The 51,915-nt window shown below is 39.3% G+C and overlaps 1 protein-coding gene across 1 annotated transcript; it reads left to right on the top strand.

The window, feature by feature from the left end:
- The first annotated feature begins 17,720 nt into the window (after positions 1 to 17,720).
- Positions 17,721 to 46,886, top strand: SLC26A3 (solute carrier family 26 member 3). Its single transcript, XM_075599731.1, has 21 exons — positions 17,721 to 17,835; positions 20,094 to 20,300; positions 21,593 to 21,732; positions 25,194 to 25,304; positions 26,241 to 26,404; positions 26,497 to 26,661; positions 28,006 to 28,158; positions 29,687 to 29,769; positions 31,072 to 31,219; positions 33,046 to 33,159; positions 35,319 to 35,396; positions 35,549 to 35,644; positions 36,219 to 36,325; positions 37,002 to 37,071; positions 37,160 to 37,252; positions 37,489 to 37,584; positions 39,334 to 39,570; positions 41,926 to 41,980; positions 43,609 to 43,754; positions 43,856 to 43,921; positions 46,436 to 46,886. The coding sequence occupies exons 2-21, from the start codon at positions 20,170 to 20,172 to the stop codon at positions 46,457 to 46,459; spliced, it is 2,277 nt and encodes a 758-aa protein (XP_075455846.1). The 5' UTR covers positions 17,721 to 17,835; positions 20,094 to 20,169; the 3' UTR covers positions 46,460 to 46,886.
- The last annotated feature ends 5,029 nt before the right edge of the window (positions 46,887 to 51,915 follow it).

Raw genomic sequence — 51,915 nt, 5'->3', positions numbered from 1 at the left:
CATTTCCTATAATAGTTATCAAATAGGAAGACTAATTAAAGAAGGTTGATGACTAAAGATCAATCAATGGCCCAAATGGTCCCATTTACGAACCATCCTGTACAAGCAAATATCAGAAAACTGTGGCAAATAGCACACAACTGCTTGGACAGCTTTGTACACGGGGCTAAAAAAGTGTAAATGTGGAACAATTTAAAAAGGACACAAGTCTAGTATCATTCTCTACCATGCAATTCACAGAATATTGGGGAAAAGGGTGAGAGGCTTTAAAAACTGAGTTAGGGCTGTTACCAACAGCATGTGGCCATGCGGCCGCGCGTGCCTATGCGAAGGCGCGTGCACGTGCCACATGCTTTTCGTGAGTATACTGTGTTGAGTGTATACAGTGTTCATTGTGTTTATGTGTGTTTATGTGTATATGTATGTGTATGTGTATTTATATGGGTGTGTGTGCGTTTGTGTAATTTAATATTTATTTAAAAAAAACATTAGTAAAAAGAAAAAATATATTAGACTTGTGCAGACACACAAATACATACACACATACACACATATATACATACACATGCATACATACATACACACATACACACATACATACATTCAGCGCTGGCAGCGGCGCGAAAAGATGAATTTCCTCATCTTCACCGCTGTCTGTCGGCTCCCCTCTCTCTGCCGTGCGCGCGCGGCCCTTGTATAGAAAGGCTGACTAACGTCAGCCAACTAAAATTCCCCGCGCGCGCACGGCGTAGCACGCGCCCGGCACTATTGAACGTGCCTTAGAATAATAGTATAAAAACATTTGAGCTACAGCATACGTAATCAGTGACAGGGCGGATATTTTATTCTTTGTTCTTACGCCACAAGATTTACATTAGACTGATTAGTGACCTTTTGAAAAAGATTATGAACTTGAATGTGTCCTATTATTGAATATGTCCATATCTTGTACAGATTGTAGATCGAGATAATTGTATGGCTTGTAATATAATGTTTGATGTAACAACAGAACAGCATGAGTTAGTGCACAAATGTTACTCAAAGACAATAGTATATCATTAGAAATTAGTTCACAATTTAGTGACAAAATCTATTCTAATTACTGACAAAAGGACTATTTGTTTAGAAAAATAATTAACGTGCTACTCGCCAAGATACTCAGTACTAGAGCGTGTGGAGGAATTTAGTGAGGACGCCCATCCCGACCTACAACTGGGACTTACCGAAAGCAAGCATATGACAAGGTAGCCCAAAAAGCTTCCTGGTCAGGGCCGCTGAAAGATTAGACCCTTGGCGATCTTGCAACAGCCATCACCCCCCCCCCCCAATATCAGCAGTCTTACAAGCCCCTGCTCTATTCCCCCCCCTTTCCTCATGTATTTCTCTCCCCCATCTTCTCACTCTTACCTCTCCCTTCCTCACTATCCCCTCCTCACCCATCTCTCTTCCCTACTCCTTCTTACACCCCTCTCACACTTCTAACCCCCCACCTCATCACTCAATCCCCCTCCCTCCTCACACTCATTCCCTCCATCCCTCGCCACACACACAATTCCCTCCAATGCCCATAAAATTCCCCCCACAATACCCACATATTCCCCCTACAAAATACACACTTACATTACCACCTCAAATACTTACTTACACTTCCCCCCCATACATACTTACACTACCCCATCAAATATATACTTACACTACCCCCCAATACATACTTACACTTCCCCCAATTACATTCTTACACTTACTTTGGGGATGGTATATCTCCCCAGCTGCTGTGGGCCTCTCTCACTCTCCTGTGTCAGACCTCTGATCTCTCATGCCGGGGGCTGCTGGAGGCCCGGCCAGCTGGATGGCCAGCGCTGGAAGTTGGGCCCGGCCGAGGTCAAGCCTAACTTGTGCGTCCGGCTGCCGGGCCTTGAGGCGATAGTAGATCTGATAGTAGATCTGAGAGCCCAATTGGGGGTGTTACTGATTAGTGAGGTCTGAATGTAAGGAGGGTCTAGTCCATTGATAGCTTTAAAGGTAAGGGTCAAGATCTTATACCACCTCTATACCAGTCATCTACACTTACCCTGCAGAGTTCATCCTCATGGGATTGCCCAGACTAAACCGGCAAGATTTCAAAGAAGCACAAAGGACAGATCTGGGCATGAAAGAAGTGTGGTGAGCTTTGAGTAACCGGAGGCCTGCCTTATCCATTGGGAAGATGCACCCAGAGGGTCGGTTAATGGGGAAACAATGGCTTAACCTAGTAATGAAGAGTGAGGTTGTGTTCTTTCTAACACTTCTATTGTGTTATTCATAATTGCTAAGAAATATTAACACTTGGTTACAAAGCGGTTTGTGCTTCCTTTCAAATACCATCAAGTGGTATAGTACTTAGCTCCCTTCATGACAACCATAGACTAATTTAAGTAGTGTATATATATATATATATATATATATATATATATATATATATATATATACATATATACATATATATATATATGCAAATACAACTGTATGCTCATCTGCATGTGTTAGGCAGGTCTGCAACCCCGCCTTTCCCCATTATCACCCAGCATACAGCACTTCCACTGCAGCAAGGGATTCTGGAAAATGACATGCAAATGAGCACACAGTGTCACTTTTTGCCTCAAAAAACATTTTTAACATGGATCCCTATAGGCTTAAGCTTGCTGCATGGTCACAGCTTTGAGCACAGCCAGGGTTAAGGTGCATACCCAGAAAACCACCCACAGACAGCTGTTTCGACCTTGATGGGTCTCATCAGTGTGGGGTTGATCAACATCCAGTTGTACAGCATACAGTTGTATTTGCATATTTGCTTTCCTGTGGAGGGTTTTTGTCACTTTTTTACTCACCATAACTTAACTCAGTATTATGGTATAGCCTATCCCATAGCCTCTTTGCATACCCAGTTAAAATCAACCCCACACTGTTCATGCTCACCACAAACCAGGACCGGACCACGGGGCTGAGGTGGGGATAATGAAACACCGACCTTAGACCACGAAGCAATGAAGGTGAAGTCTGCCAGGGACAGGAAGCTTTGATCTACATCACAGGAACGGCCTTTGGATGCACGAGGTTTCAGAATAAGAAAAGCTTCAAGAAGCACAAGAAGGCCAAGCCGAGGTGCTTGTGGCAAGCACAATTACATGCAAGAAGATCTATGCTCAGCCACTTCCTGGGGGGAAGGGCTGGCCTTAAATAGCATGGGAAGCCACTAAGGACCGAGCTGCGTAGCAGGCAGCATGAAGCAAACTGCAGTGTGAGTCCAGAACCAGGGTATTCCAATTGCCAAGAACAGGGAGGGTTTTGCCTGGAAACTCAATATCCTTGTACGGGTGAGTTCCAGCCAAAGCCAGGACCGGAACTCTTACACTCATGGGTATTTGCATATATAACTACAACTTGCTATATGTAGAGGTGTAGAGGCATTTTGATAAGTTGATTGTAAACCCACCCAACAAACCAATCATATGATCTGTATTAGGTTCAATCAAATAACCAAATAACAAGGCATGATAGATAATTAACTCATTATGTCTAAGTATATAGAGCAGTACTTTATATATATATTAATACATTTTAAACTAACTTTATAAAAAACAATTATAATAAAATAATACTAACAGTATTAACATGAAAAAGGGCACATTTAGTGACCTATAATCAATCACAGTAATTATATAATAAAAAATCTGTAACAATAACAAAGAGATAATAATTGAAAATTGATATGATAAATTGTACATTTAGGACACGGTATGAGACAGATAGACACATGCAATTGTAGATGTGTGTTACATGTATGGGAACAGATATCACCCAAATAATTAGACTTATGTGATTGGGATAGGAGATATTTTCCAGTAATGTTTAATTGATGAGAAAGGCACCCAAGTCAATGTCCACATTTAACCCATGTGGGACAAGCATTTTAAGGGTGTGGATCCACCTGGTTTCCAGTTTGGCTATTTCATTCACCATGTCTCCTCCCCTCCAATTGTATTCTAATAATTCTATTCCCGTAAATGTAATCCCTGTGGGACTTTGGTTGTTAAATTCCTTGAAATGTTTTGATACATTTTGTTGCAAATTTTTTTTTTATGTTTGTTATGCTATGCAAATCTTAGTTTTAATTTTCTGGTAGTGCGACCAATATATTGCTTTTTGCAGGGGCATTGAATGAGAAACTGCGTTAACTGAATCACAGCTTTTGAACATTTTGTTTTTGTTCAAGTTGAACTGAATCCCTTAACCTGTTTTGGCTCTTGCATGTTTTATTTGCACATTTTGCATTTGATACATTTAATGAACCCTTAATGTTCAAACATAAGTGAGGTTTGACTTTTTGCTGGACTTTAAGCAGCTAGGGGCTATTTTGGTTTTCAGTGTGTCTGCTTTGGTAAATATAATTCTGGGGATTCTGGGGATGTCTGAGATTTTAATATGGGGTATTTCTGGACTATATGCCAGTGTTTCTTAATGATACCTTTTATTTTAGGCGCTAGAGGATTATATTGGAAAATGAAAGGAACATTTATGATGGTGTTATCATCATCTGAGGCTGACGTCCTTATGTGTTTACTGTTTTTGTCTCTAAGTAAATCTTGTCTATTAAGTTGTTTAGTTTAAGCATATGCTCCTTCCAAAATTGATGGTTTGTAATGTTTTGATTGAAATTTTTTGAGAGTGGCTTGTGCCTGTTCTTCAAATATATGATTGTCAGAACAATTTATTTTGATTCTTCTCAATTCCCTATAGAGGATATTGTCAAGCCATTTATGGTAATGGTACATTTTGGCACATAGTGCTCCATTATCTACATAGATTAGTAGGTCCAGAAATTCAATTTTAGCAGTGCTTAATATGTGTGTAATTTTTAAATGAAAGTGATTATTATTCAAGTGATTCAAAAATAATTTTAATGTATCGTGATCCCCACACCAAATAAAAATAATATAATCAATGTAACATTTCCAGAGCACCAGGCTTGCGCCAAAATCATTATTTGACCAGATATTTTGGTCCTCTCACACTCCTATAAGGAGATTGGCATAGCTTGGCGCAAACCTGGTACCCATCACAGTGCCCTTAATTTGTAAATAAATATTATCGTGAAACGAAAAGAAATTATGTGTGAGAGAAAATTGTATTGTTTTAAGTAAAACATCAATTTGTGCTTCGGTGAAAGTGTTTTCTAATTCCAAAAAGTATTTTGCTGCTGTACACCCTTGTGCATGTTCGATCACCGTGCAGAGTGATGTGACATCGCATGTCACCAAAATGTATTGGTCTGACTATGCGATGTCATTGAGCAAATGTAATATATGTGTTGTGTCACATAAATGTGATTTAAGTTTGTTAACTGGTTTCTGAAGATAGTAATCAAAGTATTCTGATAGATTTGATGTAATGGATTTGACTCCTGAAATAATGGACATATATATATATATAGAGTACTTAATTAAGTTGACGGACACTGTAATTTCATTTATTTTACTAATTTGCTATAATCAAAAATCAACAAATTCGCTTAATACTGAGACAATAAATAGGACACATACACCATGTCTTACACACGGTCTAGCGATATTTCCCTGGAATCTGACTAATTGGGCAACATTATAATCCTTCTGAGGATTGGAGAAACATTTTGAAGGGAATGGATTGGGGAGGGGGAAAAACGCTAAAAGTTTTGTGACTCCATTTTGGATAGTTTAGCACATCTTTATGTAACCCTTCTTACCCGACTCTAAAGTAGGTCACTACTAGATTGACTATATACATTGGCAGTGCTCAGTCTCTTGGCTTTTGCAGGGTGCTGGGTAAGTGCAGGCTGGACATGGATGCTTGAATATAATAAGGATGGGCTCCAGGAACTTTTATAAATAATAAGGTGCTTTATTTGTCAGCCGTCAATAATGCTTCACAGACAGTGACATACTGGTTACTTGACCGAAACTCATGGCAAACTGTATACAGTAATTCTGGACTTCATCCACTGGTAGCTCTCACTCCTATGCAGTGGAGGTTCTTAAACTTGTTACCCATAGTAAAGGATAAATTGCTAGTGAGCAGACAGCCTGGAAAAATAATTTGCTTTGAACGGTTATAACAAACACCACTCCTGTTACTTCATAATGGTTGCGTGTCAAGAGAGGTATACTAGGCTCCATCTTGAGCTGGGGTAGCGGCTTTGCAATGTGCTCAATTTTGGATTTGAACACTAGTAAAGATACTCTAAACTTCTCAACTTTAGATGAGGACTCAACCAGAGACGTAGTTAAATGTTTGAGTTTAATTTGACACAAAGTCCAGCTCAGGGCACGAGGCAGGGCGTGGCTTCGTAACTTACCTACACGTGCAGGTTTTCTTGTAATCCAATGCCCTCTAAAATGCCACCAAGTGCGGATCTTATTATTTTACTTCAATTGTCATTGGACAATCCTGAACAGGCGTGGCCATACTTTTGTGCCACTTGAGTCAGTGGGCTCTCCATAATAGTTGCACCTATGCACCCTTTTGCAAAAAATCTGCTTCTTGATGGAAAAAAACAATCTCATTGACTTACGCAAAACTTTCTTAGTGGGAAAATGGGACCCACTATACTTCTGCAAAACTCTTTGGCAGAATAACCTTTTGCAATGCAATCCTCAATCCTGGGACCTTGTGATCTTAACTTCTGGTGCACAAAAAACTTGAACTACCGTCCTTAATACATGACCCGTGCACAAAACATTCAACTGGCAGGAAATGACAATTGATTTTTCTTTTGAAAACAATCTTGTAGCTTGCTTTATTTTATGTATTTATTTATTTAAAAAATGTTTTACCAGAAGGTAATACATTGAGAGTTACCTCTCGTTTTCAAGTATGTCCTGGGCACAGAGTTATGATGACAGATACATGGTTACAAATACATAGTTACATTAGGTGAGCTAGGTTATACATTATATACAAGACATTCCATGCACAGTAAGAGATAACATATATTATAGGTGTATGTATCAGTTACAGACCAGATTAAAATGTGAGATAGCTTTAGTTTTGAAAGAACTTTAGTGATCAAACTCTTATACAGGCATACCCCGCATTAACGTACGCAATGGGACCGGAGCACGTATGTAAAGTGAAAATGTACTTAAAGTGAAGCACTACCTTTTTCCCACTTATCGATGCATGTACTGTACAGCAATCGTCATATACGTGCATAACTGATGTAAATAACGCATGTGTAAGAGGCTCTATAGTCTCCCCGCTTGCGCACAGCTTCGTTACAGGTAGGAAGCCGGTATTGCTTTTCAGGACGTGCTGACATGCGCATGCGTGAGGTGCAGTTTGCCTATTGAGCGAGATGTACTTACTCGCGAGTGTACTTAAAGTGAGTGTCCTTAAACCGGGGTATGCCTGTACCTCAGTCCTCATCCTCGGGACCTTGTCAAATAGTACTCAACACCATTATCTTGTAAAAATCTTCTATTAATACATTGTAAGGAATCCACTACTGGCTTTGACTATTGCCTTGCAGATCTGTGCAGTTGCAAGCTTCCTCTGGCAATCTATGGCACAGGTGCTGCCTCTCATTGCAGCTTCTGCCCTGTGCTACTTCATTGGAGGAATTCTCACACACCCTCCTCCTGTGATTGGATCTCCGCCCTTTATATTCTAGGCGTTGGCTCTGAACCAGCGCCGAGCATAACTATTCATATCTCTATGTTACTGACTCTGCCACAAACCACCCCAGGCCTCTCTCCTAGCGTTCTTACCTTCCAAGTTCCTGAGTATCCAGAGGCCTGGTCCTGGACGTCTGTGCTGAAGCGTTGTTGCCAGCACTGGCCTGCTGCTATCTCCTTGCAGTGGCCTACCCTGGACGTCTGTGCTGAAGCGTTGATGCCAGCACTGGTAACTGCTGCATTCCCTCCTAGCAGTAGCTACCCTTCCTGTCCTGTGGCCTGCCGCTATTCTCCTGTAGTGGCCTATCCTGGATGTCTGTGCTGAAGCGTTGATGCCAGCACTGGTACTGCTGCATTCCCTCCTAGCAGTGGCTACCCTTCCTTTCCTGCGGCCTGCTGCTATCTCCTTGCAGTGGCCTGCCCTGGACGTCTGTGCTGAAGCGTTGATGCCAGCACTGGCCTGCTGCTATTCTCCTGCAGTGGCCTACCCGGGACGTCTGTGCTGAAGCGTGTTGCCAGCACCGGTACCTGCTGCATTCCCTCCTAGCAGTGGCTACCCTTCCTTTCCTGCGGCTTGCTGCGATCCTCTTGCAGTGACCTGCCTTGGACTTCTGCGCTGAAGCGTTGGTTCTTCCCGACGCTGCCCTGCGGTGAACTTCGGCCAGCCTGCTGTCTCCTCCTGCTGAGATCGGCGTCATGGGCCGAGGCCGCTCCTCGCGCAGAAGCCACCCCCGCGCTCACGCTCCTAAGCTGAAGCGGGGAAATCCTGACTACCTGTTGCCGAACTCCTGCTTCCATAACGACGATGCTGCCTTCTCCAATCCTGACCCTGCGATGTACGACTACGAACTGCGCACTCCGGATCAGTCTGCGTGGACTCAGGTCGGTGATTATATAACCCCACCTCAGCCCCGCGGTCCGGTCCCGGTTTGTGGCGAGCATCGGCGTAACATACATAGAGACTTGCAAAATAGTTTCTTTATTCTTTCTTACTCTTTGGAAACTTGTACAGTAACTTCTCTTTAGCGATAAAACTTGTAAACGCAGTCTCTGGTAAACAACAACTTTCAAAAAGAGTCTTTAGAGTGGGAAAGTAGCAAAGCAGTTTCGTCAATGGAAAACACACAAAAATTATTTGAAAAATCTCATAACAGTTTCCTTACATTAGTCTTTCCAGGAAAAACAGGCAAAATCACAAAAATATTTTCTTCCCTCCAAAACTTTCAAAACAAGCAAAAGCACAAAAACTTTCTTTAAATGTCCGGCCCCATGTTGGGCACCAAATGTAAACCTCTTTACCAGGCTCTGAAGGATGTCCCATCAGATTGACTATATACATTGGCAGTGTTCAGTTGGCCTTTGCATGGTGCTGGGTAAGTGCAGGCTGGGCGTGAATGCTTGAATATAACAAGGATGTACACCAGGAACTTGCATAAACACAAAGGTGCTTTATTTGACAGCCGTCAGTAATGCTTTGCAGACTTTGGCATACTGGTTACTTGACAGAAACTTGTGGCACAAAACAATTCTGGACTTCATCCCCTGGTAGCGCTCACTCCTACGCAGATGAGGTCCGTAAAATCTTGCATGGGATCAATAATTCTCCACCATTTGTCGAGTGGGCCCTTGTGGCATACAGTTTAGGCTCCTGATTTAGCAAAAACAAAAACAACAGCGCAAAACCGCAATAGTGAAGTATATCAAATAATTTTATCTAAATATTAAGGTAAGTGTTCTGCGTACATACGGTAGATAGAACAAGCGCAGTGTATGGATTTAACACAATCGTTACCACACAGCAGAACTGCAGATACAAGCTGGAACCGAACCCTCTGGTGAATGATCACAGGTGGTGTTTGGACGTCATCATAGCTCTTCAGGGATGGTGGTAGATTACACGATTAGTCCATCCCGGGGTGCACGTCTCATTCAGGGGTACCTCTCCAAGGCAGATGGTAACCAAAATCCCGAGCAAGTTACATTCAGAGGTACAACATTCAGTCCAGTTGATGTTGGTAGGTCTGCGCTATGTTAGTCCATAAGACCCGGATCAAAACAGCTCCTGATTTAGCAACCTGCTACTGTGTGCGGCATTCAACAAGAAACTCCATCAGCATCACGGAAGCGGTGAGATCGCCGTTTGCAGCGAGATCGGGATTTTAATTTTGTACGCTGCCTTAAAGAATGGCCTTCTTGTAAGTGCGCATTCTATAGGTTTGGATGGGATCATTTTATAAAGGTTTTGCTACATACATATTTATGTTATGGTGTGTTTCCTTTTCTCTCCAGAGATTACCTGCATCTACCACACAACGTATCCACATTGCCACAGATTGTGATTTGCTCTTTTAAACTCACCAGCATGTGAATATAATTTTTGGAGGTTTTTAGAGCCCTCGTCCACACGAGTCTTTACTGTACTACCCTATGGGTACTTTCGCCATACTTTTTTGATTAGGAATGCACAAGGAACCATCCGATTGGGCCAATCCAAACATACTCTGAAATTACTATGCCGTGAACTCCTTACCAAAAACACTTCTTCCTTTTCAATAGCAAGAACAATTAAGGGCCCTTACTACTGGCACTTAATGGCGCATTCCTAACTGAAACAACAAATGGTGACAGGACACATCTTCATACAATTAGCTATTCACATACACCTATTTACAGGACTCACAGTGAGGAACCTAGTCACAACTCTGAAGAACCTACTTCTAGAACATAGGGTGGAGTCATATATATACCCTCTATACTCCCTATTGTTACCTCATGGGTCACAAGACATGCAAGGGAGTGGAATTCACTTCTGCGTAGTCGTCCAACATCACATAATGGGGAGGGGAGTAAGCTGAGTGAGGCCGCACAGTTAACCCATTAGCCCCTTTACTGGCACAATACCATTATTTGTTTTAATTCATGTCAACAACTGCTTACAGGGAAAGCCACCCGGAGCTGCAGCAGTAAGCACACCAGATTCTTTCTACTAGACCACAAGTTTCTGTGCAATTCTATATTGACTTTAACTCCTATACACTTGGTTCCCCGCCTTTTTAAACTTGGCCCCCCAAAAGCAATTGTTTTGGGTGCACAAACAAAGAAAACCAAGATAAGGACCCCTATAAATCTTATTGAAAGAATAAATATTCCATTTAGGCGATCCTACTAATTGGCTTATTGATGTAGGGAACCTACTCTCTCTTTGTCTCTTTCTCTCCCCCCCACACCCCCCTTTCTGCCCTCATTTCTATTTGCTACATTCTATATCTCTATCCTATCCCTCTGAACCCTTCTTTTTAGCTTCCCTGGACCCCCCAGATTGGGAAACACTGTGCTGCATTATTCATTACCAGCTAATTTATGTTTTATTGGAACGCAATGTCACTTATAGGTGATAACAACATTGTAAAAAAAAGTTAATGAAGCATCCAGTTTTGTGATTTTAAAGCCTGGTCAGCATTGGGAAGGGACCAGGACACATGGCAGAGTCAGTGTTAAGTGCTACTTCTGTGAAGCAACACATTATAATACAGAAATACATTTAAATAAATGATATCCTCTAGATCTCGTATGAAATACATGTAACCTTTGCAAGCAAGACCACCAACACCATGTAACATAAAGGAGTAAAACACACCAGTTAAACAGGCCAAATTCCACCTTGTTCATTTCATTTCTGTTGGATGAGAAATCTCACACAGCAGTTTTGTTACTAGGTTTGGGGAAAAAATATGCCTATTATATTTGTTAGTGTGTATAATGATACGTTCCAACCATAGTTATGTAATGAATATGAGAGTATACAATTGTCTTCAAGGTCAGCATCAAAGTCGGTATATTTTATACATTTGTCATATACTTTGGATTTGTCTAAATAGAGGACTCTATTTGGATTACACTGTTTTTTGCTGTTACACTGAAAACTTCCGTTATTGTTATATACTGTAGGTAACGTTATGTACACCTTCATCACTGTATGTACATCTTTATCATAATTGGCTATTACAATAAATCATGCTTTATATTGAACATTATATATTTATTATAATATATATATATATATATATATATATATATATATATATATATATATATATATATATATATATATATATATATATATATATACTGTATGTATATGAGTTCTTCAGTATTAGGTGATACCTTTTTTATTTGGAAACAAAATAGATGTGATGCTCCCAATTGAAGCCAGTCCTGTATTGGATATCCAGTAATAATAAATCCACAATGGGTTAATCCATGGTACGAAGGAGTGCCCCCAATGGAGTTGATTAACTACTGGTGGGACAGACGTGGAATCAGCCAGACTCTCACTTGATTACAGTAATTCAAACCCAACCAGTGTATCATGAATAATAGTCAATGACCGTGGTAAACAGGGGGTAATAGAAAGCACAGCGGCTCTTTACCTGTACTACCAAGGGGGCACTCGTGTCGTCGGCGGCGTGCAGTCCATCCTTTGAAGATCCACAGGAAATAGAGAGCGTTGATGGCGCACTGCCAGGGAATCCTGTAGAGATTGTTCAGGAAAGGAAACAACCAGGCCACTCCAGATTGAAAAAATTAAACTTCGGATTTATTGCATGCTGAATTTAAACATAAAAAACGGACAGGTAAACGCACCTACGCGTTTCGTACTTAATGTACTTTATCAAGATCATTAAGTACGAAACGCGTAGGTGCGTTTACCTGTCCGTTTTTTGTGTTTAAATTCAGCATGCAATAAATCCGAAGTTTAATTTTTTCAATCTGGAGTGGCCTGGTTGTTTCCTTTCCTGAACAATCTCTACAGGATTCCCTGGCAGTGCGCCATCAACGCTCTCTATTACCTTTTTTATTTGGACTAACAATTTATGTCATAGGACAAGCTTTTGAGAGTTTCTACAACTTAGACACGGATTGGGAAAATCAGTATTGCTGACCTGAAGAAGAGAGGAAAACTCTTGAAAGCTTGTCCTATGACATAAATTGTTAGTTCAAATAAAAAACTGAAGAACTCATTTATTCTGCACTATCGCAACTGGACTAATACGGCTATTTCTGTTATATATATATATATATATATATATATATATATATACATATATATATACTGAGTTAAGTTATGGTGAGTAAAAAAAGTGACAAAAACCCTCCACAGGAAAGCAAATATGCAAATATAGCTGTGTGCTCATCTGCATGTCTTAGGCAGGTCTGCAACCCCGCCTTTCCCCATTATCACCCAGCATACAGCACTTCCACTGCAGCAAGGGATTCTGGGAAATGACATGCAAATGAGCACACAGTGTCACTTTTTGCCTCAATAACCATTTTTAACATGGTTCCCTATAGGCTTAAGCTTGCTGCATGGTCACAGCTTTGAGCACAGCCAGGGTTAAGGTGCATACCCAGAAAACCACCCACAGACAGCTGTTTCAACCTTGATGGGTCTCATCAGTGTGGGGTTGATTTTACTGGGAATGCAAGAGAGGCTATGGGATAGGCTAAACCAGCGGTGCGCAATCTGTGGGGCGCGACCCCCAGGGGGGGCGCGAGACTGCCGACGGGGGGCGCGGGGTTTACAGAGGCCCTGCGCGCTTCCCGAAGGCACTTAAATTAAGTGCCGGGGGAGCTGCAGGGCCTCTGTAAACCATACTTACCCGTGGCTCCGGCGGCTTCCTCCCGGCGTCGCCATGGCAACGCGGCGTCAAAATGACGCTGCGAGGTCATGTGACGTCACGTTGCTATGGCAACGTGACGTCATTACGCCGGTGCGAGGGTAAGTTGGGGTTGGGGGGGGCGCGGGAGTGAGGGGACAGCCGGCAGGGGGGCGCAGGGAAAAAAGTTTGCGCCCCCCTGGGCTAAACCATAATACTGAGTTAAGTTATGGTGAGTAAAAAAAGTGACAAAAACCCTCCACAGGAAAGCAAATATGCAAATATAGCTGTGTGCTCATCTGCATGTCTTAGGCAGGTCTGCAACCCCGCCTTTCCCCATTATCACCCAGCATACAGCACTTCCACTGCAGCAAGGGATTCTGGGAAATGACATGCAAATGAGCACACAGTGTCACTTTTTGCCTCAATAACCATTAATGGTTATTGAGGCAAAACGTGACACTGCGTGCTCATTTGCATGTCATTTCCCAGAATCCCTTGCTGCAGTGGAAGTGCTGTATGCTGGGTGATAATGGGGAAAGGCGGGGTTGCAGACCTGCCTAAGACATGCAGATGAGCACAGAGCTATATTTGCATATATATATTGTTAGTCCAAATAAAAAAGGTATCACCTAATACTGAAGAACTCTTTTATTCTGCACTATCGCAACTGGACTAACACGGCTATTTCCGTTATATATACGGAAATAGCCGTGTTAGTCCAGTTGCGATAGTGCAGAATAAATGAGTTCTTCAGTATTAGGTGATACCTTTTTTTATTTGGACTAACAATTTATGTCATGGGACAAGCTATATATTAGAGATGCAGAATGTGCACTGCTGTACTGTATATAAAAGGGCAGTTTTACTAAGTGGTGCCATCCCATTCCATACCTTCTGATATAATGTCATTTTTTTATTTGGGGTGTTTGAGTCCACTACAAATTTAAGTAAGGCTTCTTCTTCTATGACTAGTGGTTGAAGTATGATGGTACTAGGGCATAAAATGTACCACATTATTATTGGGGAGCGGGGGTTTCAGAAGTCCAAAGTACCAGTACTTTTATATATTAACACTTATAGATCTTTTTTTCTGCTTTATTAGTTAAAATATCGTATATACAATTACTGCTCAGAGCCCTGCCTCAATATATGTACAGATTTTTCAAAACAATCACAGTACCACTACTTTTATTTAATCCCCCTCAACCACTATCTATGCCAGATTGGTAACGCAACCCTCTCTGTGAATGGGAACAGAAAAAAAAAGGGAAAAGAGCGCCCAGAATCTACATTCAAAATGCACACACTTTACTGAAGAGATATAATGAAACAAGTTTTTAAAAAAATAGTCTGCACTTGCTGCCACAAATGTGTCAAGTTGTATAGTGGGTGAGATGAGCTACACAAATAGTGCAATATGAGCAGTCCTCTCCTGGTTTACGTCCTACCTATCCAATCGCTCCTTCACTATTTTCTTCTCTGGTGTCTCCTCCACTTCTCTTCCTCTCTTGTGCTGGGGTCCCACATGGCTCTATCCTCGGCTCTCTGCTCTCCTCCCTCTACATCTATTTTCTTGCTGAACTAATGCTCTCTGTTGGCTTTCAGTATTATCTATATGCTGATGATACCCAAATGTACTCCTACCCTGACTCTGTCCCCCTCTCTGTCCCCAGCTGTCTCCAGCTGTTTCCCCGCAATCTCATCCTGGATATCACACTATTAGCTGAAGTTTAACATGTCCAAAACAGAACTACTAATCTTTCTCCCTTCCTCTGTCACCCCTACATCAAAATTCTCTCTCACTGTTGGTACTCTCCTCCATCCTTCATTCAAATGTGGCTGGCAGACTCATCTACCTCACCTCCACATCTGCTGCTCCACCATGCAAATCCCTGCACTGGGTTCCCATGCCCTCGTGAAAATCGTAGCTCTAACCTACAAAGCTCTCAATGGTGCTTCCATACCCCCCCCTCCCCTCCCCTCTCCCCCTTCCCTTTACATCTCAGCCCTCCAAATATACCCCTGAAACACTCTCTCTATTCTGCCTCTCCTCCTCCCTTATTATCTCCTATCACTCCGGCCTACAAGACTACTTCCATGCTGCACCCTCTCTCTCTCTAATTCCCTACCAGGAAAATGTACAAAAAACAAGATACCATGCAACATCCTGTTTGCAGTTTAAACCCAAAATATATTTTTTTTTTAAAGGCAGTTTTTCCACAAAAAAACACATCCAGTACAGGTAAGACTTTTGTATACGATCAAGATAAGAGGTACTGTATAGGGCATTGGCATTACATAGAGTGGCCCATGTGTCAGAGTCCCATAATGGAGTCAAGTCACATCCGGTGCCTGTCCCCACTTCTGGAAGATATAGAAAGGGAAAAAAAGTTATCTTTTGAATAAGCTGCACCATTTCCCATCTGACCAAGAGCCTGGAGAATTAAAACATTGTGGGAGTGTGATACATGTAGCCCCACTGTTCAAAACTGCTACATACATTGAGATAAGTACCAAATGGGGAAACAACTTGATTGTATAGTAGATACCTTGGAATGAATGTGTTTTTTTGTGTGTGAAAACTGCCATTTTTGTATCTTGTGGAAAAAATAAATATTTTGGGTTTAAACTGGAAAAAGAGTGTTTCATGGTACAAGTTTCCTGTGTTAAATATGGTATGAGTAAGAACCCTGTATTTACACCATAACACCTCTTTAATAGTTCCCTCATAAAAGCGCTCTCTTTTGAAAATTTTGAAGAACATTTGGGGTTTAGGAGTGCACTCTTTATATTTGTTTTGTTTTGGCATTCCCTACCACACACTGAGACTCTCCCCTGAGCTTTAGACTTTTAAAAGCTCCCTGAAAACCCACCTTTTTAAGGAAGCTTATCTGGCATCCCACAAACATACACAAACCCCCAATCCTATTGTGAACAGATGTTGTGACTTGACCAAACTCCATGACACTAATATCCCCTAATATCCACACCCCCAAACATTAACGAACCAGCTATGCAGCTGGACCAAACTCCACCCTGAGGCATATTCAGTCCCACAACATATGTTTCTCTATCATTCTTCTATAATTGTACCCTGCTGAGACAATATTTTGGTGCATTATAAATAAACCATAATAATAATATTAATAATGAAGGAGATTCAGTGACACGTTTTAACACGATTAACAAGAGATGATCATTAGGACTGTGCTTGCTGGTGACCAGTGATAAGGTGACTGTTTGTCGTTGCCCGTGTTTTTCCCACAATGTAGTGTTTTCATAATTTTCTGGTATCTATGAGGTTTATTCCCGGTGTTAAGGGAAGTACCACTGAACATTCGGATCTCTGGGTACGGGCCTGAAGAAGGGGCTCACCCCCCCGAAACGTTGCCCCCCTTATTTTCTTTTTTTCCCCTTGTTCTTCCTTCACCCTCCTCCCTCCCCCCCACCTTCCCTTACCCGTTTCCTCCATCTCCTCATGTGGTATTCCCTTTAGATGTTGATGTTACTCATTTGATAGATTTTATAGTTCACTGTACACTGTGTGCCTATGTTTGTACACATATTATCATATTCAAATTTGGTTTGACTTATTCCAAGATTACCTTGTTCTTATTGGGTGCTGGGAACTTTCCTATATTCTATTAACTAGAGATGGCATGAAGGCATTAACAAACTAAGCAACTGCTTAGGTTCCCAACAAGCTCGGGGACCCCAATTGATTTTGAAGCATCAGTGTCTGAATTATTCCATCACAACGAGTTAGTTTTTGGCACAGAAAGGATTGGGAATGCCACCTGACGGGGCACTATGGAAGGGCAGCCAGTGTTAGGAAAGAGGATGCTCTTAGAGGCACAATCCCTCCTCGGACCAAAGTATACTAAAAGGAGTGACATGTTTAAGCGGTAACATCTGGGTTACCTACATACCTACAAGTCTTTCATCTCTTTAAGTATTTTTAATCATTTTTTATAGTTCGTTTATAAACGTGGGGATTTGTGAGCTAAAATTTGGGAGGGGTTATATTTCCTCTGGTTAATCCTTTTTGCCTGATGTCAGTGTGTTTTAAGAGACTACAAAAACAGACTACATGCACTTTGTATTATTATCTTGACAACGGGTGCAATGTTTCATGGAATAATATGTTAATCATGCATCCAGGTGTGAAATAAAGTTTCATGTTTCCAACACTCTTGATTTCTTAATGACTTAAAGAAGTCTCTGTTCTCCTCTTTATTGAATACAGTCTTAATAGCCAAGGGTCAAGGCCACATGTGACATCTTTAAGGAATTGTAAAAGTTAATCCAAGTTAATTATTACAGTGGACAGTATGATAAGACTTTCTACTGACACATAGATAATGCTTAAAAGGTAAATACATGGCAAAGATTTCACTGCACTTTAAACATTTAAGGCATAAAGTACTATTGACAGCCCAAAGAAACGTGTTGGAAGTATTCTAAAAAACACTTCACTGGATAAAAAGGTAAGATTTGAAAAAATAAGTGGATTTGGAAAATTAGATATGATTTATCATATGGAAATTACATAAGCTTATAAATTAATTACCTGTAGTTGGTATATATCTAGCTGGGGGATCTAGGTTCGTAGATATCTCTGCAGGATTAAAATGTGCATGTAGTTCGTTAATGTTAATGTCCATGATCTTTAACGATCCCGAATATATCTTATTTACTGTAGATAACACCACATATAATTTCAAAAGTACAAATGTGTAGATCATTTTTCTTGGTCTAGTGAGAGATCTAAATACTGTAGCAACAACAAAAATCTAGTTTTGTCAGGAACTGATATGGGTACCTGAATTCTTCAGTATAAAATGCATCCTCATACTATTTAATTGTATCTATGTTTCATATCTGGGTGTATATGTACTGTATATATATATATATATATATATATATATATATATATATATATATATATATATATATAAATCACCAAACAATGGACAAATCACCAAAAAATCTACTCGCCGAACAAAAAAATCTACTCGCCACCTAGTACCACACGTGTGCTGTGTGGGCCAATAGGTGCTCGCCACAATGTTAAATCCACTCGCCCGGGGCGTGCAAATGTATAGGTTTGTCGAACACTGTATATATATATATATACATATATATATATATATATATATATATATATATATATATATATATATATATTTATTTATATCAATGTGTGTGTACAGTACGTGTGTGCATGTCTGTTTATCTATGTTGTTGTGTGAGTATTTGTTTATACAATATTCAGATGTGTGTAAGTATAGTATATACATAAATATTTATATATGTATATATATGTATATATATATATATATATATATATATATATATATATATATATATATATATATATATATATATATATATATATATATATATATATATATATCGTGTTAATTTTAAAGAAAATACCAAAATGGTCTAATTATCTGCACCAGACAAAATGTGCCTCCTGATGTCATTTTACTAAACCCTTTTTTTTTTATCATTTTCTACATTTGTGTGGCCATTCTTGATTTCAACCACTGTGTCATGTGTATACCTGATCATTTTCCAGCCTCTTACCCCATAGGACTATAGCAGTGGCTATCTGTCTATATTTTGTTTCTATCCACTGTGCATGTCCCCATTCCCAGTTGGAATATTTTTTTACCCTACAGGATTGCACTATCATTTGTGTTATTGTTTTTTCTTCTCATATGTTCATCCTGGTGTCTGTGCTCCCTGACTTCTGGACATTACCAGACAAAATAAATGCAAAATAGAGGGTGTTTATTGACCCATAACACGCAGAGCCTTGGTGGTTTGCTCAATATTTTAAAATGTGTTACTAACCAAGGCAGGATTTCATCCACATTCTCTAGTGGAGCTGCCAGGGTCATTTATTCATAATAATTAGTTGATGAGGTCAAACGGGTGTAATCTTAACGCAAATAACAGCACCAGATTTTTATCAGTTTTAAAGCAGAGCACCATTCAAAGTGTAAACATTGTAATACCACAAGATTAGTGCATGACTGGTACAAAAAAACTGATTGCTTTCAGTATTTTTTCCCCCTTTATTACAGACATTAATTTATTTGCACAGGCAATTTACACACACACACACACACACACACACACACACACACACACACACACACACACACACACACACACACACACACACACACACACACACACACACACACACACACACACACACATCAAGAGGTAAAGTTACAGGGTGTCCCATATCAAAATCTCCCAGCTGCAAAACTAGGGAAAAACTGGAGCAAAAGAACGCACTAAATGTATTAAAGAAAGAAGTCCCATAGAATTGGAGTTTTTCTTTGATACACTTGTTGTAGGTTTTTTGCCCCACTGTTTCCGCCAGGAAACTTTGATACATGAGCTCATAAAAAGTTGAAACGCACATATGATCAAATTCTGCATATCTCTCCATCCTTTTTTTAGGGCGTCATTTATCAAACTTTTCCGGCTGCATAACTCGGGCATAAAACTGCAAGCAATTTATGGGGAGGAAAAAAATGTTTCCCATTGAAACCAATAGGCTTGTGATGCATTTATTACAATGTTAATAAATGTATATAAGTTCACCAAAATTGCCAGTTCAATTCAAAATCTTTTTTAAATAATATTACAATAGATTTTTTAATGATATTAAGATTGTATATGTTTTTGGTTCTACACATCTTATGTTTGCTCCCTGTTACAGGTCATTTTGCTGGTTAAATATAAAAGATTTCACACAAAAAAATAATACAAGTATCAAGACTAAAAATTGGGACACAATGATTGAGCCTGTGGGGAATCACTATGTGGTGAACAGATCCATATACTCAGAAAACTCCTTTCAGTCAGAGCACGAAAAAGTGCACAGATATCATAAAACATTTTTGGATCATCTAAGAGTTTTCTTTGGGTAAGTAATCCTGTTACAAAGTCTTACGTTAGAGAATATTGAAGAACTTCCTAAATATTTATGTGCATTTCCATAGTACACTTTGATCAGAATTTCAAATGAACACAAGTTTATCATGTACTGTATTGTAGGGAGCGTCACTTGTTTAAAACTGAACTTTTATACATTACATTGTAAATACAAATATAGGATAAGGTATCTGTCATCTAAATTTAGCGCAGGTTGAATATGATGGACATATGTCCTTTTTCAACCGCATCTACTATGTAACTATGTAACATTATCTGTCTTTTTCATAGCCTTGAATTTGATACATAACCACCATTAAAATAATAGCATGTAGAAATACTAAATAATGATGTTTTGCTCTAACTAGAAACTATTTTTTCTAACTTTCTTTGCTTCTTTTGATTTCAAACTATCAGATATTTTCCCCAGAACCTCTTACAAATTTTATTTTTTTGGCCATTCAAAGTATTGACGTAAGGCCATCCAAGAGTTAATTATTTGCAATGCATGTGACTCATAGGGATGCTAAATCAATAGTTTCCTGGGTCAATTGCGTCCCTGACATTCTCATTATTTAGAGTTAATATGTTAACATGTTAATTTGCGGTCTTGAAGTCACATTTGCGTTCTGGGCTCTTGACAACTCAGTCATTAAAAAGAGGTCTTATTGCTAAATCAGAACCTATCAAAACATATTACAGTCCTGTTAAGGAGTGTCACTTATGTGGGTTGAGTCTCATTCATTGCAAGGGTGTTTAACTTATAAACGGTCAGAAAATTCTACATCCGACTAGCACCCTCTCTATCCCCCTTTAAGACCCACCTTAAAACACACATGCTTAATGAAACATACTGTATGAGTTGCTCCGTGGCTGATACTATACACCACATACATAAACCTTGGCCCTTGCAGACGCACTTACCAGAACGCCCTCCTACTGTCTCTGTACGTTCTTCCTATCTACCAATTAGATTGTAAGCTCTTCGGGGCAGGGACTCCTTTTCCTAAATGTTACTTTTATGTCTGAAAGCAGTTCTTCCCATTATGTGTTATTTGTATTATTGGTTATTTATATTATTATGTCACATGTATTACAGCTGTGAAGCGCTATGTACATTAATGGCGCTATATAAATAAAGACATACATACATACATAGTCTAATTGTAGGAAATCTAACTTTTTATTGTCCAGGCCCACTGCTTTTGGTCATTGACGACTGTGAAACTATATTTACAATCATTACTGTGCTGAAATAACACTGAAAGCATCATTTTATTTCAGGTGTTCCCCTGAAAAGGCCAAGAGAATTGCCTTCACCTTTTTCCCCATTGCTGCATGGCTTCCTATGTATCGATTTAAGGAATGGCTTCTCAGTGATATCGTTTCTGGGATCAGCACTGGACTTGTGGCAGTCCTACAGGGTAAACCATTTCATTTTATGTACAGTGGACATAGTCTAATTGCTGGATACCAATGGGTAAAAATGTGTGATTGTGAAATATACTGGACACCTAACAAGCTCCTATTGAACCCCCAAAATGACCACAACATATATATAAGCATATGAGTGTCACAGAGGAGTGCTACTGAGCATGGCAATATATACTTAAAACCAGAGACAGAACATAAAACACAGACAAAGCTCAGTTTTTAGCACATCCAGTGAGACTCATACACGGTACAGTGCCTAAATATATATGTATAAATATCTAATAAGTAAAATGGTCTTTTAGTTTGACATTTTGGCCAAAATTGTTGTAAGCCCCTGAGCCAACGCCAAGGCAGACCACATATCAGGGGTCCCTAACGCTAATATAAATTCTTAATAACCTGTGTAATAACAGGAAAACTGAGCTTTGTCTGTGTTTTATGTTCTGTCTCTGGTTTTAAGTGATTGTGAAATAAACTGTTATTTCAATGAAATGCGCTGGGGTTACACAGAACGCTTGCCTATCCGGTCTGTGTCACAACCTAGTGACATATTTTCTTGTGTTTGTTTTCAATAACTTGTGTGTGACTGTTCATGAACAGGAATAATGTGGGGCTATAAATGCATTACCGAATTAGCTAATGAACTAAACTCCTATGTTAACACCAGTGTTTAAATCAGGGATCTCAAAATTCAGGGGCCACCAACAGGCCAGGTTTTATGGATATTCCTGCTTCAACACAGGTGGCTCAATACTTACCGAGCCACTGATTGAGCCACCTGTGCTGAAGCAGGGTTATCCTGAAAAACTGACCTGTTGGTGGCCCTTGAGGACTGGAGTGGCCCACCCCTGATATAACCCTTTTTCTACAAGGGTGCCTGCCAGTGAAGGCGTTAAAAGGTGTTTGCCTACTCATTAACATCTCGGTTTATACAGTTTAGTTGGCCTGTTGGAGAACCTTGGGGACTGAGTTTGAAACCCCTGGTTTAAATGAATAGGAAAAACTTCATAACTCCTAACCCTAGTTTAGTGGTTTCTATTACAGAGATTTTCTATGTGATAGACCCCAAAGAGATCCAATGAAGTAACGTGAGGTAGTAAATCTTGGTATACGGTATACTAAGATGAGATACATTAAAGGGAACATGTACAGTATGTATAATTTAGTTCCTTAAAACGCTACAAAAATAGGCATGTATTTGCTAGGCATCTTTTCAAGGCAAGTAAGCAGGAATAAAAACAGCAATGCCTAATACTCGGCCTCATTTATGACATCAAAGCCATGCAATTGCTTATTTCATATCAGCTAAACTGGATTAAAAAAACTAAATGTCAAGGAGTGGGAGCCGGGGAACCCGCCTGAGCCAAACACCACTATTTTCAGCTGCAGGGTCCCCTGGGTCCGTAAACAAAATGGCTGCCAAATCTCATGCAGATAGGAAGCTGCAATATCATCCGTCATAGCTTCCTACAGTATTGAACAACCATTTAAATCCCCTTCAACAAATCAGGACACAATACCAGTAACTCGGGAAGTCCCCATAGCTTAAAATAGTGGCGTTGAGCTCCAGAGGATCCCCCGTTTCCACTCCTGCAAAAAAAGATAGACGTTAGCTAGGGTGGATAGCTTGTTTACATTTGTAATTAAAACACCCTATCCACTTTTGACAAAATTAAAATCAACAGTCCTTAACACGTGACATCAAAGCTGCAGTCTTCCTATTAGTGAATTCTCACTGGGAGATACCAGAGAGATACAGTTGAAAAGATCTCTAGGCATGCCAGGCTGTTTTTTCAATGCAAAAAAGGTATTTATTTTAAATAGGCAAAGACCAACGTTTCAACCATAAAAGCCTTCTACAGGTTTTTTTTCTTTTAGATACAAGAGCGAGACAGTTAAAAAATGTGGTCACTCTACAAAATCAAACGACAGGGGGTGCCCAGTGCTACATCCAAATGACAAAACAGACATGGTAATAATTACAAGAAATGATGCTGCAGTACTAATAATAATGCTAATACTAATAATAATAAAATATGTTTTTTTAGTTAGAAATTTTGGCCAAAACATCATAAGCTTGCACACCAAATCGTCAAGGTAAACCATAATAAGTGCAAGTCCCACACTACACTGCATTTGTTTCCTATACCTCTGTATGAGGGGGAAGAACCATAATAGATTCATTACCTGCAGCAAGATGAGAAGATCCACCATTAAAAAGGGGGAGGTGACATGAGCTATGGGGGAGGTGCCACAACCTCCATACAACTGATTCCAGTCAGAAATTAATTAACACAGATCTTCTCATCTTGCTGCAGGTAATGAATCTATTATGGTTCTTCCCCCTCATACAGAGGTATAGGGAACAAATGCAGTGTACAGTAGTGTAGGACTTGCACTTATTATGGTTTACCTTGACGATTTGGTGTGCAAGCTTATGATGTTTTGGCCAAAATTTCTAACTAAAAAAACATATTTTATTATTATTAGTATTAGCATTATTATTAGTACTGCAGCATCATTTCTTGTATTATTACCATGTATGTTTTGTCATTGGATGTAGCACTGGGCACCCCCTGTCGTTTGGTACTGCACCGACACACTTTATTCGAGCAAATACCCGGTATGTACCTGGCAGATACCTGGAATGCGCCGCTCCTCACCTCTGACAAGCCCCGTTGCATTTGCCTTCCCAGCCTGGGTTCATGCCTGGCTGACGGGCGGCTGATCTGTTAAATGATAATGATTAGGATTTAATAGGCTGCAATGCTTCGCGTGTCTACCAGATGGCATAAATTCATGAATTGTAATGCAGTATATATATATATATACTGTGCAGTATTGCAGCCAGCAGGAATAAAATGCTTCAATCCCTGCTTGGAAAATACCTCAATGCACTCGGGCAGAAAACAGTCACAAACCTCAATACACCCGAGTATACCCGAATTCGTGGGACTAGCCGAGCTCTAATAAAGTGTGTCGCCAGTGTATATTCATGTGCCACAGCCCAGTGGCACTCTATGTGGCATTACATATAGTCAAGATTAGGTGGGTGTGGGCGTTTGAGCTTGCTGGGTTTGTGTGTTAACTCTACAAAATCAGTATCAGAATTATGTCAATTGTTTCTTGACATGGTGCAACAGTTTTTTCTTCCATCAAATTCCTTTCACCAGATACAAATTATTTGACTTTCTTTCTATAACACTGATATATTGGGCAAAGAAATTAACACTCCCTCAATTTGTGAGGATTTCATTGATGGACAGGAAAAAGGGAAAACGTCTATTTAAAATAACAAGCAACAATGTGGAGAATTATGGAAAGTCTCTTAATCAAGCTTTCAAGAATAATGCTATTGAGATTCCATATATTGTAATTAGGGCAACATGTGAATGAAATGAAAATGTAGAATTCTACAGCTGTACACGTTAACATGTTTGCTCTTTTCCAGGTTTGGCATTTGCGCTTCTAGTGAATGTATCTCCTGGATATGGTCTGTATGCAGCATTTTTTCCAGTCATCATCTATTTTTTCCTTGGTACATCCAAGCATATATCAGTGGGTACGTTTCCTACCTATGAATCCTTGTTGTACACATGGGCGGAGTCGGTTGGGATGTTTGCGGGGATCGGTGCACAGACATGAGCGGGGTGTCGGCTCTTACCTTCTCCGGCGGCATCATCTGGCGGCATCTCCTCCTCCCGCCATCTCCTCATCCCAGCATCTCCCTCTGCAATAGTTCAGTTATCATGGATCTGCAACGTCAAATGGCGTCTCATTTCCATGACAGCTGGATGTCACGTGAAATTACAGTGCCATGAGGTGTCACGTTATCATGGCAATGTGACGCCGCATGGCATTGCGATGTCACGTGACGCCATTGGACATCGCGGAGCCAGGATGTCGGGACCATGCAGGAGGAGATGCAGGGAGATGCTGCCGGAGAACTACAGAGGCCCCACGCTCTCCCCCTGGCAATCAGTTTAATTGACATGGTGGAGAACGTGGGGCCTCTGTAACTGCGGGTGCACAGGAACCAACGGCACCGCCATGACGCCGGCCCGGCACGTGAGAGTTTATTTATCAAGTTCTGAAAATGAGTATTTTGCCAAAATGAAAGCCCAGACAATCATTTTACAATAAAGTTATTATTTATTTGATTCCCAATGGGAATGGGAATTGCATGGCACAGGGCACATACTGTAGGAATGTTTACAGACACATTTCCAGGGGTTCTCCAGAGTTGGACCCCCAGTTCCTAACCTGTAAAAAAAAAAAAAAGGATGGGGGTAAAAGAAATAAAAATGAGTAGGGGGAATTACTTCTTTAAAAACTATAATAATTAATTGTGCATCAAGTTGCACTTTTTTAAGAGCTTGATACATAGACGCCCATACCTACACCAATATGTGCCACGTGCAACCTGCATAAAGTATTACATGTTTCAGAAAGAATTCAAAACATTTGTAATAGACACTTACAGGATACATCTCTTTAGGTCCCTTTCCTGTTTTGAGCTTGATGGTTGGCACTGCGGTGCTCAGATTAGTCCCTGATCCTGCAGAAATGGCCCTCCCCCTCAATGCTACAGAGATTGCATTGATAAATGAAAAAAGAGTTATTGTGGCAGCATCTGTGACCGTTCTTGCTGGAATCTTTCAGGTTAGTGCACCTGGCTGGCACATCTAATTATCCGTCATTGTCACTTATTACAGCACACAAACTAAAACTAATAGCTGTTATTTTTCTTCCAGTTGGCTTTGGGACTGCTGCAAGTCGGTTTCATAGTGATCTATTTATCTGACTCCCTGATAAGTGGTTTTACGACTGCCGCTGCTATTCACGTTGTAGTGTCACAACTAAAGTTTGTATTCGGCCTGAAGATTCCACCAGAAAGTGGACCTTTAGCTCTGTTTTATGTAAGTAGATTGATTATTTTGTAATGCTCTTCAAAGTGTTAATTGAATTTGTTAGCTTGTACTTTATGCATTGCTTGTATTTTTTGAAAACTTGTATATTGACTGTGTCAGATGCCATGTCAAAATAAAACACAACATTTTTCTACACAAATGCTTATGAGACTTGGAAGTGTCGTGGAAACCCTGGCAAACTCCAGGTTCCAAGCTTTAGCTAGCTTTGTGCTTCTACTTATGGTTATAATGTATCTCATGAATATTTGCCCAACATGAATGATAGGGCCTGGTGGGGAATGGAGTATCATTACATTTTATTATAAACTTAAGCCTGAACTATTTTAAATAATAAGGGATCTTTTTTACAAATAGCAACTCAATCTGTTCCTGCAGCATATCATTCAAGAATGGTTTGAAAATAGCTTTGTGCCCTTGTTCAAAATTATTGTGGTCTCCTGTATTGAAACATAGGACCACCATTTTTAATTAATTAATTAATTAATATGATGTTAATCACTGTTTAGTTCTATGTTATCTACACCTTATGTGTAAACACCGAATACTCCTCTGTTAGGTTGAACATTGGTTAAGAAAGTTTGTAACTCAATAAGCACATGAATATATGGTACTCATGAGCACCTATTTAAGAATTGAAATTGATTCACATCTCCATTTCGAAATTCTTAATTTCAGAAGGTTCACAATTTATATGAATTACCTTTTCAAGATAAAGGCCTAAGAGGCAAAAGTCCAGATTTAGTAAACAATGCCAATACAAGGCACCTTATGGCCAGTTCAACTGAAAGGACTATTGTTTTGTAAACATGGCTCTGAGGGCCATATTTAGTGAGTGGTGCTCCACCGGCAGAAGACAACCTATGGTCAATTCTATTTAATAGGTCATTAAGGAGGTTAATATGTTCCTAAGTGTTTCACAACTGAAAGATGAAATAAATATTAAGATATTAGAGAAACTGATACTAACAAATATTGTTGATATAATAATTTGGCACCTGCACCATCTCTTCCCAAACATTGTTCCCAATTATTACCTACCTGTGACCTACATTGTAACATTTGGTAATTTGATTGCAGCTCACTGTACATATTAAGCATCATCAAGCCTTCCCTAAATAACGGTGGAGAGATGACCACATTACTGTACATGCTACTGAATAGCTTTCTTTTTGTAGATTCTCTTCTCTCTTACCTTTCAACTTGCACTCACACTCATATTGTCAAGTTATCACTTCATCAGTGGCAGAATTTATATAGCAGTCGTAAAAAAGCAATTTACCGTCTGGCATGTAGGTTACGACCATGAATATATATATATTAATTTTTTTACAGACCTTGAGAAGTATCTTTACTCAGATTACAAAGACAAATATTGCCGATCTTGTTACGTCGATCATCATAATGGTCATAGTCTTTGTCGTGAAAGAAATTAATGATCGTTTTAAATCAAAGATACCTGTGCCGATCCCTATCGAGGTCATAATGGTAAGCACTGTTTCCACATGAATTCATATTACTTTTAATACTGCAGCAGGTTAAATGAGACTTAACGGAGAGGTGTCAGTGTTAGGCAGTAAAAAATAAACGGTTTGTTGTACATGATTGAGAAGTGAGCTCCTAATCAGGAATACAAATATCTGTACGTACCAAAGAAATACGTATTGTATATGATATCCCTAATAGCTAACCTCTTAAGTTGCAGGTCTCTCTGGCTCTAACTTGCCCCATGGCTCACAACTGGTCCCCTACAGCAGGGGTGGTCAACTGTAGTCCTCAAGGGCCACAACAGGTCAGTTTTTAAGGATACCCCTGTTTCAGCAGAGGTGGGTACATCAGTGGCTCAGTCAATACCTGAGCCACTGATTGAGCCATCTGTGCTGAATCAGGGATATCATTAAAACCTGACCTGTTGGCGGTCCTTGAGGACTGGAGTTTGCAACTCCTGCCCTACAGGAATACTATTTGTATTAACAAACTTTGCCAAACTGGCGCAGAAACACAGCACCTGACTGATGAAAGAAACATTTATATTAAAACAATCTGATTGATAAATATTGTGCAATTTTTTTTATTTCCTATTTTTCAGCCAAGAAACTTTGATAAACAGTAGATCAATATATTAGCATGTCAATTTGATAGAATGTAACAATATGGGGTGGCTCACAAACTGGGTGTTATCAGAGCTCGATCGGCCATTAAAGTAACTTGCTGTTAATGCAGATGAAGCTCCAGTAACACCTTAACAGAACAACATTAACCCCTCCACCCCCATGATGCAATAATAATTGGAGATATATGTGAACACTGGAAGTTATGCAATACTGTATGTATTTTCAACTTTGTCTCAAACAAATTATTTTACCAAGCTTATATATAAGATGCATAATGCAAGCTCTTTTCTAAACCAAACATAGCATGATCAACACGTGTGAAGCAGTATTTCAACGTTTTATTCAACATCTGGTAAAGAGTTTGTAGTTCATGCTGTAGTGTGTGGTACATATTTGTATCTCTATTCAATATGTTATGAAGGCATCTTCTATAGAAGAGATTACTCTTTGCCCTCATCTCCTGCCCAGAGAGAAACTTTGAGTGTCTGGTAAATATACCAATAAACCAATCATCTATGATAGCCCATTGACCTGCCTGTGAGTCACAAACTATTACAACATGTTAAGGTCTTTCTTACAACATGGTGGAATATCTAACATGAAGAAAAGAAAAACATACCACTTACTATACTGCCCTACAGAAATGTATACATCCTTTAAAATGTGTGCTTATGAAAGTGCTAATTTTAGTTTGTTATTGGATTTGATTAATTAATTAATGCCACCCATTAATGTGCTCATTCGCATGTACAAGACTGTATGAGGCATACACATATATTCTGTAAGAAAATGGTTGAATTTACCAATTGTGAACTACGTGAAGATGTTTGCAATCCCATCAACATGATGTTCTTTTTGTCTCAAATCCTGTAATTGCTCATTTCATTTCTTTTATCTTGCAGACAGTAATAGCAACTGGAGTATCATATGCATTTAATTTCAAGGACAAATATGACGTAGATATTGTTGGAGAATTAGAAAAAGGGTAGGTCCATCATTTTTCCTCCTTTAAAATCGTTAGCATTTATTCCTGCAGTCACAGCATGAGAATAATTAACGAGATTCATATTGATAATTTACATAATCCAATAAATATTATCAAATCCATAGACTCAAGGGACATTAGGATTGGGGCTAATTCCCTTTAACCACCTGATTTGCTGCCCTTGAGCCAATCCCATGCTTAATACTTGAATATTCCAGTAGAATATACCTAAACTATATCTATGCCAATGTTTCTTGTAAAGGTTCACAGAAACCAATTTTAAACTGTGATACCTGCATCTGCCAACAAGAAGCAAAGTATGTGATAAAGGGGATGTGCAGACTTTGATTATTATGCAAAACTCATAACAGGCAAAAAAGTTGCAATGCTACAGCAGAGCAGTGACTGTCTCGGGTAATGGTTGAGTGGAATCACAACCTGATCTAAGGGGAGAAAAGTCATTAGGATGTGTTCAATGAAAAAGACTGCAGCCTCAGTATAGCATTGCAGAAGCACTTGTCATCCATTGGGTAATTGTGCTACTGTAAGTAACAACTGCCTTATGTAATAAGAAGGTGCCTTACAAACGTGCATAAGAAAAATCACATCTAAATCAGTAGACTTCCCTTCTTTACTTTGTTTAAAAAAAAGACTCAACACAAGATTACTTTATTGGCTGCATTCAGAGAACACCGAGCTAAAAACGAATTTTCTTTCAACAATTGCTGTCAGTTTTGTTTTTAATTATCTAACAAAGAATATTGCTCAGCCCCCCTCCACCCCCGCTGAGTTATCTCTGTCTGATAACCAATGTGAGGTTTGGTTTGTGATTTTAAAAAAATGGTGCTCTTGAAAACAAAATCACATTAACTGAAACCTGTCACCTGCAGCTAAAAATGTGCAACATGTTGGGGAGAAACTTTGAGTATCTGGTAAATCAGCAAAGCTTCAATCCTTACAACAAATATTCCATACACTATGATAGCCCTTGTTCTTTATCTGCCTGTGAGTCACAAACTAATACGTGTTAAGTTCTTTCTTACCACATGGACTATACACAGGTGGAATATCTAACATAAAGAAAAGGCAAACATACTTACCACTTACCCCAATGCCCTACAGAAATGTACACATCCTTTACAATGTGTGCTTATCAAAGTACTAATTGTAGTCAATGATATGGATTAGTTTAGTTGATAATAATACTAATAACATTGAGAGATGTTTAACAGAGACATACAGAGAGGATGTGTTGGATTTTGTATCTGCTTTTCTTGACTTTGCTCTTTTTCCTTTGCACAGATTTCAGCCTCCCATTGCACCGAGCATTTCCGTTTTTCAGGACTGTATAGCTGATGGTTTCTCCATTGGGATTGTTGGATTTGCTATAGCTTTTTCTGTAGCTAAAGTGTATTCTATCAAGCATGACTATGTTATAAATGGTAACCAGGTAAGCTACAGTACCAGTCTTCTTACAAGAACTCCTCATATAATATGATAATCACAAAGCAGAAACCTGCCTCTAGAACGGTGGTTCCCAACCCTCTTCCTGGGAACCATCAGCCACACCAGGTTTTGAGAATAGCCAATGTCCCTTCACACAGGTAAATCTGCTTAAATGGCATATGAATAACATGTTCAGTGGTGGCCACAGAAACCTGGTATGGCTGCTGGTTCCTGAGGAGAGTGTTGGGAACCAGTGCTCTAGGATCCTATAGACAAAGGGCAAGTATCAGTGTACCCGGTGTCGGCTCCTTGTGACCTTGGGCAAGTCACTTTATCTCCCTGTGCCTCAGGCACCAAAAACATAGATTGTAAGGGCCACGGAGCAGAGACTGTGCAAAATGTCTCTGTAAAGTACTACGTAAAACTAGCAGCGCTAGCAGAGCTATACAAGAACAAATAATTATTATGTTATATATATATATATATATATATATATATATATATATATATATATATATATATATATATATATATATATGTCATTATATTGAATATATTATAATTTCTTTAGTTACCCCTAACTATTTTTGGTATTAATACTAAACAAGTACGTTATATACAAATAAAATGTTCACATATATGGAGAATCTAGAATACAGAAGCACAAAGAAACTCAACCCACATGGTGCAAACTTTTATTGAAGTATAAAAGCAAATAAAAATGCACTCACAATGTACAAAGGTTAAAGAGCTTGTTTGTGTATAGTAACGGTGGTCCCATTGCTCCATGGTGCCAGCTTGAGAGACTTCCATGCTGCAGCTGTTGTGATGTTACTCCTAGGTACTCCAGTCCTCGTACAGATTGCCAACGGGACAGAACTCCTCAGGTCCTTTTGCCAACGCATTCCACAAAAATGTACAAATGTTAAAAAAAGCTTATCTGTGTACCGTAACTATGGTCCCATTACCACAGATCAATGGGATCACAGTTACTATACAGATACGCTCTTTTAACCTTTGTACATTGTGATTGCATTTTTATTAGCTTTTATACTTGAATAATAATCTCTATATGTATAATCTTATATTAATATGTTTATACTTATTTAATAGTCTGCAACATGTGGGTTGCTTTGTTTGCTTCAATATTCTAGATTCTCCCTGTTCCTGTCTGCGAGCTGAGGACTCCCTTATCCAGAAGCAGCAGCAACACCCACTAGGACTAAACACCAAACATTTTCTGTGACACTGTTGAATTCCCTATTCCTTATCACCCTCAGGATTTTAGGATTAAGACTTTCTGTGACTATATTTTCCATACCATTATCAGGTTCCAACGCTTTTTGGGACTCTTTCAGATTCTTCCACTGTGTTTTTTTTCACATGTATTCTTATGTCTCTATTCTCTATGCTTCTTTATCTAGTCTGCATATAGATTTATGGATCCTCACATCTTGATACACTGGTTGTCTCCCCCTCTTTTGGTTCCTGAGCGCCTACCTTCCCCCACATCTTTCTACAAATGTGCTCTCTCTCTCTCTCTCTCTCTCTCTCTCTCTCTCTCTCTCTCTCTCTCTCTCTCTCTCTCTTCTCTCTCTCTCTCTCTCTCTCTCTCTCTCTCTCTCTCTCTCTCTCTCTCTCTCTCTCTCTCTCTCTCTCTTTCTCTCTCTCTCTCTCTCTCTCGCTGATTTGAGATTTTGTAAATTAACATCTCTCTCTAGATATATATATACTGTATAGACGTCTCTCATGAGCTTAACAAAGGAAAGGAAATACAAATGTACCTGTATTGTGCCTGTTGACACTTTTGGGATTACTTTTGTCTTGCAGGAATTAGTTGCATTTGGATTAAGCAACATATTCTGTGGCTGTTTCAAAGGGTTTGCTGCGAGTACGTCACTCTCAAGATCAGCTGTGCAGGAAAGCACAGGAGGCAAAACTCAGGTAAGGAAGCGAGTGGCAAACGGAGTGTACTTCAAGGTGCTACTTGCTGCATTGGTCCAGTACAGATCTAGGATTGAGCTGTGATGTTTGCCATACTTTTGCCAACACTTTGAAATGTTCTGTATGCCATACTTTTATATTTGAAGAACTATATATTTGGTCCTTTTTTCCGGGGGTGCGCAAATAGATACTGTATGTAAAATGAGATCTGTTATATAAAAAATAAAATGTAACAGTCTCGGTATAGAGCTTTATATGTTTTTTTTCAGGTTAACATTAATAAAAATATGTCTCTTTTTTTCTAAATACAGTAGGCTATTCAGGATTACACCTTTAAGATATGTTATTCATGGCATTATATCTTAATGAGGTACAAATGCTGCAATGGTCTTTTGGAATTCAAGTTTCTAAAGCAAGATAGTTCAAGTTTCGTCCCTAAGGGCCACCACCAGGACACGTTTCCCTATTTCGCTGAATAACAAATAATTAAGATGTTAATTTAGCTCTAATTATCACTAAGGATGTACAGTATTGTCCTGAAAACCTATACTAGCTTGCTGGTGCTCCATGCAGACAGAGCTTGGACTACACTGTCCTATAATATTCCCAGTACCAGCCCTAACTCACAGATCCCACAAAAAATATTTTCCCGCAATATGTGAAAACTGAACTTTTTTTAAATGTATAATTTTAAATAGAAATGGGCTCCTCAGAATCATAATTATATGTTAAAATGGGCTGAAGATCTCAATGTAGAAATAGATATGGAAACCTGGGAGGATATCTGGAATCGGCAGCTAAAACTTCAATTTGCCCGAACGAAGGAAAATATATACAACATTTTATTTCAATGGTACCTAATCCCGAGTACGCTGATCTCCCCAGGCACATCAGATTTGTGCTGGAGAGGATGTGGCCTGAGAGGAGATATGGTACATATATGGAGGTCATGTCCACAGATTCAAAAGTTTTGGATAAAGATCCAGAATATCTTACAGGAAATTACAGATACAAGAATCCCTCTAGACCTACAAACGTATTTATTAGCAAAGCCGGTTGAAGAGGTATCTAATACCATTAGAAAAATTATCTCTATTGTTCTTACAGCAGCCCGTTGCTCTACAGCAGTGGTGTGGAAGACTATAAATGTACCATCGAGACATTCAATAATTAAAAGAGTGAGTTAAATTAATGGAAAAACTTTCAGCTCAACTTAATAAAAAATTAGATAATTTCTATAAGGTATGGGAAATGAAGCCTTCACTTTTTAGGTAGAATCCTGATCTTGGTTGATTGTTATCCCTTGTCTCTTTTACCTTTTAGCCCTTATGCATTCCCTCCCCTTCCCATTCCTTTCCTCTCAGGCCCCATCTTTATCTATCCTTCTCCTTTATCTTTTCTATGTTAAAAAATAAAAATAATTTGAAATTAAAAGAATCCAAAGAGAATTTTATATATGGATATGCAACATACAGAAAACTGCAAAGAAAAATTGTTATGAAGATAATTGTTTTTACTAAGATAGATGTATAAAAATTGTTCCTTTATCAAAATTGTACATGTAAGTAAGATGTTAATTTATTTTAGTAAAATAATAAAAAAAATATTTAAATAAATAAAAAACAATTATATTACAAAAAGGCTTTTTTTTTTTAAAAAGGGCGATTTTTGAGGGGCGGATCTTGATCTGGCCCGAATTCCACGGAATTCCCAATCCTCTGATGGATATTAAGAATCCAATCCATGGATTGCTGAAACCGTAGAAAGAATTCTTAAATCCATCAGAGGATTGTGGAATCAGTGGAATGTATTGTTACAATTCCCCAGCGGGTTGTATCCGATGGCGGTTTTGGATCGATCTGCGTGGATTGAAACTGTAACAATCCGTCTGCGTATTTTACACAGCGGAACGGATTCTGCTTGGCAAACTCGGGAAATTCTGGGGAAACGGATCGGGACTGGTTCGCCCATCTGTAATTTTAAAGGGACGTGCATCATAATGTCTGAAGGAAAAAAAACTTAAGCAATTTAGATAGAATTTAAGCGGTGTATGTATGGGTCTTTAATGATCATATCATTATGTATATGTCTAGAAAATGTGCACACATTTTAAAATGTATAAACATTTGCCTTATCAAATATTTGTTACTTATTTGCAGATTGCTGGCCTCTTATCAGCTATAATTGTTATGGTTGTTACTTTGGCATTAGGATTTCTCCTTGCACCATTACAAAAGGTATTGAGAATTCTATTTCCACTCCTTTTTTATTAACACTTTTTCTTCATTGGTTGGGAAGGAGACACGATGATTTTCTTGAAATTAAAAATGCCCATGGAGAACAAACACAGACTCAAAGTATAATATACCTTGTTTTCTTCTCGTTTCAGTCTGTATTGTCAGCTTTAGTCCTCATCAATTTGAAGGGAATGCTTATGCAGTTTAGTGAAATTCCCAATTTGTTCCGGAAAGATAAATACGATTGTGTAAGTTTTGTATACTATTACTATTAATATATGTACAGTAGAATCTACATAAAACTGGGAAGTACAGGTTGACAACTTGTGGGCTTATCCCTAAATGACCTTTGGTAGAATATATTTCTTCCTCTTTGTTGTTAGTTGTGTTCAATTGTACCCACCTACATAAGATGGTAATAGACTAGATCAATGTGCAAAGACCCCGAACAACTCAGTGTATTTCAGCATGCTTAGACTGGTAAAATATTGAATGGAATCTGATTTATATTCGCCTGAAAATACTGGATATTTTTTTGTCTGTTGCCTAATGTTACAAACAGTGACGAGACAGTTTGTTTCCGTAGCATGATTACACAAGTACAAAGTCTCTCAACAATTGTACTAATAAAATGCAAAACCATAGTCTGCCATTCAATGCCAATGACCCATTTTCCATCAATTTAGATAGTGTATCCAAAACAATTACACAACATGGGAAATAGGTGAACAAGGGCTCTGTTTTGATTTAAACACAATAATAAGCTATACATGGAGCATTTTAAAGAATGTAGTTGGCATTATTCTACCTTATTCTCCGCAGGTAGTATGGGTGGTGACTTGCATAGCTGCAATTCTTCTTGGACTTGACTTTGGACTGGCAGCAGGAGTAGGATTTGAGCTGCTGACTGTGGTGTTCCGTGCACAGTTGTAAGTTGTCCTTAGAACCTTTATTGTTGTCTTGATGCTGTACTGTGTATTATAGAAACAATAGAGTGCCACTTCATCTTATCCTAATGTACATCTGCTTTTCTATTTCAAAACTAAACTTCTTATTTACTCAACTTCTCCCTCTATCCCAGCACAAGCATTTTGAGTTATGGTAATGCTTGGACAGTACGTCTGAAGAAGAAACTTGTGAGGTCTTAAAAACTTGGGTACAACTACAGTACATCTATGTACCATAGCTATCATGTTTATCCATTCAACTTCACCTGCACTTTTGCCGATATCCACTTCTCATTTCCCAAGCTTACGGCCTCCTTTAGCTCCCATGTGGAATAATTTACTCAACTGCAGTAAAGTTGTGCCAATTCCATTGTGCCATAAATGCCGAACGTGTCACACACCTGTACACTAACAATAATGGCTGCAGGCACGTTAATTGCTGTAAAAAGCTAGCGATGTATAAAACATTGTGAGACTAGTAGACATGTACTCTTGAAAACCACCAATATTCTTTGCCACCTTACTATGTGCATTCAACATACCTGTACTGCATGCAGTGAGGAGAGGATAGTCCTAGTCACGTGGTGGATAAATACAGTACAGTAGGTCTTGGAAAATTAATATGGAAATTGATTTTGCACTTTATTGTGTTTTACAGTCCAAAATGCTCTCAGGTGGCTAATGTTGGCGGAAATAACATTTACAAGAACAGGAAAGACTATAGTACTGTACGTATGGTTCTTTGCAATGATACATATACACTACATATACTGTAAGCTGTGTGTATAACTCAATAATGATGCTTTCTTTCTGTAGATATATGAGCCGGAGGGAGTGAAGATATTCAGATGTCCATCTCCAATTTTTTTTGCCAATATCGATTTTTTCAGGGATAAGCTTACAGCTGCTGTAAGTCTTAGTATTTCAGCGTTTATCCATATCACTACAACACTTTAAAGCAGGGGTAGGCCAGGTTTTCAGGACATCCCTGCTTCAGAGCCACTGATTGAGCACCTGTGCTGAAGCAGGGGTATTCTGAAAACCTGACTGTTAATGGCTCTTGAGGACTGGAGTTGGCCACCCCTGCTTTAAATAGAATGTACTCAAAGAGGCCTAACAACTTGATATCAAACTGTCTCTTACAGGCTGGTGTAAACCCACTGAGGGTGTTACGTAAGCGCAATAAGGCTCTAAGGAAAATCAAGAAAATGTTGAAAAAAGGGGAACTTCAGATGTCATCTGTAAGTGTGAAATCTCTTCTTATTAGTTCTACACTGATTATATGTGTACAAACTAGGTGTACTATATAGGAATAAATCCTCCCTAAGTCTGCTGGTCAGAAAGAGCATCGCACAGCAGATGCTGATGCCAATTATAGACTATGGGGACATAGTATATGGCACGGCACCACAAACCCACCTTAGCAAACTTGATACCCTCTACATCTCAATATGCGGCTTTGTCCTCCAATGCAATTACAACACACATCACTGCGAAATGCTCAAAGAACTATGCTGGTCATCACTTGAGTCTAGGCGCAAAGCTCATCTCTCCTGTCTTTCCTTCAAATACTTTCTGGGCAAACTACCGCCTATCTGAACAAGCTCCTCACCCCTACCACATGCAGCACGTATCACCTGACATCTGACTCCAAAAGACTTTTCATGGTCCCAAGGTTCAGCAAAGTATCTGGCTGCTCCTCCTTCTCTTACTGTGCACCCCTCAACTGAAACAGTCTACCGGAGACTCTCACTGCCGCCACCAGTCTAAGTTCTTTCAAAACTAAAGCTGTCTCACATTTTAATCTGGTCTGTAACTGTTATATACGCGTATAATATATCTTATCTTTAACTGTACATACAATATCATGGATGCACAAACTGGGGGGCACAAGATTTTTTTATGGGGGTTGCAGGGGTCCCGCGCTCTTTCCCAAGGCATTTAAATTAAATGCCGGGGGACCACGCGAGGCCTCTGCAACCTCTACTTACCAGGATTCACCCGGCTTCAGGAAGCGTGACCATGGCATCACGGCCACGGGGTCATGTGATGTCACGGTTGCCCTTGTAACATGATGTCAAATGACTCCGCGGGTCACGTGACGTGACATCACATGACCCTGCTATGTCATTTGACACTGCACGATGTAAGGAGGGGGGTGGCCAACGGAGGAGGTAACGCAGAGGGGGAGCGCCGCAAAAAAAGTTTGCACACCCCTGTACTATATAATACTTTTCACTCATTGTAACTATGTATTTGTAACCATGTATTTCTCATTATAACTCTGTGCCCAGGACATACTTGAAAATGAGAGGTAATTCAATGTATTACTTCCTGGTAAAACATTTTGAACAAATAAATATGAGAACTACATTAAAGCAGAAAAACGTGTAAAATCTTATATGGTTTTTTTTAATAAATCAGTTCTATAGTATTAAATAATAGGGACTTTTTTTAATGTTTTTTTGTTTCTCTTAATGCCATTTTTTATGAGTTTTAAATCCTTTGATTTCTATGGCAGGTTTTAGTACACCTCCCAAGCAGTGCAAGATATTTGCAACACTTTCCTGTTTGGAATAATTTGTTGCAAATGTTCCCAGCAGTTTGAGCTGTAAACTGTAACAATAGATAATGTTACCTTAGTAATATAAGGATACATTGTAGCTGCTGAGTTACACTCACTGAAGCAGTCAAAACACTTCAAGCACACAATCAGGATTTTGATAGATTTATAACGAGCACCAAATGATTGCCATCTTAGGTTAGACTGTAGAATTATACTGTCACATGCTTTACATATAAAAAAAATAATAAAACAAGAAGAAGAAAAAGTTAGAAAGTAGTATTGCTTCTTTAAGACAGTCTGTATTCATTTTGATATGTGGTAATAGTTGGGGGATTAAATAATAATATACATATAAGACTTTTGAACATACTGTTTTGAATACAAGGTGATGTTTGCACTTAACATGTATCGATTCCTGTTACAGAAAGGTATGATCTGTACTTCATACGACTACATGGACTCTGACGATGAACAACTAGACAATAACAGAATAGAAGAGCTGGACCAGCCCATTAACACTGCCGACCTCCCCATTAACATAGACTGGAACGCAGAACTTCTAAATAACTTCAAGGTTCCCAAAGTTGACATCCACAGTTTAATCCTTGATTTCGGCGCAGTGTCATTTCTCGATATGTCTGGGATGAAGGGTCTAAAAGCGGTATGTGTCTTATTATCCAGCGATAAAAACACCGGGGGGAAATTAATGTGGGCCGGGGGCGGTTATAAGAAAGGTCATAATAGGTAGTGGCTCTGGAAACAGCAGGAACGTACATTTACTAAGCTATTAAAAACGTCTCCAATTATGAATTGGTCACTAAAGCTGGGACAGGGAGTGTTACATGGCTGAGGGCTTCACCTTTGCTGTAATGCTAAATTATGCTTTGAAACCCTCGCCATTAGGCGGTCCCAGGTAACACACACACACACACACACACACACAACAATGGCATTGGCTTCCTTATGCATTTGTAATGATCTTTAAAGCAATATTGACTATTTGAAACTCCTTGATGTTGCTTTTTAATGTAGTGAATCCTCCTGACTTTTAATTTTTTAATTGGGGGGCTGATGATGTGTGAAGTCATAACTTCTTGAGCTTCCTGATTCTGAAGCTAAAATGACCCCCAATTAACACTTTCTTGCTCATGATGCAATGACAACTGACGACTCTATGTATGACCTGAGTACGCCATTATGGCGTACCAGAGGAACAGATGTGTTCCAAGCATCTGGCGCACAATAATGACATCACCATTCAGGATTTGCTCATTGCCAAGTTGTTGGCAGACTTTTTAGCTTTCTAATAGAGAGTTAAACTATTTGGGGGCCATACATCAAGGACATTAGTGAGCAAAAGTGTGGTATGGCCAGACAGCACGTGTAATGTATGCAGTTTAAGGAAAGCTGAAGAAAGTGTGTTGAATGTCATTTAGATTTGATATGTATTTATTTTTTTAGAGAGGACTGCACCTGTATGGTTAAATTATAACACAGAAAAATCAAAGGTGGAGGAAAATAGTAAACAATATGGTACATCAAAGAAATATTGTATTTCCCTTTCAGATAACACAGTGTTCTCGATGTTCTCTGTCAGTATTACACTAGTGGAAAACTTAACTCAGTGTCACTGCCAACGTGTAATCGTGTTCCGAGTTAATAAACATTTATGATGGCACTAGTTTCTCAGGAAAAGCCAATAAAGTACAATTGCTGCATGTTATCTTGCAGAATCTACATTGCCCAGTTTTCAGTATAAAGCAGTAGTTGGTGAACATGATTTGGGGGTATAACCATATGCTGTGCAGCGAAAAAAAGTGCCATGGTTCTATGGTTGCAGCTTCAACTATGATGAATTATTGTGATATGTTGTAGACGCACTTAAATGTACAGTGCCTGTTAGCCGACCAGAAAACAATTTGCAATCCAATTGGCTTCCTTAAGCAAATGTAACCATTCTTAAAGCAAAGATGTAGCATCTCGTGTTTCTTTGTAAATCAAGCACAAAACCCTTTTCTCCTGTGCCTCTGAATGAGGCGTGTTTGTCCATGTAGTGTTTGCTTTACCCTTACCTTACCCCAGGGTGGGTCCTGCTCTTCTCAGAGAGCCAATAAAGCTAAGGGAGAGAGGGGATGTTTGCTTTTGCACAAGGGGCAGCAAACAAAATGGAGTAACCATTGGACATCATATCCCTCCCATGTGTGATCTCACTATGTTTATACAAAAATGTAAAACAAAGTTATTTAAAAATACTTATAGATGACCAATTTTGGTATAAAAGGTATTAATCACCCAGATGTAAGCCCTTAAACATGTCATAGTCATTGGCTATGAGTGGGATTGCATGTTTATCTAGGTCGTCCCACTCAGAAACAGAAGTTGGAATTATGACAAAGCAACCAGCAATGTAACAGTGTGTCTACTATTTCTAATATTTATTTCAGAAAGGTTTTCTAAAGTGTACTCAAGTCAGAGATATAACGGGCACACAAACCACTGCTTATACAGTATAATTCACCTCATACTAGGCAGGAGACAGTATGGAACTGCTGAGGCACAAGAGAACCAGAGATCTAACGTGTTACATCTGACCAATAGTTTCACAATTTCCAGTCATTATTTAATGTACTTTTCCTTTCATTTTAATTCAGTCTTTTGTTTTATTTATATATATATATATATATATATATATATATATATATATATACATACACACACACACACACACACACACACACACACACACACACACACACACACACACACACACACATATTATATATATATATATATATATATATATATATATATACAGGCCATTAGTAAGCACAAAGCAAATGGAAGATAATGAGGGGTTTTATAAGACAATGAAAAGATGTAGGAGAAGTATAGAGATGTTTGTTTTAACGCATTGTTTTGATTAGAAATTTATAAATAATATATCTATACTGTATGTAAAATTATTAAATGCAGCTCAACATTATATTAAAAATAAACGTTATGCTACCATTTATAGATTTTAAAAGAATTCATCAAGATAGAAGTTGACGTGTACATTGCTTCTATAGACAGTAAGTTTATTTTTACCTCTTTACATGCATTTGATTTGCGTACTGAATCGTAAGTATAACATGAATTCAGGAAATATGAATATCCTGTTGATTTTATTCTCAAACATGCAAATTCAGTGATGCAGTAACTTTAATTGATTAGTATGGAGGTCATAGCATCATGAACTGTGCGCTACCTCACTTTCACCATATTATAAAGGGGCCACAGAGACTTTACTGCTTTTGCTTTTTTTTTTTATGAAGGCAAATTTGAAGCAAAATTGTGCTATTCTTTGCTCTAAGTTTTGTGACATGTGCAGTAGATTTACAGAGTAGTCCAGATAACAATGAGATGTATAAAATATAGCATCTCTATAAAGTCATTTTTATATTGTATTTGTGTTAAACAAATATGTGCCAAATTTGAGTGGCATAAAGAAAGGAAAAAAAATAGCATTTATTAAAAGTGCATATATTGATACATGTGGTTATAACATTGCCCCAAATGATAATGCTAACACACTCAACATGAAATTGACTCTTAGCTTTAGCTTAACTGAAATGCAACCATTTGCCATGCTTGATACATAGTTCTGTTAGCCCACTAAATTCCCCTAGTGGAATTTAACATTATCTCGCTGCAGAAGTATTACAAAGTATTACGAAATAGGTTAGAAGCAAAAGTTGCTGAGGAATGTGTCAGTTAGTTATCAAAAATAAAAAAAAATGCACAGATTCGTGTGCCGATTTCATCAAGTAGTGGATCTGATTTAGCCATTTGATATTGTCATTTATATGCAGTCGATATTTTCAGTGTTCAGTTTTCACACACCAGCCACTTTTGAACTTTTATAGTTCAAAGACAACAGAGGCAATGTGATAGGAGTTTAAAAACAGTAAGGTCCAGAACAAGTAAAGTCATTCAGACTGGTTACCCACATACAGCGAGTGAGAAGGCAAATGCCTGCTAAGGAAATGTAGAAGTTAGAAATAAATCATGGGCTGATTTGCATTTCTGAGGTGTCAAGCTTAATGCGTAATGGCATGATAGTTAACTCAGATAATATATTGAACTTAATAATGAGATACTGTAATAATGACATATCTTTTTTTTTAGTATCCTTTTAGTAGAAGGGGAGACTTTGCAACTATGGTCTAACATCCACCACCAGTTTAAGTTCTTTCAAATCTAAGGCTGTCTCACATTTTAACCTGGTCTGTAACTGTTTCATACGCTCATAATATACATTTTCTTTAACTGTGCACGCAATGTCTCGTATATAATGTATACCCTGTTCATTTATGTAACTGTACTTGTAACCATGTACTATTTGTTTTACTCTGTGCCCAGGACATACTTGAAAACGAGAGGTAACTCTCAATGTATTACTTCCTGGTAAAATATTTTATAAATAAATAAATAACTCAATATGCATAAAGTTGTCTTCCTTGTGCTAAAGTAGAAGAGTTAATTTCCATTGAAATGGGTGAGATTAGACTATTCTCCAGCATGGGGAAGCAGCTTCACTTCATACTGAATAGAGCTGTTTCACACCAGTTATGAGGTTCATTCATTATCATTTTCATAGCACACTTATATTGTATTAATGTAACTGAGTTTAAGGGTTTCCTTTTCTGTTATTTGTTAGGTAATCTTTTGGAGAAGCTTGAACGATGTGGATTTTTTGATGATGAAGTTACAACCTCAATGCTTTTCCTCAGTATACATGATGCCGTGTTACATGTAGTAGTTAAAAAGGACTTGGGTACTATGTCTAAATTAAAAGAAATAAAGGTAATGACCTATATACCCTGTGTTTATTATTCTGTGGTTCAACTGGCTATATGCATTGAATAATAATGGATATTTGCTTTATGTATTCCTCTTTATAACAGGAGAACGGAACTGAATTATTTGCAAATGAAAATACAAAAGGGAGCCTCCGAAACAGAGAATGTAATGTGAGTTGAACCTACTTCTTTCTGTAATGAAGAAGTAACTTTTTATTACAGTATAATAATAATAATAGCATGTTCTTGTATAGCGCTGCTAGTTATACGCAGCGCTTTACAGAGACATTTTGCAGGCACAGGTCCCTGCCCCGTGGGGCTTACAATCTATGTTTTTTGGTGCCTGAGGCACAGGGAGATAAAGTGACTTGCCCAAGCTCACATGGAGCCGACACCGGGAATTGAACCAGGCACCCCTGCAACAATCTCAGGGTTAATCAGTGTCGTTACTCTCTGAGCCACTCCTTCTCCTTTTATGATTATATACAGTATATTTGTATGAGATTTAACCTTCCATGCATAACATTTTTTACCTCTATAAAGCTAGTCAGAAAGTATGCTTATCAGAGTTCATAGAATATTAATAGATAACTCCAAGTAGGGAGATTAATGATAGTAGTATCCATTCAGGATGAGACAGTTTCCATCATCAGCATTCAAGTATAACTAGTATTGCTGTACCAGCGTTCACCTCCTTGTGAGCCTCATGCAGGATGCTCTTCTCGGTATCCCCCCATCATCTGGTTTCAGTTGTATTACCCCTCCTCATTTAGTGCACTTTTGTTTTTATTTACAGGTACACTTAAACTGGTTTCTGTTCATTTTTAGTTTATAGACAGCTTTTTCCGTTTGGCTGCCCAACTGTGACCAACCAGGTGTGTGTTGTTGATTGGCTCCAGCCAATCAGATTTCCAGTCTATGAAAAGTGAGCCTTAAGTGTGATGCCCTGCTCACTATTCCACCATGTTTTCTTTTGAACTCCACCGCCGCTTTTAGTGCACATTATTCTTATTTACCGGTGCACTGGTTTGGTCTCTGTAATACTTTGTTTTCTGGTTGGTGCCTTCAAAGGTAACCAGATGCTGATTGGTTGCCTTTGGCTTAGCCAGCCAATAAAGTATTTACAGCATGGGAAATAGACTTGTATTGCTATATCAGAGTTCCACACCCAGTGAGTCTTAAGAGGGGTGCTCTGCTCGGTATTCCTCCATGTGGTTTCTTTTCAGCTCCACCTTTTCTTATAGTGCATTGTTTCTTCCTTTACAATTGCACTTGCTTCTGGTTTAGTTTTGAATCTTTTCTTTCCTTTTCGCCAACCAGATGCTGTTATCATTGGTAGGGTTAACAAAATAGACTAGCATTGCTGAATATTTCTTTTCGCCTGAGAGAGGGTGTTAAAAATGCAGAGCAATGTGTTGCTTCCCCCTGGTGGTGAGATTTGCCTATTGTCATATGCACAGAAGGTACATTTGGCAATTTCATGGTTGGAGATTTTTTTTTTTACAAACACATCAATATCTCTTCTGTTAAAAAGCTTTGATGGTTATTAATCAATGTCTCATGGCTGCAAAACGAGTACAAAAACAGCCCTATAAGTATTTAAGGAATAACATCCCAGCTTAAACCGGTAGAATTCTCTTCATTGATACATCTGGTGCAATGTTCTTTCACCAGTTTTGCAGCTGGCAAAAGCAATAAAAACCAGCGCCTACAAATTGTGTCCAAAATCAGTCTGATTAAAGTCCAAGTGAAGTGACTCACTTGGACTTTAATCAGACTGATTTTGGACACCATTTGTAGGCGCCGGATTGTATTGCTTTTGTTGTGTTTTGTTTGACGTAGTTTTGGGTCAAGTATTCCTGGCAGCCTTGCCCAGTAATTGCTGGGTACATGTGGGTGTTGATTATTAGTTATCACCATATACAGTATATATTGTTTAGCTTTTAGCTCTATTTGCACCAATCTTTTTCTTCATTTCAGTTTTGCTGCTGGGATACTTTGATAAATTCCTCCTTTGAATTGACCAAACGTTGTGAAAAAGACCAGTCATTGCATCCATAGAGATATTACTGATTTTGCATGTTAAATCAGGCGGTGGGATCCCGTAGAAGGATAAGGGGAGGGAGATGGGTGCTCCAAAGTCAGTAGAGATTCCAAAATATCCCAAATTTAAATCTTCAGTAATAAACAGGACTGGTAAACGGACTCAGACATGGAGTGGGTGAACTAAGAGATGTGATATGTGAGTGACCCATTAAACACAAGTCTCCTGAAGGGGACCAACCATTGCACCTAAAAGGTACTCTAGTGACTCCTCATTGGAGACAAACAGTGCTATAATTGTACTCATCTATAATAATCACACAGAATCCGTTGTAGTCCTTTCCCAGGGGCGTGCAGATCCGTTGTTTACAGTCCAGTCAAAAGAAGAGCAATAAAGTGCACTGCCAGGGAGCCAGGTGGTGTAAAATAAAAGGTCTATTTATTCATTATAACTTCACACCAAACAGCATACCCCCCCAGGGGGTGAACCAGTACCTCCTACGCGTTTCGGACCATGAGGGTCCTTTATCAAGGAGTGTAGGTGGGATCCCGTAGGTTTGCACATAGCTAATTTCCATGTTTGTTACCTACATTTACTTAATTGCACATAATTACAGATATGTTTGTTTACTTGGTTTGTAGGTGCCCGTTGCAACTCAATTCTAACACAAATTAAACTCAAGACTCATAAACAAGTTACCTGAAGATAAACTTGAAGCATTCACCATTTGAATTATTTGAGTCGACGGAGATTAAGCGGTCTACAAATATATTTATTCTGTTTCATGATTATACAATAATGCCTTTTCTTATGGTGATGTCTAAACAGTATATATCATTTTTTATCTTGTTTTATGAATTGTAACCATATTGACGGAGAATGGTGTATATTTTAATTGCATTCCACATATTTGTACATTTTAAGACAATTCACATGTTCATATGTACATAGATCTCTTTGCACTGCCCTGACCATACAGTACAACAGTGGGGTTGATAAGTGTCAAACTTTTTAATACTTGTATAAAAAGCTCGTGTCTATTTCTTTCTGTTTACTTTGTTTTATATAAACTTACACTATGACCACTGTTAACTGTCTTCATGGAAGTCATCATTTTCATAAATTGTTATTTATTATAAGTTATGGGAACGTGGTTACAGTGGAGCTATATAGACTGCAATATACAGTACACTTTCAACACTTGAAAGGAAATATAATAATGTGTGGTGTACTGGGGGGGAATGGGAGGGGCTCTGCAGGAACAGCACTGCCTTTGGAATGGCTGATCGGTTGTGTGATCCCGTCTCAACTCCTTGCTATCTTCACCTATGGGCCTCTGGCACCAAATATTAGAGGTTAACTCATTGGCTTGAATCAGTGTATGTAAAAATGCATCATCTTTGCAACATCTGCACTGGTATTAGTTGTGCATTATTACTAATGACACTTTAACATTGGTTAAGTACTTTACCTATTACTTGACAAAATAAAGCAGCGAAAGTTTACAATTAAACAAAATAACATAGATCCACGTAAAGAGTCACGTAGTGAAGTTTTGCTGGAGAGAAAAAAAGCAGCCCGACATATAAAAAAATGCAAAGTAATATGACTTTTATTTTTGATACATGTGGGCTGATTTTGCCCCATTATTGTATTTGTTTTCCACCAGGAATCTGATACCGAGGCCACAATATATATAATATCATGATTCGAGAGGTAACAATGCATTGTTGGATAGCAGTTCATGCATTATTATTATCTATGTGTAACCACCACTCCTCACCTAACAGGTAAACCCTACAATACACATGTTCATCCCAGTTTTCTTATTTTAGTGAATAATAATGGCATTTTAAGTCTACATGTTCACAGAAAACAGTTTCCAATTTGGTATTGCATTACTGTGGGTCCTCACTTTTAGCTGTGTTAGTGTAGTAAATAATGCAATAAGGTACAAGTGGAGTTTACTTACTATCTGTCATTCCAACCTCCGCGGTCCTGATGAGGCCCGGCACTGGTTTTACCGAGGTTTTACAGACCTTTAGTATTAGCAATTCATTTCCTCTTTCATTTAAGTGCTTTTTTTAACTTCTTCAAAATCAGAGAAGTTTACAATATTTAGCAAAGCAATGTATTAGGGGGCACTGTGACACACTGACTGAGTCAATCACTGATAGTGCAACCTATTAACTGTTACGCCGGCCTGTGAGAATATCCGAAGTTGTATAAAAATCCTTTAAACAACATTATTACACAAGAGCTTCTATTACAAGTGCTCATGTGACTTTTACACCACTACCTGCCCTCTAATTAACATTTATTGTGTCTATTTTTTTTTTTTTTTTTTTTTAAGGGTAAAGGTAATCCCTCATTCCACATTGTAGATGTTAAATACAATAATCTTTGTGCCACCCTGCGGGCAGTCAGAGATATATCGATTTATGAGGGAACACAGACTAACAAGGGTGTGCTTGCGTTTGGTTTATTGAGTAACCCATCCCAAATTGTTCTAATTTAGGCTATTGAACTTACAAAGGAAGGGGATGAGGGGCTACATGTATTATTACATCTAGGTGCAAACATTGTTATGCATATGCAAATGCATCTTTTGGTATTGTCTACATGAGAATAAATCAGTTTTAGCACTGTATTATAAACCATGCATAAAGGTCTAGATTTAGCAAAGGGTTCTAAGTAGGGTTGCCAGGTGTCCGGTATTGCACACTCCGTCCAGTAAAAAAATAGAGGTAATATTGGACATGTATGAGTCTGGTATTACCGCTCTGTGCATAGTGACCTAACCGGTTTGGGGTGTCGCACGATTTCTCAGAGCAGGGAGAAAGCAGGGCTGTTGCTAGGGGGCTGGGCAGTTTCCTCCACCCTTATTGGCTGCTATTGGGTAATGCAGCCAATCAGGAGGAGGTCTCGGGAGCCTGTGGTCAAGGAGAAGGGAGGGTGTGTGTGTGTGGCGTGTCAGATCTTTTACCATTGTGTCCAGTATTTTTGGAGAAGCCACCTGGCAACCCTCGTTCTAAGCGCCACCGTGCACATTGACATCCATAGCGTACATTTACACACGCCATAAAGATTGTCACGGCTTAGCATTGTTTAGTGTATCTGCACAAAAGACCATAGTAACTCTATTTTAAACCAGGGTTTACTGTTGCTGACATGATTTCATTTGTTTTAAGACATACCACATCCTAAAAAAATCAATTTATATTGACTGGGATCAGAAAGGAATGACTACTGAGAGTACTAAGGGATTAACTCTAAAGAAGCATTCCATATTGTTATGGAGTCTTTTTTTCCCCAGACGTATTTGTCTTTTCAAGAGTTCCTAAACATTAAATCATTATTGATATGTAGATTTTCAGTTTGGCTCATGTGAATTTTATGAGAAACCCTGACCATCCTTTAGCCCAGCGCTGGAATCTTGGTTTTCAGTATTCATTATCTCAGAAAATGGCACACATGTGTACGGTACCAAGGGTTCGATAGGGTGAGAGCACCAGGGCAATAAAAAGAAGGGTAAGTATTCAAATCCGACCATATGCATTCCATGCTTTTGATTGGCTCCTTGAGTTGGAGCCTTGTGGATAAAGTGATCATTGTTCCTTCAGATAACACATCATATCTTGTCATAGTGCAGAATACCAAAGAGTTTTATAGAATTCTATGGCAGTGTTACTGCAGAACAACACAACATATCCCACTATATTGAGTCAATGGGAACAGTGAAGCTGCTATATCTTTATTAGCCTGTAAATTGTGGAGTTCCCTGGATCAAGTTTACCAGGCATGACAAAGAATACAATTACTCTTACAAAAGTAGAAAATGTATTCAGTTTACCATAATTTTATTTTCCTGTAGTCCACTACAGTGGGTACTAATTGGGATTAGCTCCTTCCTCAGCACAATAGGACAGGAACCTCTTCTGCAGGTACCTGGTGTATAAATCCCTCCCACTACCTGCAGAAAGTCTTCGGTTTCTACCATAGTTATGTAGCCCCGGTCTCATTTCGCCCCCAGAGACCTCCCTCTGTGAGTGCCGAGCGGTCGCGGGTGCCGCCGGAGGCAGCGACGGACCCGCCGGCACAACGCGAAGGTGGGGGCCAGAGCAGGAAGCGCTCCGAGTCCCGGCGGCGCACCCAGCTAGCAGGGGCCGCCATTACAGATGCTCATGCAAGCGCCGTGATCGCGCATGCGTGGGAGCAGCTAGGGAGTTGCGGCGGCCATTAGGGACTCGCGCATGTGCAGGAGAAGCGCGCACGCGGCCCCAATGGTACAGCAGCCTCCACGGGACTACAACTCCCATGAGGCTTAGGGCCAAGCTCCCCAGGTGTCCCCGAGTGGCCAATGAGGGCCCAGGATTCTCAGACAGGGGAATTGATACAATTCGCGGGCTTAGGAACGGCAGTTGGAGCTGGGAGCAGGAAGGGGAAGCCAGGGTGTAGGGAGCAAGTGGCTCCTACACCAGTTAAGGTTATCCCCAGGCAGGCCCCAATCCCCACTAGGGTAGTGGGTAGGTACTGAGGGACGGCCCCTAGGTTAGGGACCCTACTGTCATGAGAGAATAGCACATATATACAATAACCGGGCCAGATTGAACAAGACTAGGATATAGTAAACTGAATGAGTTTATTTCCTATGAGCAGAACAGACAATACATCAAGCAAATAACATTACAGAAATATTCACACTTACTGAGGTTGGACAAGGAGATATTCAGCCAAATAGCAGCTCCTTAGTTGTTATAGGTCACAACAAGCACGACAAAACGACAGCAACAAGCAACCAACACAGGAATAAGGGGTGCACGCCACTATATAGACGCAGACCCCCATTCCTACCATGGCAGTTCAGTTATTGGTGAAGACAAATCTTGACCCAATCACAGGTTGCCAGGTAACGCAAAAAGCTGGGTTTACCCAGCCCCTCATTAATACAACCCTCCCCTGTGGCTACTTGGCCAGCCCATTTATAAAAAACTATGACATGATGCCTTCGTTGCCATCCTGTCTAGCAAAAATGCTTATGGGGCAGGGGTCTTTCATGTAGGGTGTCACTTTTGACAGGTGAAATGGTTATCACCTCGTTGTGAGACCTGGCTGCATATGCAATGAGGCTTTCAAGTGGCCTCCTTTGATTGTACAATTACATATCAAAGGGGCCATTTGGCGAGCTTCCAAACTTATACCCAAAGTTATAGTAAAAACAGTGATAACATAACTATTTCTCCCATATTTTAAATCAGATTAACAATATCTATGCAACCTGTGTTCGTTGCATAGGAAAGCATATCCAAATTTCAGCCTTGTAGCACAAACACATACAGAGATATGGTCCTATGGGGTTTACATTATGACAAATACACAGTTAACCCTCTCTCCATGTTAATACATAACATAGCACTTAATTCTACTGAAGCAGGGGGATGCAGATCAACATATACACAATATGGTTAACGCTTTCCCTCCCGACATGATTTCTACACATACAGGAATATAACACAGACTGCTGGGGGAATACAGCTCAGACCTGGGGCAATTCTGCTGAAGCAGGGGGATGCATATCAACATATACACAGATCCCATTAACCCCTCATACCCCGATCATGACACCTGCCCTTAGGTGTGAGTGCAGTGTAGCTGCAGGTATAGTTAGTGCAGTGGGTTGCTGCTGGTACAGTTAATGCAGTGGGTTGCTGCAGGTATTAGGGAGGAGTTAATGCAGTGGGTTGCTGCAGGTATTAGGGAGAGGTAGTGTGGGTGCATGGGGTCCGTGACCCGCCTGCATAGGGGGGGAGGAAAAGGGGAAAAAACATGAAACACAAGGAATATACACAAAAAACGGAGAAATGAAAGTATGCTAGGGGGGCGACATTTCGAGGGACTACCTCTTCATCTGGCCCTTTCCCCCTGGTCCAAAAGATGAAGACCGTAATCAAACCCTCTGTGGCTCTGCTCCTTGTGCTCGTGTGGAGAGCCACAGAGGGTTTGATTACTGTCTTCATTTGCTCTTCCCATTAACCTTTCGTTGACTGTTGTGGACTCCTGGTGCTTTTTTGCAAGCTGCTTTCTTGCAAGCTGTGTTCAGCTTTTACTGTACAATTGCCCA

Source organism: Ascaphus truei, chromosome 5 (genome assembly GCF_040206685.1).
Source record: "Ascaphus truei isolate aAscTru1 chromosome 5, aAscTru1.hap1, whole genome shotgun sequence".
In the NCBI taxonomy this organism is placed as follows: Eukaryota; Metazoa; Chordata; class Amphibia; order Anura; family Ascaphidae; genus Ascaphus; species Ascaphus truei.
The sequence above is the reverse complement of the archived record's forward strand: the minus strand, read 5'-3'. Positions and strand labels throughout refer to the sequence as shown.

Coding starts and splice junctions, on each gene's coding strand:
- SLC26A3 (XM_075599731.1), top strand. CDS start 20,170: ATGATTGAGCCTGTGGGGAATCACTATGTGGTGAACAGATCCATATAC. Junction 21,733..25,193: donor ACTTGTGGCAGTCCTACAGG/GTAAACCATTTC, acceptor GCTCTTTTCCAG/GTTTGGCATTTGCGCTTCTA. Junction 36,326..37,001: donor GTGGTGTTCCGTGCACAGTT/GTAAGTTGTCCT, acceptor TGTGTTTTACAG/TCCAAAATGCTCTCAGGTGG.